The sequence below is a fragment of the Octopus sinensis genome, linkage group LG24 (genome assembly GCF_006345805.1).
Source record: "Octopus sinensis linkage group LG24, ASM634580v1, whole genome shotgun sequence".
NCBI lineage: Eukaryota > Metazoa > Mollusca > Cephalopoda > Octopoda > Octopodidae > Octopus > Octopus sinensis.
Window position 1 is genome coordinate 19,770,131 of NC_043020.1, and position 72,089 is coordinate 19,842,219.

At 38.2% G+C, this 72,089-nt stretch overlaps 3 protein-coding genes across 6 annotated transcripts in view; 1 reads left to right on the forward strand and 2 right to left on the reverse strand.

The window, feature by feature from the left end:
- Window positions 1-4,994: 4,994 nt before the first annotated feature.
- Window positions 4,995-51,740, reverse strand: LOC118767757. Of its 4 annotated transcripts, none has more exons than XM_036512857.1 (7): window positions 51,442-51,740; window positions 50,326-50,511; window positions 44,617-44,699; window positions 43,533-43,598; window positions 37,516-37,625; window positions 15,104-15,164; window positions 4,995-5,184 (listed from the first exon to the last, which is right to left on the reverse strand). In XM_036512857.1, the coding sequence occupies exons 3-7, from the start codon at window positions 44,680-44,682 to the stop codon at window positions 5,062-5,064; spliced, it is 426 nt and encodes a 141-aa protein (XP_036368750.1). In that variant the 5' UTR covers window positions 44,683-44,699; window positions 50,326-50,511; window positions 51,442-51,740; the 3' UTR covers window positions 4,995-5,061. The 4 variants fall into 4 exon arrangements, with proteins under 4 accessions (XP_036368750.1, XP_036368753.1, XP_036368751.1 ...); XM_036512860.1 differs by having other exon boundaries at window positions 50,326-50,518; XM_036512858.1 differs by lacking the exon at window positions 51,442-51,740 and adding an exon at window positions 51,188-51,249.
- A 7,077-nt stretch (window positions 51,741-58,817) lies between these two features.
- Window positions 58,818-61,462, forward strand: LOC115224097 (stress-induced-phosphoprotein 1-like). The gene is made up of 2 exons (XM_036512856.1): window positions 58,818-60,140; window positions 60,219-61,462. Exon 1 carries the CDS (start codon window positions 59,116-59,118, stop codon window positions 60,121-60,123), a length of 1,008 nt encoding a protein of 335 aa, XP_036368749.1. The 5' UTR covers window positions 58,818-59,115; the 3' UTR covers window positions 60,124-60,140; window positions 60,219-61,462.
- A 7,503-nt stretch (window positions 61,463-68,965) lies between these two features.
- The window catches only part of LOC115223997 (inhibitor of Bruton tyrosine kinase), a 51,116-nt gene continuing 47,992 nt past the window's right edge, over window positions 68,966-72,089 (reverse strand). Inside the window, exon 24 of the mRNA XM_029794779.2 lies at window positions 68,966-69,599. Within this exon, the coding sequence (XP_029650639.1) occupies window positions 69,429-69,599 (171 nt within the window). The 3' untranslated portion in view covers window positions 68,966-69,428. The remainder of the gene's footprint in view (window positions 69,600-72,089) is intronic.

Sequence of the window (72,089 nt, forward strand, 5' to 3'; positions counted from 1 at the left end):
TTTATAACGTCGTTTCACAGCGTCCTATATTTCCCCGCCTTCGACAGCGCTTTCACACACTCTCTCTCTCACTCTACGTCTGTCTGCATTCATAGATAGAATTATCATCGCCACCATCACCACACAATCAAGAGAACAAATATTATGAATCAGATATTTATTGGGTTAACTTATATATGTGTGTGTGTGTTCTATATATAAATATGTATATATAATGTATATATACAAAGTGTATATATCTGTATTTATGTATATTAAACTTTTTAATACTTTTTGATAGTTATATATATATTTTTTTAAATTATAAATATAAATTAATAATTTTAATTTTAAATTTAAATAATTTAAATTTTTTAATTTTATATATTATATATTTTGTATATTATATTTTAATTTTTATGTTTTGGTTTATATTTTTCATGGTTTGATTTGCCTAATAGTGGTTTTATCTCTAATTTAATTTATATATATATATATATATATATATAATTTGTATACATTTGTATATATAATGCATACACACACACACACACACATATATATATAATGTGTGCATTATGTGGTCGGTTGTGCTGAAAATATGCACACCTATGTTAAAAGTGTTGGCGAGTTTGCATGGCAACTATTTTTTTCCTCAAATGAAAGGCGTGACCTCTAGGACAAAATTCCTCATCTTATAAAATGTGGCCCCAGTAGACCCGAATGAAATTGGGTTATATTAATCAAAATGTGAAAAGAGGTCTAAATGGGGCTTGAAGGGGATTAAAATTTACAGGAGCGGGTGTTTAGGAATTCTCTGTTACATCAAGCTAAAAAATTTGCACCAGCCTTTAAATCATCAATGTGTTGCCGTCCATGATGAAGAAGTTTTGAATGCTTGCCATGGTGAGTCTACTGTCGTGAGAAAGAATCACTTCAAAACTTGGTGTTTAGGAATTTTCTTTTACATCAAGTTCAAAATTTTACGCCAGCCGTTAAACTGCCACTACGTTACTGTCCGTCGTTAAGAAATGCCAGCCATGGTGACTCTACTATCCTCAGATTCTATCCCTTCAAACTTTGGTTCCCAATATTTTTTTTTTTTTTATTCAGCTTGCAAGTTCGTCTGTCCCTTTTAAATGTTAGTGTTTTGCTGTCTGCCTTGAAGCAGACCTTTCCGTTGTCACTGCCTGATATTTATGAGTGATCTTTCAAAATATTTCTTTCTCAACTTACTCAAGATCTTTTGTTGTTTATAAATGGGAGAGAAATAGATAAAGATAGAGAATAAGAGAAGGCGAGGGAGAGTCCGAGGGAAAGTGAGAAAGGAGAGAGAAACAAAGAGGGTGATTCATCATAATCATCATCATCATCGTTTAACGTCCGTTTTCCGTGCTAGCACGGGTTGGACGGTTTGACCGGGGTCTGGGAAGCAAGGAGGCTGCACCAAGCTCCAGTCTGATCTGACAGTGTTTCTACAGGTGGATGCCCTTCCTAACGCCAACCACTCTGTGAGTGTAGTGGGTGCATTTTTTGTGCCACCGGCACAGGTGCCAGGTGGGGCTAGCAGCGGCCACCATAATACATGCACAAGATAACCGTTCACCACTTCGTCAGACATACATCCCGCCATTGGAACCGATCACATTAAACTTCGTTTCATCACTAAAATAAACCTGCGACCACTGATCTTCTGTCCAAACATGTTCGTGAGAGAAACAAAGACGGGCTCTTTGATTCTCCTTGGAGATCAGTTTTCTTTGCCGGTGCCCGAGCAAGCAACCTGGTACCTCATAACCTCCAAGAAACTGTTTTGCGTGATACATTGACATTGGAAGTGGAGCTAAACTTGCGGGATATCTCTTAAACCTATCCTTTAGGATCCTGTCTTGGTGAAGTTTTACAAGGTCTACCAGTTTTGGGCTAAGCAATTGTTGATCGTGATGACTTAAAACGAGTTACAATTCGTTGCACAACACTTCTAGATCTTCCTACAGTAGTTGCTATCACAGAATTTGACTTGCCCTCTTGGTGAAGGCACACAATCCTTTGTTTTTATCGCTGGACACCGATTGTCTTTCACCAGCTGCCATGTTGACAGCTGAATGTTCCAATAATGTAAGATCATAAGAAGTAACTATTAGCCGATTAACAATCAGTTGGTAGTTCATTTTTCCCAAGTGATCCTTAACTTCCAGCCGTTGTAGCTTGGAAGATTATTTGTTTATTTCATCATAACTTACAAAATATTTCTTCCATTCATTTTGTATTTCTTATCTCTTCCTCTACTTCACCCACGCTAATCCACCCTCTCCTTATCTTTTACTCCTCTCTTCCTCTTCTCCCATTCAACCTTTAAATCCCTTGCAATACAATATGAACTGCCATCTGTCATTTTTCCCTCCTGATGAAGGAAGCCAGTAATATGGTAATGTCTCTTTGCATCCATCTACTGGTTGCATATCCATGAACTTTGTACATTTCATCTGCTAATTATCAACATTACAACTATTTGATAATTCTAAGCTAAAAAAAAATAGATATTGGGTTAAAAAAAACTATGCATTCACCCCTAGTTTTCTATACTTTATATATCTTAAATAAAAGTAAATGTTTGTCAATATATATATCTTTATGCTTGTACATACTAGTTTATCTTCTGAATATATCTAGATATTTTGTATCTATCTGTGTGTGTGCATGTCAAATCATGTTTATTTGCATCACTAACTCCATGGATCTAGACTTTGATAAAGACTTCAGACTTTAAGTTCAAATCATTTGAGCACCACTACATGTTCTCTTTATTGAGCATCTCTAGATCTCACCTGTTGACTGTATGTATGTATATGATTATATATATCAGTGGTGTATAGTGCTGGTTGTCATTGGTTGTGCATATTTCTGTAACTTAAAAGCATTTAAGATCACTAATTAAATTTTAGATAAAATGCCTAAACACACAACTAAGAAAATCACAAAATTCACTGAGTAAAATATCAACACACAACCTGTTACATCAAACCATTTTCAGTGACTAATGACAAAACAGCTGATACTACCCAAACTTCAGGTGTTTGGTGTGCTACCAGTGCCAGAATTTGACCTGACTTAAGTTTTGTTTCTGACTCCTAAAAACAAATTCAGATCAAAGTTATATGATGATATTGAAAGAAAAAAATTAGTTTTAGTTTAAAAATTCTAAATTAACATAAATGAACTTCTTGCGATGAAAACAAGCATGAAACCGTGCTGTCAAAGCTGTCAAACATCTTTTGCCATTCTTCCATTATTCTATGATATGCCCAGTACCATATTACAATGCGCTGTGAGGTGTGCAGTGTTTTTTCAGGACAACACCTGTTACCAAATTTCAAGCAAGAGTGTAACAAAAGTTTTCCATTATAATTTGTGGTTAAATTAATGAGTAAGGTTAATAATTTATAATGCACACAGCACACCTGGACTATATTCCTCTGATATATATATATGAAGGCGGCGAGCTGGCAGAAACGTTAGCAAACCGGGCGAAATGCGTAGCCGTATTTCGTCTGCCACTACGTTCTGAGTTCAAATTCCGCCGAGGTCGACTTTGCCTTTCATCCTTTCGGGGTCGATAAATTAAGTACCAGTTACGCACTGGGGTCGATATAATCGACTTAATCCGTTTGTCTGCCCTTGTTCTTTCCTCTATGTTTAGCCCCTTGTGGGTAGTAAAGAAATAGATATATATATATATATATATATATATATATATATATATATATATAATATATATATATATATATATATATATATATTAGCAACAAAAGCTGCCTTTTTTGATGACTATTAATTAGAACATCCAACCTAATTTGGATTTGTTGTTTATAATGCTGTAGACTGGTAAATGTTTCAAAAATTCATTTCACATAAATGACAAATGCTATGAAACATCATTTCTGTTGGTTGATAAAATTTTGTCAACACCACCAGATGACACCACTGTATCACTTGATTTCACCACATTGCAGATCATCAGCCAAGCACCAAGTGCAAGTAGTGCCATCAGCTGGTGCTGACAAAATTTCATCAACCAACAGAATTGTTGTCTACACAAAATGATTTTTTGGGGACATTCACTGAAATCTGTGGAATTATAAGCAACACATCCAAGTTATGTTGGATGTGCTAAGTTTGCTTCCCAACCACATGGTTCTGGGTTCAAGTCCTACTGTGTGACACCTTGAGCAAGTGTCTTCTTATATAGCTACAGGCCAACCAAAGCCTTGTGAGTGGATTTGGTAGATAGAAAATGAAAGAAGCCCTGTTGTATACATATATATATATATATATATGGTTGATGCCTGGCTGGCACCCATGCCGGTGGTAATGTACAAAGCACCATTCGAGTGTGACCAATGCCAGTGCTACCTGACTAGCACCTGTACTGGTGGCACATAAAAAGTACTATTTGAGTATGGCTGATGCCAGTACCGCCTGACTGGCTCCTGTGCCAGTGACACGTAAAAGCACGCACTTCACTCTTGGAGTGGTTGACATTAGGAAGGGCATCCAGCTGTAGAAACCTTGCCAAATCAGCCTGGGGCAGCCTCCAGGCTTGCAAGTTCTCAGTCAAACCGTCCAACCCATGCCAGCATGGAAAGCAGACGTTAAATTAGAGAGCAGTCGCCATATGCCCTTACATATTGGCTAACTTTGATGAATGTAAAGTTATATAATTGGATTGTTACCTAACAAATGGTACTGAATTTTAACCCTAGGAAAATGTGTCGTTAACCAGCTGGAAAAGACATTTTCATGGGGTTAAGATGTAGTAACATAGTTTTATATAGAAAAGCCATGTTATAGTGGAAAGTATTGTTACTACTTATATCTCATGAAGAGATTTTAGAACTAAATGGAGAAAATTTTCCAGCATCTTATAGTATGGTAGTTCAGTTTCTTAATCAAAAAAAAGAAAGAAAAAATTATAATAATGAACCAATGCAAAATTAAAATACTTTATTATTATTCTCTTTTTTTTGTGTGTATGAGTGTAAGGTGAAGTTGTCTTCATTAAACATAATAATTATAATGATATTATTTAGCGAAATAGTAAACTTCTTCAAATGCCCGTTCTGGCATAGGGGGTTGATCATATGAAGTAAACTTGATTTCTATTGGCGAGTCTGGCATAGATTCTACATCTTGTTCATCATCTATCTGTTATGACAACAAAAGAAAAAATATAATGAAGACAAAACATTACAAAAAAAAAATCTACCAGATTAAAAAGAAATATATAAGATACTATGACATATGAAATAATGAAATGCTCTAGCTAAAAGATTTGTATGCAAGAGGCCATCTAGCTCAGTGATTCTCAACCAGGGTCCATATAAGATGTTTGTGGATCCATGCAACAAAAAAGTAAATTGGAGATCCGCAACAGAATATTAAGGGACCCTGAAAAAATTTTGCTTTCGATGTATTTCAAGAAACAGCCAAGTTTCTTTCTCTAACATTTTACACAGTTCAACCTACACAAGTTAGTGTGAAGAAAACAAAATAGGAATTTTGAAAGAACTGGTTTCATCCATTATTTTCTCACTTTTAAATATTTCAGTCAATGGGACTCTCATCTCTTCTGAAGAACTTGTAACTGACAAAATGGCAAAAAAGTAACCCAAAATCTCTTTAGACTCAGAAAATTCTTCTTCCCCCAGCATTTGCTGATCTTCTCGAATAAGACCAACAATGGAATCCTGTTATCACATATGGCTAGTAGACTTAATTTATTGCTCGGTTCAACACAACTAGCTGATCCTTGGGTGCCTTTAGCAGAGTCCACAGTTGAAAGTATCTAAGTTTCTGGTTTGAGAATACCTACTTTCTCCACTCACACTAGTCCTGAGAGCCCCGTAGAGGACCATATTCACTACCTTTTCTTCCTGATTAAATGGGCGCATAAGGATGCAAATTCCCATCTCCTTGGATTTTGTAGACAGGCAAGCTGCACAACATCCTCACAAGTGTCAGTGGGACAAAAAAAAAAGACACCTAGAAAATACTATAAAGTGGTTGGCATTAGGAAGGGCATCCAGCTGTAGAAACCATACCAAAGCAGATCCTGAGACATGATCCTTGGACCCATCAGATCATGTCAAACTGTCCACCCTATGCCAGACATCCACCCTAACATAGACATCAAACTGTCCACCCTAACATAGACATCAAATGATGATGATAGGGTGTATGTGTGTGTGTGTGTGTGTGTGTGTGCATGCATGTATTTCAACTAAACACAGCATTGCCACTGAATGCAGCATATTTGAGATTGTGTGTAAGAATAAGTCTGTGCAGTCAAAATAAAAGTTCAATGTTTAAATTTTTTCTACAAATATGAATATAATATCCTGAACATGTTCAATTTGGAGATATACTTATATAATGTTGTGATTCATTAAAATATCATGACACACTGATCTAATCAACTCAGCAAAGTGATTTTATGTACAGCATATTACATATGTACAGCACAATTACATTCACTCCTCCCACTCTCTCATATGAAGAGCACAATTACATTCACTCCTCCCATTCTCTCATATGTACAGCACAATTACATTCACTCCTCCCACTCTCTCATATGTACAGCACAATTACATTCACTCCTCCCACTCTCTCATATGAAGAGCACAATTACATTCACTCTCTCCCACTCTCTCATATGTACAGCACAATTACATTCACTCCTCCCACTCTCTCATATGAAGAGCACAATTACATTCACTCCTCCCATTCTCTCATATGTACAGCACAATTACATTCACTCCTCCCACTCTCTCATATGTACAGCACAATTACATTCACTCCTCCCACTCTCTCATATGAAGAGCACAATTACATTCACTCCTCCCACTCTCTCATATGTACAGCACAATTACATTCACTCCTCCCACTCTTTCATATGTACAGCACAATTACATTCACTCTCTCCCACTCTCTCATATGTACAGCACAATTACATTAACTCCTCCCACTCTCTCATATGTACAGCACAATTACATTAACTCCTCCCACTCTCTCATATGTACAGCACAATTACATTCACTCTCTCCCACTCTCTCATATGTACAGCACAATTACATTAACTCCTCCCACTCTCTCATATGTACAGCACAATTACATTAACTCCTCCCACTCTCTCATATGTACAGCACAATTACATTCACTCTCTCCCACTCTCTCATATGTACAGCACAATTACATTAACTCCTCCCACTCTCTCATATGTACAGCACAATTACATTCACTCCTCCCACTCTCATATGAAGAGCACAATTACATTCACTCCTCCCACTCTCTTATATGTACAGCACAATTACATTCACTCCTCCCACTCTCTCATATGTACAGCACAATTACATTCACTCCTCCCACTCTCTCATATGAAGAGCACGATTACATTCACTCCTCCCACTCTCTCATATGTACAGCACAATTACATTCACTCCTCCCACTCTCTCATATGAAGAGCACAATTACATTCACTCCTCCCACTCTCTCATATGTACAGCACAATTACATTCACTCCTCCCACTCTCTCATATGTACAGCACTATTACATTCACTCCTCCCACTCTCTCATATGTACAGCACAATTACATTCACTCCCTCCCACTCTCTTGTATGAAGTGCAAAAGTTTGAAACCTATGACATTCTCCAATCCCCACAGCAGCTGAATTTACTAAATTCTTTTTCTATCTTGCAAAATTCTTTTATCAACTCTGTTATGGATTAAATGTTGTCAACACAGACTGTTATTAACCATTCTAAGGTTTTGGATTTTACCCAAGATAATTCCCAAAATAAATACTATAACATGATTTCACTATATTTTGAATAAAGTATTCTTAAAAAGATGTTGACTATCTTCAGTCGGTTTGGGAATGTTGATTCCCTCAGAATTCTTGAATCCAAGGCATCCAGAAGATGGTTGAAGTGAATTCATAAGAATATGCAAAAAAATAATGAACAAAATATAGAAAATAATTTTTTTATATTGAGGGAAACTATTTTTTTCAAAATACTGTACTAATTTACATAATTATGGGAAATTAATTATTTTTCTAATCATTATAGGAGCAGGTGTAGTTGTGTAATAAGAAGCTTGCTTTCCAATCTCATGGTTTCAGGTTCAGTCCCACTTCATGATACCTTGGGCAAATATCTTCTACTATAGCCTGGGGGTGAACAAAGGCTTGTGAGTGGATTTGGTAAATGGAAACTGAAAGAAGACTGTCGCATATATATGTAGTGTGTGAGTCTTTGTCCCCCACTACCGCTTGACCACCAGTGTTGGTGTGTTTACATACCCAAAACTTAGCAGTTCAACAAAAGAGACTGATAGAATAAGTGCCAGAGTTTTAAAAAATAAGTCCTGAGGTCAATTTGTTTGACTAAAACCCTTCAAGGTGGTGCCCCAGCATGGTCACAGTCAAATGACTGAAACAAGTAAAAGATAAAAAATAAAAGACAAATTTTTCTCACTCCCTAGTTTAGTTCTTGGGACAAGTATATACAATGGTTTTAATTTTTCTATCAGATGTTCAAAAGAACAAAACTCAGTAGATGCAACAGGGAAAGATATGCTTCTGTGCCAAATTCCTGTCACTTAAGAGCCAAACAATGGCCTACAACGTGAAACATATACATTCACTTTTATATAAGGTAATAATTTTAAAAGCTGAGATACGATCTATTAGGATCATAAAAAGGGTAAGGAGTAAAGACCCCTTTCAGTCATGAATGACCATGGCATTGCATCCAGAATGTTACCCACCAAGGCACAAGTTTGGGCAAGGTTGTTTAAGGAAGACCAGCAGTCACCCATGTATACCAGCCTCTCCTCTCCACGCCACTGATGTTATCCAAAGGAAAGGCAGAAGCTGACACAGCTTGGCACCAGTGACATCACAACTCATTTCTACAGCTGAGTAAACCAGAGCAATGTGAAATAAAGTTTTTTGCTCAAGAACACACCACATAGTCCAGTCCAGGAATCAAACTCACTACCTCATGATTGTGAGCCTGATGCTCTAACCCCTAAGCCATGCTCCTTCACATGTTATGAAGACCATAGCCTGGCCTTTAACCCTTTATCATTCAGATCACTCTATCAAATGTAGAGATTATTTATTCACATTGTTTTGAATTAATCATGTATTATCTAGTAGCTTTGACATTTTGATGAAGTGATTGTTTATTTTAAGAATGATGTTGTAGGGTAGGTGTACGAAGCATGATCTGACCAGTTTAACCCTTTAGAGTTCAGATTACTTTGTCAAATGTAATGCTTATTTACTCATATTGTTTTAAATCTATTATTCATTATCTTGTAGCTTCAAGTTATATAAATGATTTCATTGTTTATTTTTAGCCAGTCATTGTATGGTACTTGTAAGAAACCCAATCTCTCTAGTCTGAGCATAATACAGGTAGAATATTTAGGCCGAATACAACTGGTTTGAATGCTAAAGGGTTAAATATAAACCAGATAGAATTTTTGGGCCTGGTATGGCCAGTTTGAATGCTAAAGGGGTAATGTAAGTTCATTGTGCTGTAAAAAGCAAAAAGGTATATTTGGACATAAAGCAATACCTCAAAACTTCCTTTCCCAACCATTGCACTATGGAAAAATATATATAAAAATGATGATAAATTACACATGACTCATGTGGGACTGTGTGGTAAAAATTTTGCTTCCCAATCTCATGGTTATGGGTTCACTTCCAATGTGTAGCACTTTAGGCAAATGTCTTCAAAAATAACCCTGGGCCGACCAAAGACTTGTGAGTAGATTTGGTAGAGAGAAACTGAAAGAGACCTATTGTGTTTGCGTGAGTAAATTTTTGACATTAAATGTTCTCTGGCCATGGGGAAATATTACCTTGCTTGGAGACAGACGAGGGTATATGACAGGAAGGACTTCTGGCCGAAGAAAGTGCATGTGTAAGGAACGCCGTTTGACCTATGCAAGCACAGGAAATTGGATATTAAAAGATGATGATGATGTTATGATATGAGAAACTTAATATAAAATATCTTGATCAAAACTGTATAAAAAGATATTAAAGCATAAGAAACTGTTAATCCAGACATGTTCTTTTTTATTCTTTCCATTTTCTTTTTTACTCTTTCCTTTTTGCTGAAGAGCAGGAGATCAAAACATCAAAAACTTTTCCATTTTTCCTGAGCATCAAACCAAACTAACACACCTTGTTTGTTGTCCCCTTACCTGTCTTGTCTTTCATTTTTTTGTACATTTGAACCATATAAAAAAAAATACTTGGATAAAATATATTACTGAAATTTAGGGACAAAAAGTCTATTCATCATTAACATCATCATTTAATGCCCCTTTTCTCATGCTGGCATGGGTTGGAGGTTTGAAAGGAACCAATGAGCCAGAGGGCTGCACCAAGCACCAATGTCTGCTTTACTATGGTTCCTAATGCTGAATACTCTCCTCCTCTTCATCTGACTCAAACACAGAACCCCCAATACCTTTCTTTCTTTTGATGACCCTTTCACAATTCCTTATCACTCTAGATTATTTCTCCCTTTCCTTGACCCTTTTCCCTCACATCTTCTATTCATTATGTTGAATAATCCTAGACACCTCCCTACATAATCCACCTAACCACTTTCCTATTCTGTACCCACCTTTCTCAATAATCCATTACCCCATAATCTATGCCCTTCCTCTGTTCCCTGCCATTCCCTTTCAATTACTGCCTACTCTGCTACTCTTTCCATTACCATCCTGTTCTAACTAGAAATCCGCCCCTCTCATATCAGTTACCCTCTTTTATCACCCTATCTAGAATCATTGCACCCTCTCTCATCTATTCAGTTTCAAATCTTAGTTTTGCAAGATGATCTCTATTGAGCTGGTACCATGTAAAAAGACACAGTACATTCTATAAAGTGGTTGGCATTACAAAGGATGTCCAGCTATAAAAACTATGCCAAAGTAGATGGTGCATACTAATTCCTCGACTCATTGAATTCTGTCAAACTGTCCAATCCATGCCAGGATGGAAGATACATGCTACATGATGATGATGATATGTTATATAGTATATAATATGGTACATATTTTATAGTATATATTACATAGTATATTACAGCATATATCATATAATATATTATATATATATCTGCTGAATTACTGCTGAGATGCTCAAAATATCTGGCAGTGTCGGCTATAGCCTAGTCACCCGTATAGTTAACCAGGTGATACACGAAGGAGTCATACCCAATGACTGGTGTAGTAGCATAATAGTCAACTGCTACAAAGGTAAAGGTGATGCCCTAGATACAAGTAATTACAGAGGTATCAAGCTGTTGGATCAGGTAATGAAGGTTACGGAAAGGGTCATAGCCCAACTGATTAGAGAGAGAGTCAACCTAGACGAGATGCAGTTTGGTTTCATGCCAGGGAAAAGCACCACTGATGCCATATTTCTGGTGAGACAGCTGCAGGAGAAATACCTAGCCAAAGATAAAACTCTGTACCTGGCTTTCGTTGACTTGGAGAAAGCCTTTGACAGGGTCCCCCCGTTCCCTTATCTAGTGGTCAATGAGGAAACTAGGGATAGATGAATGGCTAGTGAGAGCTGTGCGTGCCCTGTACAGGGACGCTGTCAGTAAGGTGAGGGTTGGCAACAAGTACAGTGAAGAATTCCGGGTGGAGGTTGGGGTCCACCAAGGCTCAGTCCTCAGCCCCCTCCTATTTATCATAGTCCTCCAGGCAATAACGGAGGAATTCAAGACAGGATGCCCCTGGGAGCTCCTCTATGCTGATGACCTTGCTCTAATTGCTGAGTCTCTATCAGAACTGGAGGAGAAGTTTCAGATGTGGAAGCAAGGATTAGAATCAAAGGGCCTTAGAGTCAATCTAGCTAAAACCAAAGTCCTAATAAGTAGGAAGGTAGACAAATCTCAAACGCCTTCAGGTAAATGGCCCTGCTTGATCTGTAGAAAAGGCGTAGGTAGGAACTCTATAAGATGCACCAAGTGTAAGCTATGGACACATAAGAGGTGCAGCAATGTCAAAGGAAGGCTAACTAGGAATATAGTTTTTGTATGTGGCAGATGCTCTGGTGCAATAAACACTGAAAATGCGCAGAGACCATCTTCCGCCACATTCTAGGGAGAAAAACTTGAAATAGTTGATAGTTTCCATTACCTAGGTGACCAAGTCAGTAGAAGGGGTGGGTGTGCCGAAAGTGTAACTGCTAGAGTAAGAATAGCCTGGGCAAAGTTCAGAGAGCTCTTACCTCTCGCTCAGAGTAAAAGGCAGACTGTATGATGCATGTGTGCGAACAGCCATGCTACATGGCAGTGAAACATGGGCCGTGACTGCTGATGATATGCGTAAGCTCGCAAGAAATGAAGCCAGTATGCTCCGTTGGATGTGTAATGTCAGTGTTCATACCCAACAGAGTGTAAGTGCCTTGAGAGAAAAGTTGGACCTAAGAAGCATCAGATGTGGTGTGCAAGAGAGGCGTCTATGCTGGTATGGACACATAGTAAGAATGGCTGAAGATAGTTGTGTGAAAAAGTGCCACACCCTAGCGGTTGAGGGAACCTGTGGAAGAGGTAGACCCAGGAAAACCTGGGACGAGGTGGTGAAGAACAACCTTCACTCTTTAGGTCTCACCAAGGAAATGACCAGAGACCGAGACCTTTGGAAGTATGCTGTGCGCGAGAAGACCCGGCAGGATAAGTGAGGCCATAACCCATGGCCCCTACCTGGGATGTAGTCAGTCCACCTGTGCATACCTTCCTTCTTGGGACACATAACTCTACTTGTGAAGACCTGTTGAGGCAAGTGAAAATCAAAAATCAAAGAATCAAATCAAAATCGATGAACATCAATGGAATTTGTAGTTTTGTGGTACCATTGCCGGTGGCACATAAGAAAACCATCCGAACGTGGCCGTAGCCAGTACCGGATCGACTGGCCTCCTTGCTGGTGGCACGTAACAAACACCATCCGATCATGGCTGTGCCAGCCTCGCCTGGCCTCCGTGCCGGTGGCACATAAATAACACCATCCGAGTGTGGCCGTTCGCCAGCCTCGTCTGGCACCTGTGTTGGTGGCACATAAAAAGCACCCACTACACTCACAGAGTGGTTGGCGTTAGGAAGGGCATCCAGCTGTAGAAACACTGCCAGATCTGATTGGCCTGGTGCAGCCTTTAGGCTTCCCAGACCCCAGTTGAACCGTCCAACTCATGCTAGCATGGAAAGCGGACGTTAAACGATGATGATGATGATGATATCATAAAGTATATAGTATGTTATATATATAGCAGAATAATAAAAAGAAAGTTCTTGGAAAGTTCTGGAAAAAATGAGTAGAGATGGCTTTTGGTGGGGCAGATCATTTTTATTTTAATCTTAATAATGTTTACACAAGCTTCGAGTAGCCGTTTTCAAATTGAAAAATGTCTGTTTTACAAAAGATTTTTTTTCTTACAAGTATCAAACTGAAAATGGCTACTTGAAGCTCAAAACTCATATCAGAGTAACTCACTGTAAACATTATTAAGATTAAAATAAAACTTATCCCCATAAAAAAGCCATCTCTGTTCATTTTTACAAATATATATATATATAGAGAGAGAGAGAGAGTGGGGGGAGCTTGTTTTAGTCATGGCTGAATAAAGGGTTTCTGCACCTGAAAAGTCCCTTTCTAAGATGTAGGTTTGAGGAAGCTTTTATTTTGTGACAGTCCAACAGTTGGCCATGCATGGAAGTCTATCTCTTCTTGCCACTAACAGTATCCAAGGAAAAGGCAAGGCTCATACAGCTTGGCACTAATATTATTGCAAGCATTGCTGCTAGAACATGAAAGCCAGAATCAGAACCACAAGGCATTCAGTCTGACATTTCTACAATTTCACCAATTCACTGCTCTGGATTAGTATTGTTGTTATTGATCCTGAAAGGATGAAAGACCAAACTGACTTTAGCAGGGTTTGAAACTGAAATTCAAGAACTTGGAACAAATACCCTGAGATATCCTATCTAACTCTACCTTAACCCTTTTAGCATTCACATTACTCTGTCAAATATAATGCTTATTTATTCACATTGTTTTAAATTAATCCTGCATTACCGCTTGGCTGATGTGACTGGTTATCTTTAGAATGATATAGTAGTGTAGGTATACAAGGTTGGATCTGGTAAGCTTTAACATAGAATGGGTAGAATATTTGATTTGGATATGGCTAGTTTAAATGCTAAAAGGTTAAGGTGAATATTAAGGAGATGAAGTGGAATTTGAACTCAGAATGTATGGACAGATGAAATAGCACTAAGCATTTCACCTGGTGTGCTAACAATTCTGCTAGCTCACAATCTTTGGATAATATACCATGGGATATTTGTTCCTACGATGACACTGGTGTGGTCATCCTTCATTTTGGTGAGGACATCTTTCCATGTCAGTAACATGGGGAGGAGAGAGTTCCATGCATGAGCAACTGCCAATCTTCCACAAATAAGACCTTGCTCAGACCTACACATACATTTGCAATTCAATGATAAGCCTTGATCAACAGAGGCTTCTATACAGGATATACTTTTGGGAGAACATGGTACTCAAATAAATGCCAAGTCTGGAAATAAATGTAGGCCATTTGTTAGAATCTGTCAAGTTTTGCTTTATGTTTTCTCACCTACAATCTGTTAAAGAAGAAAATTATGGGCTGATTTTGATAGCATTTATAGTATTGTCAAATTATAAATGCACAAAACATTTTTGCAATTACAATTATATTCACAATCTCAATCATACACATTCATAACCACACATGCACAACAACACCTGCACCTTCATATTCGCAATCACATACAGACCATCATGACAGACACATATTTCCAGTTACACACACACACACACACAAATGAACATTCAGTTACATACTCATATTCACAATAACATACAAATATTTGCAGTGAGATATACACACGTTTACAGTTACACATATAACACATAAATTCAATTTCTCCCTATTTCTTCCACATACACAATACACCAAGAAGGTACCAGAAATTACTTACCTCAAATGAATTCAAGGGATTCATTTCTAAACCAAAATCAACTTTATGGTGTTTTAAAATTCTATAAATTAATTAATTAGTAATAATAATAATAATAATGATAATAACAATGATGATGATGATGACGATGATGATGATGATGATTTCTTTATTCATCACTAAGGGTTCATACAAAGACCAAAGACAGTACAGGACAATACAATATATGATATGATATGATTACATGAAGGTATATAAACAGTAAGATAACAAAAGCAAAAAACTAAAATTTCAAACAAAATATTTCTCAAAATGAGGGAAACTGCTAAAGGCTGTCCATGGAAACCCCACAAAACCAGTTGCCCTGACCACTCGAGCAAGTGCCCTCTCCCCATCCTCTTCTCTCACTCAACAGTTGTATGCTCAGTATAGGCCCATTCACTCAGATGATTCTAGCCACATTCACCCATCTTTCAACAAATAGGTTGGAAGGCAGGATTACTCTCCCCACTTTCAATTTCCTTTTCAAGTGGAATTTGAGAAAATTGATGAGGATTTGACTAAAAAGGAATATATTTGCCTTCAGCCTTTTCAATCTACTAAAGGCCACCAGACAGATAAGGTGGTGGGATGATCTTCAAGATAAACTCAGCAGATAACCAAATTTGCCCCACATCTGACAGCATCCTACATCAATGTTGAACAGCATGGACATGCCTCTCCAGGTGCCAAACTGCAGGCCCACTGACTTTTATTGGTTGATTTTTTGCTCCTGTCACTGCCTGGCATTCATTTAGGGCAGTGCCAATCAGGTCTACGTGTCTGGTGTTTGACACTATGACATGGTGATGTCATCTGCATATGCTGACACAGTTATTCCATGCTCTAGTTTGCACGGGCTACCCCTCAATGTCTTCAGTTTCTGTATGCACTGACTCTAGTTCTAGAGTCAATACATACAGAAGAGACAAGAGGGAATAATCTTGACAAACTGAGTGCATCATACCAATTGGTTCTGATAGTCTACCACTCACCCAAACAACCAAGCAGATACCACTATACCCTGTGACAATCCCGCCACAGAAGACAAGACCAAATATGACTGATTTGAGAACAGTTGCAAAGTATTGGTATTTAACCCTATTAAAGGTATTTCATTGATCAGGACCAAACCCATTCCAGGTTCTTTACCTGGCCTCTTTATTATGTATTGCATGAAGTGGAGGTTATTTTGGATGGATCTTCTTGGGATGGCAAATATTTGCAAATCACTAATCAGACCATCAACAACAAGCACCAACCTCTTTACTAACGCCTTGGCCAAAATTTTGCCATCTACTATAAGCAGAGTTGTGGGCCTAAAATTTTCTATTTGATTCTCTTTGTATGGGTTATTTCTCTACCAGCTTACTGCCTACTACTACTACTACTACTACTACTACTACTAATAATAATAATAATAATAATAATAATAATAATAATGATGATAATAATGGTTTTAGATTTTGGCACAAAGCCAGCAATTTTGAGGGTGGCAGTAAGCCAATTACATCAACCCCAGTGCTTAACTGGTACTTATTTTATCAACCTCAAAATCAATCTCAGCAGAATTTGAACTTAGAATATAAAGAAAAATGAAACGCTGCGAAGCATTTTGCCTGGCTTGTTAACAATTCTGCCAGCTCTCTGCCTTAATAATAATAATAATAATAACAACAACAACAACTAGCTGGACACATGAAAAAATAAAATGTAAACATCTGTAAGTTGTGTGCAGGTGCCATGAAAAATGTTTCAATATTGTGACAGTTACAGAATATATTAGGCTGTCAAGAAAGTTCTTGCGGTTTTTAACCTTTAAATTCAGATGCACATATCTCGGCTCAAACAAAACTTTATTAATTGAAATAAACACCATCAGAATAACACACTTTTACCAACGCGAAACAAGTTTATTTACGCCAGTAGTTTAAAAATCTTGCGTTCTGGTGGCAATGAAGTGGTTGAAGGTGTGTTTGGCATCATCTTGGTTTTTGAAGCATTTCTCATGCAGGAAGTTGTCAAGATGCTTGAAAAAGTGGTAGTCGGTAGGCGAGAGGTCTGGTATGGAAGATGAGGCAGAGTTTCATAGCCCAATTTGTTCAACTTCTGCAGGGTCAGTTGTGCAACATGCAGCCAAGTATTGTTGTGGAGAAGAATTGGTCTTTTTCTATTGACCAATGCTGGCTGTTGTTGTCGGAGTTACTTATGCATTTCATCCACTTGCTGACAGTACTTCTCTGCCGTAATGGTTTCACCTGGATCCAAAAAGCTGTGATGGATGAGACCAGCCACAGACCACCAAACAGTCACCATGGCCTTCTTTTGGTGCAATTTTGACTTCAGGAAGTGCTGTGGAGCTTCGTTGGCATCCAACCACTGAGCTGAGCATTGCCAGTTGTCATAAAAAATCCACTTTCCATCACAAGTCACAATCCAGTCAAGAAACAGGTCGTTCTTGTTGTGTAAAAGTGGGGTAGATGACACTTCAAAACGGCATTTTTTTTGGTTGTTGTTCAATTCATGCGGCACCCATTTCTCAAGTATTTTTGTTTTTCCAATCTCTTTCAAGTGATTGGAAATTGTCGTATACATTATGTCTAATTCAGAAGCAAGCTCTCAAACAGTTGTGCATGGATTGGCTTCCACTAAGGCTCATAGTTGATCATTGTCAACATCTGATGGCCAACCACTACGCTTATCATCTTCAAGACTCTCGCCACCACTACAAAATTCCGTGAACCACCATTGTGCTGTACATTCATTAGTGGTTCTGTTGATATTGCAAGCTGTTTCAGCAGCTTTTCGGCCTAGCTTGAACTGGAATAAGAAAATTGTGCGAATTTGCTTATTGTTCATGTTGTATTCAACATTCCAGAAAAAATGGCCTAATTATTCAAAAAGAAAAAGAATAACACAATTGGATAGAGCGAAAATGGGCTTTAAATGACATATAAAGTCAAAGTAATTTAACGAAAATTAATTTGAAAATACATCATTTAAAACCAAAATTAAAAATTCCACAAGAACTTTCTTGACAACCTAATAGAAAGAAATGTAAAACTGATAACTATATAATCCAACCAAAATATCTGTTACGCAAATGTAAACAGAATTACTATTTAACCTTAAAATACATCGTACATATTCAAAGAAGCTTCTTAGTTTCGTGGTACGGAACGTTCTTCTGGTATTCTTTTATTCATTTACTTGTTTCAGTCACTTGACAGTAACCATGCTGGAGCATTGCCCTTTAGTCGAAGAAATTGACCCCTGGACTTATTTCCTGTAAGCCTGGTGCTTATTCTATCAATCTCTTCTGCTGAACAGCTAAGTTACAGGGACACCAACATCAGTTGTCAAGCAATGGTGGTTGGGGGACAAACACAGACACATAAATATATATACATATATAAATTCACTCATGAGGCTTTGGTCGGCTTGAGGCCATATAGTAGAAAATACTCTTTAAAGTAGAGTTGAATTTCGTGTATCCACCTGTTAGCAATTTTTCTCCCCCACCCATTTTGTAGGGGTTATTACCCATTTTTCTGGGTTCTTTTCACAGCTATATCCTGTTCGAAATTTGCATTAGTTTTTGTATGAAATAAAAAGGGGATGAAGGGCTCGTTTGTAGTTTGTAGAGAAAACGTTAAACATGCCTGAAAAAAAAACATGGTCTTTCCCCACCTACTAAAAGACATGAAGAACTATGAAAGAGAGTGAATAAGTACCAGGGGTGGGGGAAAGAAGAGAGAACTAACACTCAATCGTTCTAGAACTTCCAGAATAAAAACGTAAATACCTGAAAGACTTTTCCCTCTATTCATTGCTAAATGTCTCTCCACTCTTCTTCATTGTTAGAAGCAAAGAAGCTAGAAAAGATCGATCGTATTTCAGTCTAATTGTCATTATAATTACTGAGGCTTTCCTTTCTCTGTCTCTATCGCTTCACTCCTTTTCTCTACGGTTTAGAGTGAAGGTACGTGGCTCAGTGGTTAGGGGTATTCGGCCCACGATCGTAAAGTCATGAGCACGATACACTGCCGTGCGCTGTGTTCTTGAACAAGGTACTCTTATTCACCTTGTAATTCAAAGGGGCCAACCTTGTCACATTGTGTGAGGCTGAATCACCCTGAGAACTATCTTATAGCATGCATGTCTGTTGAGTACTCAGCCACTTGCGTGTTAATTCTACGAGCAGACCGTTCCGTTGATCAGATAACCAGGAACCTTGTCGTAACCGACAGAGTGCCATTTTTTAAAAAGAGTGAAGGAAGAGGAAATGTTTCATATCGTAAGGCAAAAATGTTGTGTGTTTAGTATAAGAAGTGAAAGCTAAGATGAAATAATTGCTATTCCACCATGTATTCGCCCTCGTCTCACACTCAGTTTGATAACAACAGCCTGTGCATCAGTGTTTATCTGGGGATTTGGTCCCTGGATCTGTGAGACCCACAAAGGCATAGTTTCGGTTGTAGTAGCACAGATTTCCGTAAAAAACTTTTATTTTTTTACATAAGTAATGAGAGCAAAAGAGACTAAGAGGAAGCGATTTTATGACGAGAAGGTTTCTCTTTGAAGTCGGCCTGTGTGTGTTTGATGGGGTGTGGGAGACAGACAGTATGTTGTGTAAGTGAAGTGCTTCTGTTAGTGTGTGCGAAGAGACAGACATACATATACACATACACCGAGTAAAAAATTACGATGAATCGGCCATACATACATACATACATACATACATACATACACACAAACACATACATAGATACATACACACACAGACATACATACATACACACACACATACTTACACACACACACACACATACATGCAGACATACATATACACATACACCGAGTAAAAAATTACACTGAATCGACCATACATACATACATACATACACACATACATACATACACACACGCATACATAGATACATACACACACACACATACATGCAGACATACATATACACATACACCGAGTAAAAAATTACGATGAATCGGCCATACATACATACATACACACACATACTTACACACACACACATACATAGATACATACACACACACACACATACATGCATACATATACACATACACCGAGTAAAAAATCAGTTATCTCTCTCTTTCACACATTACTCTCTCTGTCTCTTCACACACACTAACAGAAGCACTTCACTTACACAACATACTGTCTGTCTCCCACACCCCATCAAACACACACAGGCCGACTTCAAAGAGAAACCTTCTCGTCATAAAATCGCTTCCTCTTAGTCTCTTTCGCTCTCATTACTTATGTAAAAAAATAAAAGTTTTTTACGGAAATCGACGGAAATCTGAGCTACGACATGCGAAACTTCGCCACCCACAAATGCCGCTGTTAGGACCGGATTAACACCCATAATGACCCTAATGACTAAAAAGATTTTCCTGCCTCTATATGGGATCTTTTTTCGTTTTCTTCCAACCACTTGAAGGTTTGTCTTGTTCCAGTTCACTGAGCTGGCCAAAATGAGTTGTAGCTATGATTCAAAGGGGCCAGCCTTGTCATATTCTGTGTGAAGCCGAATCTTCCTGAGAACTACGTTAATGGCAAGCATGTCTGTGGAGTATTCAGCTACTTGCAAGTTAATTTTATCCTCTTGTGGTAATGAAAAGTGGAAGTGACATCTAATATTTGCTGTAGTTATTTAACAATGTCTCTACGTTTCTGTATCAACTTTTCTTTTGATCTATGTATCTACTGTCTCTCTCACTTTCTCTGTGTCCCTCCTCTCTCCTGCTTTTAATTTAACAATGTGTGTATGTATCTATGTATCAACTTTCCTTTGGATCTATATATCTACTTTTCTTGCGATGTGATAAACATTTAAAAACACAAAACGAACACAGTCATCACTCACTGTCTCTCTCTCTCTTTCTCTCTGTCCTCCTCTCTCCCACTTTGCCACTCACTTCTTCCTTTGAAGTAAGTGTGACACATACCACAGGTACATACACACCAAAACAACAAGTTGGCATATTAATAGTATTGATAATAATAGTGGTGGTAGTTACTAAATTACTGGCACAAAGCCAACAATTTTGAAGGTAGGGGATCAGTTGATACCGTTGACCCCACTACTTTATCTTATCAATGGATGAGACACAAAGACAGAAGATAGACAAAAAGTGAGGATTTACATGGGAAATTGAATGACTAAAAAGTAAAGCATGAAATACAAATATATATAAATAGTATACAAAAATTAAATAATGAAGCAATCCTAAAACAGAGAATATTTAAGGCCAACAGAGAAACACAACAGGTCTAAAATTGCAATAAACACCAACAGCAAATGCCTGGCCTGATCAAAGAGGAAAGTGTTTGCCCTCAAACCTTCCAGTTTCACCCATCACACAACTTCTTTTGCTATAGTGATCAACCAGAGGAATATTACCTTCATGACCCAGTTAAAGGAGGGTGGTGTGACAATCATTTCATCCAACACAGAATCTCTTTCACTATAGTGAACAACCAGAAAAAAAAATTGCTTTTCTGGCCCAGTTAAAGAAGGGCATGGGACAATCATCATTATGTCCTCAGCTGATAACTGAATCTATCCCACATGCAAAAGCAGCAGTTCAGGATAACCTCACAAGTCAGCAATGCCGAGACACATGCAGAATGGGTTAGTTATACATTACCATCTTAAAAAAAAAGATATATTAGGTAATACAAAAAAATATATAATGAGCTTACATTTAGAAAAGAAGAAAAGAAGAGCTAGAAAGCAACAAGTAAAGAAAGACTGCAATGTAGACAAAAGTACATGCATAATACACAGGATAATTCACAAGACATCAAAAAAGTGAATTGTATAAAAGCCATAAAGTGCAAAGGATGTAGGAATAGCATTGGTGAGTTTCAGGAAGAATCAAATTTTTTAAGGATGCAATGTCCTAACAAATGATGCAGATAATTTATTCCATTATTCTATTATAGTCAGGTTCCAACCTGGGCCACAGCAACAAAGTCTACCAGCCACACTTCTCAGTCCAACTTCACTGCTTTGAGGGCCAAATAATGTGGAGAGAAAACTTCCATCCACTGTGTCCCTAGGTGGCAGACAGGGGAAAGGCATTCAGATACGAAAGTTTGCTGTGAACATAAAAATAAATAGTCCTGGACCAAACATACCTAGAGGAGTAAACCTCAGTGATAAAAAAATCACAGTCTTGAATTGTGGAAGGTTGTTATGCAGTGGAGCAAGCTTCAACAAACTGATTCATTGGACCTACATAATTTCTGCTTCACCAAAGGAGAACTTGTCTCTACTAATGAAGAAATACAATCCTCAGGCGGAGTACGTGGCCCCTGTCAGTATTAAACTATTAAAAGGCCAAAATGACATGGTTCACTGATTACTCCATGTTTTAACAGATCAGAACATGAAACAAAAATGTTGTCCAAGATATATGTTTGAAACAAATCACATGGGACAATGTAGGAGCCTCCACATGGTTGCATGACCTGACAAAAACAGTAGCTTAATCTTCCTCATATTATGCTCTCTTCTCTAAAAAAAAAACGATACATTGGATAGTATGAACAATATAGTAGAATAATAGATTAATTGGTAAGTGGAGAGAAGAGCAACTGTCCCATATGAACCAAATGCATTTTGTTTGCTTCTGCTGTGGCCAGCCACAATTTTAAAACATGCAACCAATGAAACGGCCTGCATGAGGTCATTCATCATGCTAGAAATATGAATAAAATCTTCCCCAGATCACATTCTGCCATCTTAAAAAAAGAGAGAAGAAAAACAGAAAAAGACACAAGGATAATGTAGTCATAAATACACAATACCTGAAATAAAACATGATTTAGCCATGGCTAGAATGTCTTTGATGATAGGTTTGTTGACTTAAGGTAAAGCAATAACAACACCAACAACAGTAGCAGTCGACTGACAAAAATGAAAACTGGAAAGTGGAGAGGGTCTATGTCTTCCTGGCTGTCATACAGCACCTCCGATGATAACTGCGCGTTAGTGTGGATAATATGGCTCTTGATTTAATATATAAACAACAGGCTTCTTTCAATTTCTATCAACCAAATCCACTCATAAGGGTTTGGTCAGACTTGGCAGAAGACACTTGCGCAAGGTGCCATGCAGTGAAACTGAACCTAGAGCCATGTGGTTAGGAAGCTCTTACCACAGAGCTATGCCTGTGCCAACTCTATGTTTATTTATACATACACATGCTCACACACACACACAGAGAAAAATATAGGAAACTATTAATATACACAATACATACAAACACAAGAGAGAGATTACTACTTTTATATTTAGCAACTGTAAATAATAAATTCACAAAAGCAATGTGGTATATATATATATATATATATATATATATATACACACACACACACACATACATACATACATACATACATGTACGTAAACACACACACAAACACTACACCACTGCATTATGCATACAAAATTATAAAAGACACTTACCAAAAGATTATGCTTGTATAATTGAAGGTACGGCTACTTTGATTTTTACCTGGTGACAGTGGTATGTTGAGAACTAAACTCTTATTATGGCTACACAACTAAGTAACCAGAGAATTCTGGGATATCTCATTGCCTTATTATAAACAACTGAAATAGATTTCCCAGAAGTTGAAAATTTATCTTTAAACATGCATTAATGTCGGTCTGTAATTTCTTATCTTAAAGTAAGTGGTGGAGGAGGAGGCCAGGCCATTAAGGAGGAGGAGGAGTGTAAGGAGGAACAAACAAATACACAAGAAATGAAACCACACATCCCTTTCTTCCCATGAAAACAAGGATTCCAGTGACTGTGGCCAAACTGGGTATTTTCAATTATATCAACCCTTAACCTGTACTGCACTTAAATCTTCATTCTATTGATATTATGCTAATAGTTCTAGGGTCAGTCCTACTGCATGAATGACACCATAGGCAAGTGTCTACCACGGCCCTCGGCCAATCAAGGCCTTGTGGGTGAATTTGGTAGATGGAAACTCAAAGAAGCCCTCTGTGTGTGTATGTATGCGTCTGTCTGTCTATCTATCTATATATATATATATATATATATATATATATAAATGAAAAGCTTGCTTCCCAACCACATGGTCCCAGTATTACTGCATGACACCTTGGGCAAGTGTCTCTTACTGTAGCCTCAGGCTGACCAAAGCCTTGTGGATTTGGTAGACAGAAACTGAAAGAAGCCTGCCATATATATATATCATCATCATCATTTAATATCCATTGTCCATGCTGGCCAGGGTTGGATGGTTTGACTGGGCTAGCACACTGGAAGGCTACATCAGATTCCAGTCTGATTTGGCATGGTTTTCTATGGCTGGGTGTCCTTGCTAATACCAACCACTCCAAGTGTGTAATGGGTGCTTTTATGTGCCATTGGCACAGGTGCCATTTGTGTGACACTAGTGTCTGTCACAACTATGATTTTGCTCGTCTTGATGGGTCTTCTTCTCAAGCATGACATAATGCCAACAGACATGGTCATTGCCTCCATGAGGCACAACACTGAAAAGGAACTCAGCCACTTTGCCTCTGTGAGGCCCAACATTCAAAAGATGTTCTTTATGTGCCACCAGCACGGGTGGACTTAGCTTGACAGGTTCTCTCAAGCACAGCACATCACCAAATTCTCGGTTATTGCCCCTGTGAGGCTCAAAGTTTGAAGATCATGCTTCATCACCTTGTCCCATGTCTTTCTGAGCCTACCTTTACCACAGGTTCCCTTCACAGTTAGAGATTGGCCCTTCTTTACACAGCTGTCCTCGTCCATAAGCATCACATGACCATACCAGCACAGTCATCTCTCTTGCACATCACATCTGATTCCTCTTATGTCCTCAGCTCTCATAGCCTATCTTTCATTGCCATGGGCTATGACAGCTGAGGACTTGTGTACGCTTGAAAGAAATGAAGTCAATATATATATCATCATCATCATTTAACATCCACTATATATATATATATATATATATATATATATATATATATATATATATATATATATGCATATATATATATATATATATGTGAAATAGAAAGATGAATAATCTTGTAGCAGATTAATCAAAAGTTTAACCGATACCTTGGTAGCAAAAATCACAGCAGAAAACAGCACGGTTGGAGGTACAACCATATGGTGTTGCAACCGTGCGTTGGTGCGGATAATTGAAATTAAAATATTATTGGTGAATTGAAGAAATGGAGCTGAACGAAGATTGAACAGAAATCGTTTTATTTCATTCTACACGTGTTTCGAAAGGCACAATTTACCAAAATCCGATTGAATATATATATATATATAAATGAAAAGCTTGCTTCCCAACCACATGGTCCCAGTATTACTGCATGACACCTTGGGCAAGTGTCTCTTACTGTAGCCTCAGGCTGACCAAAGCCTTGTGGATTTGGTAGACAGAAACTGAAAGAAGCCTGCCATATATATATATCATCATCATATATATATCATATATATATATATATATGCCATATATATATATCATCAGCTGTGTAAAGAAGGGCCAATCTCTAACTGTGAAGGGAACCTGTGGTAAAGGTAGGCTCAGAAAGACATGGGACAAGGTGATGAAGCATGATCTTCAAACTTTGAGCCTCACAGGGGCAATAACCGAGACACAATAACAAGACACAATAACAAGACACAATATGGTCTCATTATTCAATCGGATTTTGGTAAATTGTGCCTTTCGAAACACGTGTAGAATGAAATAAAACGATTTCTGTTCAATCTTCGTTCAGCTCCATTTCTTCAATTCACCAATAATATATATATATATATATATATATATATATATATCAGAATGGATCAGAATGGAAATCGATCAATGGAAATTGCAGATGTGTTACCAGTGCCGGTGGCATGTCGAAACTCTACTTGTGAAGACCCGTTGAGGCAAGTGAGGATCAGAATGGAAATCGATCAATGGAAATTGCAGATGTGTTACCAGTGCCGGTGGCATGTAAGAGAACCTTCCGTTTCGCGACCGTTGCCAGCACCGCCCCGTTCGTGTCCGTTGCCAGCCTCGCCTGGCCCTTGTGCCGGTGGCACATAAAAAGCACCATCCGTTCGTGGCCGTTTGCCAGCTCTGTCTGGCACCTGTGCGGGTGGCACGTAAAAAGCACCCACTACACTCACGGAGTGGTTGGCGTTAGGAAGGGCATCCAGCCGTAGAAACACTGCCAGATTTGACTGGGCCTGATGAAGCCTTCTGGCTTCACAGACCCCAGTAGAAGCGTCCAACCCATGCTAGCATGGAAAACGGATGCTAAACGACGATGATGATGATGATGATATATATATGCAAATTCTCTCACCCTTATTAATTAATATATAATATATATATATATATATATATGCATATATATATATATATATATACATATGCATTTTTTCTTAGTACTGACCTCGTCTGCTAGCTGACCACTAGTCTCGCCCTACCTCACACGCCTACACACAGACGCACACACTAACACACACATATTTTTTTGTTTTTTCATCTCGCCTCACACACACACATACACACATGCACATGCACACACTCACACATACACACACATCTGTTGGGTTACCAACCTTGTCTCCACTCTTTTGCCTTTAAAAACCCACTTTGCTCTTGTTATCGTCAACATCCGCCTTTCACCATGTGCAACTCGTAAACACCAGTCGTCTTTTTTCTCTTTCCCTGTTGCCCGCTCTGGGATCTTTCTCTCTCTCTTCCTTCTTTATGTTTCCGACGAAGAGCTCCGCTCGAAACGTCATACCTCCCTGCTTCCATCTCCTGAGCGCCTATTAATAATAATACTGTAATTGTTCCTGTTGTTGTTGTTTTGTGTTTCCCTTTTGGATTAAAATTATACCACTGCGCGCCTACACGGACCCCTGTACCTTGGATACCAACTCTCGGATTTTTTGCACCTACGGGATTGTTACCATTCTTCCTGACCTACGGATCACCTGCAACCTTCTTCCGGAGTACCGCTTACCGTGATGTAAAATCATTACTTAATCTGTCCGTTGACTCTCAAATCTCTTTCCTGACTTTTTTCAACTTTTTTCTATTGTTTTCAAACTGTCTTCACCCTTTTTCTTCTTTCGTTGTTTTCCTGTTGTCTCTCCTTTTTCCTGCTTCGCCACCACCCACTTTACCGTTTGCCACCACCTCTCATCATGCCTGACTTGCACTCGTTCGTCCAACACCTTCAATCCCTCTCAGCCGCTACCTCGCGTTCTTCCCCCCACAATGTTCCGCACCTGCTATAAAACTTTCCCGCTTGCTTTTTAAGAAAACCTGCCACTCTAGTCATCTTTCCTTTCTTAGCCGGTGCCTCCGCCATCATGTCACACCCCGCGGTTTCCTCTTGAAGTTCCACGCTACCCCCTATTCCTCCCCCTTCATCGAACCCACCCTCGCTCGGACCTCCGCTCCCTCCTCCGCGCCACCATCCGCTCCACCCGCCCCCTCCTTGACTCCTCGACCATCAACTTCCCCAGGCCTACCTCCTTCTCTCCGCCCTCTGCCCTCCACTCTTCACCCAACCTATCCTCCGCTTCATTCTTAATCTCAACCACCAACTCTACAACCACCTCACACACACAAAAAACAAAAAAACTCCACCTCCTCCTCAACCCCTCACCCCTTCCCATCCTCCCCCACTGTTCCCCCCCTCCTTCGCACCTACCCCACCCTTCACGGACCCCCCCCCCCACCGTGACCTTCCTACGCCTAACCCATCTTCACCCAACCACCCCCTACCCTCCCCTTCACACCCCTGCACCCCCTCCGCCTGCCCCTAGTCCTCCACCACCCCGCTTCCTCGCGCTGTTGTCACTATACCCCCACCTCCCCCTCTCCGCCGCTGAGCGCTCCCTCCTCAGTAAAGGTCTCCGCTTCACGCCACTCACGCGCCACTGTGATGAGTTCGAGACTCGGGCGGACGTCAACCTGTTCCGCGCCGCCTCAAACTTCGCGCATACTACCACGCGTCCCCGCAGCGTCAAAACAATCAGGATTGCCTTTTGGAGCTGGGGCGTCGTCCATCCATCTGGACGCCGCCCCCAGGCCTTTTCAGTAGCCTAGATTCGTTTGTACATGACTGCAACGCTTTGGTCCACCGTTTCAACTTTGAACCAAGACCCCGCCAGCCAACCTCACTCGGGCCGAATCCATTGCCCTTCGCCACCTCCGCCGTCGTGATGACATTGTCATCAAACCGGCGGACAAAGGCGGGGCAGTGGTAGTGTGGCGCGCGGACCTATACAGGGAGGAAGCGCTCAACCAGCTTCAAAATCCACTCTTCTATCGCCTCCTCCCCTCCGATCCCACCTCCTCCTACCAACAACGAGTGTCCTCCACCATCCACGACCTCATCTCCTCCTCCGCTCTCCCCCTCACCGCCACCAACCTCATCGTCCGCACACCCCGCACCTCCACCATCTACTTCCTTCCCAAGATCCATAAACCCTCTAATCCTGGCCGTCCCATAGTCTCTGCCTGTAATTGCCCCACTGAACTCATCTCCCTATACCTCGACCGCATCCTGTCCCCCTTAGTCGCAGCCCTCCCATCCCACATACACGACACCAACCACGCCCTCCGTCTCTTCAATTCCTTTTCCTTCCCTTCCAGCCCCTCACACCTCCTCTTCACTTTAGATGTAAAATCCTGTACACAGTGATTCCCCACAATGACGGTCTCCTAGCCCTCAAACACTTCCTCGACCGTCGTCCCGACCCCACCCCCAGCACCCCCACCCTTCTCCGTTTGGCCGAGCTCGTCCTCACCCTCAAATGCTTCACGTTCGCCGGGGAAACGTACCAACAGGTGTCCGGGGTCGCGATGGGAACTAGGATGGGCCCCAATTTCGCCAGTCTCTTTCTTGGCTACATTGAGGCCCAAGTGTTCTCCCAGTTCTCTGGGCCGACCCCCGAAACTATACGGTCGCTATATCGACGACTGCGTAGGTGCCACCTCCCTTTCCGTGAACTTCTCTGCCAATTCATCTCTTTCCTTTCCAAATTTCATCCCTCCCTTCAATTCACCTCCACCATCTCCAACACCTCTGTCAACTTCCTTGACATCTCTCTCCGCATCGATCACCCCTCCAGATCTCTCACCACCACCGCCTTTTTTAAACCTACGGATTCCCACCTCTATCTCAACTTCTCTTCCTCCCACCCTTCCACACCAAACGAGCCATCCCCTACTCCCAGTTCCTCCGCCTCCGACGTTTGTGCAGCCGCGACCAGGATTTCGAGACCCAATCTCAATACCTGGCCCGCATGTTCAGACTCCGAGGTTACCCACCCATACTCCTCTCTGATGCCCTCACCCGCGCCCGTCGCATCGACCGCACTACCGCCCTGTCTCCTTCCCCCCCCCCCCCCCCCCCAACCGCACCCCCCTTCCCCCTCCTTTTCCACCCCTCTACCCTACCCCTTCGTCGCAAGATACTACGTGCCTTCCGTCGCCTCCAGCTTGATCCCACCACCCGCCCCATTTTCCCTAACCTACCCTGTCCTCTTTCAAACGAGCCCGCAATCTGCGTGACCTCCTGGTCCACAGCACCTCTCTCCTTCCCCCTCAGCCCCACACGGATCATTCCCTTGCTCTAGATCCCGCTGCAACACTTGCCCCTTCATCACCAACACCACCGCTGTCACCGGCTCCAACCTGCACACTGTACGCATTAGGCACTCTTTTACGTGCACCTCGTCTGGCCTTATTTACTGCATTAAATGCAACCTATGCGGGATGCTGTATGTAGGACAGACGGGACGCCGGTTGTCCGACCGTTTCACTGAGCACTTAAGGGACGTTCGCCTACACTCTCTTTCTCCCGTCGCACGCCACTTCCGTTCGGCCGGCCTTCCCTAGATGACATCTCAGTGTTTGGTCTCGCCCCCCACCAAGGTCGCCCACTTTCCAGGCTCCACTTGGAGCAACGCTACATCTTCACCCTACAAACTACCACCCCACACGGACTTAACACAGCCCCCTCCTCTTGAGATCTGTTTTTTTTTTTTTTTTTTTTGGCACACCACCCACACACACACCCACCTGCCTCCCACACGCACACACCCACCCACCTACCTCCCACACCCACACCCAACCACCTACCTCCCACACGCCTGTTCACACACACACATACGCAGACCCATTTACGTACATACATTCACACATTTAATCACACACACTTACAGACATACTAGCACACACTAACATACAAACCAACATGCACATACACACACACATACATACATACGCACACACATACATACTTACACACACACACACACACACAGACATACATACACACATACACACACACATACATACGCACATACATACACACACACTCACACACACACACACCGCACGTACATACTTCACACACACACATGCAAACATACATGTAGGCACATACATACATACATGCCCACAAATGCACACCCTTACACTGAATGCACACACACATACACCTTTTGCATCCAGGCAGCCCCCCCTCTTTTCTGCTTTCCGGTTTTGGCTGATGGATCCTCGGTTCCCGCGTAGCGGGGCGTTCGAGGGCCTTTGCGCTCGCGCGCCTTGGCACGCGCTGGGGGCTTGGTCGGCCCCTTGGGCTTGCGTTGTACTGCTTGTGCGTTGTGTGCGTGAGCGCGCTTTGTGCGTGTGGGCTTGCTTCGGATGTGCGCGTACGTATGTATGCATACATACCCACACACTCGCATGCATCCCTACCCACATACATACACGCACACCTACTCACACACACACATACACACACATACCTGCACACACAACACACATACATACATACACATACATACCTACTTCAGACATACACACACACAGACATACACCATAAACTCACACCTCACACGCATACACACCACACACATACACACGCACACGTACACATACACACACACACACACACCTACATACATACATTACACTTGTATACACACACACTTACATTCATACCACAACACACCTACACAGCCATACCCTCACTCAGACACACACATCTACCTACACACACACACAAACACACACGGACACACACCATACATACAACATCTACACACACACGCCTACACACATACATACACACATACATAAACACAACACACCATACAACACATACGCACACACACATATACTTATACACATGCACACCCACACACACATACATACATACACCCATATACATACATACAAACATACCACATACTCCTATACGCACATACATACACAAAGACATACACACTACACACTCACACAAACATATACACACACACATACTTACACACACACTCACCTGCACGCGCACACACATGCATGACAAACACCCATACACTCACACTCACATACGCACACACCAACATAAACACGCACCGCACACACACACCTACACTCCCACACACATACACACGCACCTACATACACACACGCACGCATACACACGCACACACACATACATTACACACGTACACACACACCCACATACACATGCATACACACACACACACAAACATGCACGGACACACCCAGACATACACACATACACCTATATACACACGCCCCCACAACTACATACACACACATATACACCGCCCACACACCTACATACACACATACATACACACACATACACGGACACACCCACACATACTTACATACATACACCTATACACACACGCCTACACACCTACATACACACACATGCATACACACACACACACTGTACGCACATACACACACATATACGCACATACATATACCCACACACATGCACACACACACACACATACGCACATGCATGCATGCATGACACACGCGCACACCTACACGCATACACACACACACACGCACGTACACATACATACATACACACACGCATACATACACCCATACACATACATGCATCCGACACACACATACATACACACTCACACATACATACACACACACACACTCACTCACACACCTGTATGTACGCGCACACACATGCACATACACACACTTCCCCACACCCACACGTACATACATACACACTCACACACATAACACACACACACACGGACATACATCTATGCACACACACATACATACACAACATACTCACATACATTCATCGCACACACTGCCACCCAGACATACACACAGACACACTCACACATCCATACACATACATACTTACGCGCATACTCGCAGGCACGCGCACATACGCACTTGCGCCGGCTCGCGCATGAGAACGCGTCGCATACACCTCGCCCTTGGACCTGACGAGACCTCCGCCCGTTCCTGGGACCGTCGCGTGTCGTTGGGTTTTCCCACGCCTGTCTCCGCGCGGTACCACTCTTCCATCTTCCCTCAGCTGGAGTCCTTTTTCCTTAACCCCCCCCCTTTTTTCGTTACACACACGCGCACACAATACACACCTTGCCTATATATATACATCACTCTTACAACATTCAATCTACTCGCCATTAATACCACCACGACACTGGACACACACACACACTACTACTCAACACACGCTGGCACGCTACATACGCCCCCACCCCTTCCCTCCCTCCCTTCCCCTTCCTTCTTTTTCTTACTACTGACCTCCCTTCCTCCTTCCTTCTTTTCTTAGTACTGACCTCGTCTGCTAGCTGACCACTAGTCTCGCCCTACCTCACACGCCTACACACAGACGCACACACTAACACACACATATTTTTTTGTTTTTCATCTCGCCTCACACACACACATACACACACGCACATGCACACACTCACACATACACACACATCTGTTGGTTACCAACCTTGTCTCCACTTTTGCCTTTAAAAACCACTTTGCTCTTGTTATCGTCAACATCCGCCTTTCACCATGTGCAACTCGTAAACACCAGTCGTCTTTTTTCTCTTTCCCTGTTGCCGCTCTGGGATCTTTCTTTCCTCTCTTTCCTTCTTTATGTTTCCGACGAAGAGCTCCGCTCGAAACGTCATACCTCCCTGCTTCCATCTCCTGAGCGCCTATTAATAATAATACTGTAATTGTTCATGTTGTTGTTGTTTTTTTGTTCCTTTTGGATTAAATATTATATATATGATATATATATATATATATTGCATATATAATATATATATAATATATATATAATATATATATATGCATATATATATATGTATATATTATATATATATATATATATAATATATATAATATATTATATATAATGCATATATATATATGTTATATATATGTATATATATTATATGTTGTTGGATATATATAGATATATATATTAATATATTATATATATGTGTATGTAGTATGTATGTATGTATGTATTTACGTGTGTGTCTTTGTGTTTGTCCCCACACCATTGCTTGACAACTAATGTTGGTGTGCTTACATCCCTATAACTTAGCGGTTTGGCAAAAGAGACCAATAGGATAAGTACTAAGCTTACAAAGAATAAGTCCTAGAGTCGATTTCTTCAACTAAAAACCTTTTTGGTGATGCTCCAGTATGGCCATAGTCAAATGACTGAAACAAGTAAAAGAATAAAAGAATATGAATATACACACACACACACATATATATATGTGTGCGTGTCTTTTCATGTATCTTCCCCTCCCCCACTATTGCTTGACAACAAGTGTTGGTTTGTTTTCATCCTCTTAAGTTAGCAGTTCAGCGAAAATGACCAATAAAAAATGTACAAAACTTAAGGTTAAGAACTAGGGTCAAACTGTTCAATTAAAATGTTTCAAGGCAGTACCCCAGTATGACCACAGTCCAATGACCAAAACAAGTAAAAGTTAAAAGATACTGGCTATCGATATCAACTCCGTCACCAACTTCTGTCTCTCAACCCATACTTTGAGAGACAGAAGAAAGACAAAAGTGATCTCAGCAGGATTCGAATTTACAAGGTGCAGCAACATTTCTTTTATATATCGAGCTGGCAGAACCGTTAGCGCGCCAGGCGAAATGTTTACCGTTAATTCGTCTGTCGTTACGTTCTGAGTTCAAATTCCGCCGAGGTCGACTTTGCGTTTCATCCTTTCGGCGTCGATAAATAAAGTACCAGTTTCGCACTGGGGTCGATGTAATCGACTTAATCCCTTCGTCTGTCCTTGTTTGTCCCCTCTATGTTTAGCCCCTTTGTGGGCAGTAAAGAAATATATATCTAGCTGTCTTATATTATTAATTATATATTTCTAAACACTGTTCAGTTTGGTTTGTATCATTGTTTCTTCCCAAATGATAAATATTCACTGTTTTGTTTGATTTATATGGCCTAGTATCCTCCAGTTTCCCATACTAATTTCTATTGTTCTTACTCTGTCTTCCTCTCTCTCATCATAATTTTTACTTTCATTTTTTTTTCTTTTGTTGATATTGATTGCTATATTTTGAAAACAATATCTGCAAACTCCTCTCTCATCTCATTAAACTTTCTTCTTTTTTTATCTCCATTATTAATATTTCCAGGTTATTAACAATAAGCTGTCTGACTCTCTCTCCCCGCTCTCTCTCTTTATCATATGCACAATCTTAATTCCCACCACCACTACCCACTGCTCCTTTTTAATATCTTACAAAATCTCCCTTCCTCCCTTTTATTGAAAACTATTTTATTAATTTATTGTTTTCCATACTTTAATATTTGAAGATGGCTTTTTGTATACTGAAGTTGAAGAACCAATGTAACCACGATATTCTATACATTTGATGAATTAGCCTTCGATATCTGTATTAGCTTGTAAAATGTAAATAGTACTCCGTAATTTATATCATATACATTAGTGCAGACATATATGAGGTGGTATCAAAGGATTCCTGGACTAGTTGTTTGAAAAAAAATATATAATTTAACATCATCCTCTTTGAAATAGTCACCATGCACTACAATACACTGATCCCAGTGTTCTTGCCACTTTTCAAATCCAGCCTGGAAGTCGTTTTCTGTAAGCAAGCCAAGGAACTTCTGTGATTTGCTCTGAATCTCATCAATGGTGTTAAAATGATGACCTTTGAGCTGTATTTTCATCTTGGGGAAGAGATGGAAATCTGCAGGTGCTAAATCTGATGAATAGCATGGGTGCAGAAGTAATACCACATTGTTTTGGAAATTCATGAGTGAGGAGAGCTCGGTGAAGAATCCAGTTTATTGCGCTCCACAGGTTCACTTGCTTTTACTGAATGTTCTCCCTCAATCGCTTCAAAACAATTGACTGTTTGGCCCTGGGGGCATCTGCTGTAGTCCCTGTAGCCTCCCACTGGGAATATGCTTCCACCCGTGGTGTAGGGGTGTGACCCTAATATCAAGAGTATTTTAGTTAACACCCATAGCCCATAAGCAGAGGTAGGATGCTCAATGCAGGGACAACAGCAGATGCCCAGTGGGAGGCCAATGTGAAACCAAGGGGGTTGTTAACAAAGCTTAGGTGGTATCTGACCCTGATAGAAGCAGCAGCTTTCCCAACTACTACTACAGTAGCAGGAATGGCAACAGCAGCAACTCTAACAGAAATAGCAGCAACATCACTGATCATGATAATGCTAATAATGATAACAACAACAACAACAACAGCCACCACCAATATAGCGTTGATAACAGCTCCAACAGCAACGATGATGGCTGTAACCACCAACAGCACCAAAACCACCACCACCACCACCAGCAGAAGCAGCAGTATATGAGATACATTGGATATTCCAGAAACACCTTCCCAACCACAGATCTTCATTTAGGATCCCAGACAGATCATATGCTACACCCCTTGCTAGCCATGTGTGGCACCTGAAGGATGAATTGACTCCACACATAATCTTATGGAACATCCAAGAAAAATCAGGCCCCCACATCAACGGAAGCAAGCATAACATGCTGTGCATAGCTGAAATGGATGAGAATATTAAAGAATTCCCTCGACCCAGGGAACATCTTAAATTCCAGGACAGATGTCTTCGGATCCTTCTTACACTTCAGGAGATTCCTACTAAAATCCTGGGGCCCACAAGCCAACCAGGTCAATTTCAGATAGCAGTCTAAGGAAGACAATCCCTTGTGCTAAACCATTCTCTTTGTCCATGTGTTCAACAAGTAGCTATGAGGTCTTTTCTCCCTCCACTTTCAAGAGAGGTTATAGACTACCGGCCATTAGGGTCTGAAGAGATGCTGTAAAGACGCTGTAAAGCGAAGCACTTCATGGACATGAAACCTTGGGTAACTCCATAGACTGGCCATAACTATCTTTATCTAAATACTATACTACTGTATAACTTAGTGTGCTTCTCTTTCAAATTTATGATTTATTGACTATCATCATCATCATCATCGTTTAATGTCTGTTTTCCATGCTGGCATGGGTTGGACAGTTCAACCAGGGTCTGGGAAGCCAGGAGGCTGTACCAGGCTCCCGTCTGATCTGGCAGTGTTTCTACAGTTGGATGCCCTTCCTAATGCCAACCACTCCGTGAGTGTAGTGAGTGCTTTTTACGTGCCACTGGCACAGGGGCCAGGGGAGGCTGGCAATGGCCACGATCGGTTAGAGCTTTTTATGTGTCACTGACACAGAAGCCAAATCAAAGCAGCACTGGCATCGGCCACATTCGGATGGTTCTTTTTACATGCCACTGGCACGGGTATCACAACTACAATTTCCACTTGATTTTTATTTTGATGTTGATATATTTGACTCAATAGGTCTCTTCAAGCACAGCAGGTTGCTCTACAATCCAGGGTAAGCACAGCAGGTCGTTCTGCAATCCAAGGTACTTTGGATGGGCTGGGGCAGCTATGTGAAGCTGGTGCAGGAAACAGCCATGAACGCACGTTAACTGTCGAGTCTTCGCAGTCACAGCATATTACCTCAGTTCTTTGGCCCTCATGCTGCTGGACATTGGCAAACTTCTTTTCCGCTTCACCCTTGGCTATGTATACCTGCCGCCCAGCCTCCCTTTTGGCTACCTGGTACAGTTCCTTGCTACCCCCATCCTTCCAGGCTTTCCAGGCCTGTTTCTTTGTCATCTTTTTTTCTTATTACTGCTCTGCACTCGAATAACACTTCATTCAGAAAAAATGTATACTGAGTTCTACACTAAACTATTAATATCGCAATGCCTAAGCAAAATATATATAAACATACATACACACATATAGATAGGTAGATAGATACATAGGCAAATATACAAATACACATGCACACGCATATGACCATATATGTACATCAAATTTTTGAAACAAAAGTAAATAAAGAAAATAAAAACAAAATAAACATCTTTTCCTTACTGTTTGAAAGCAGACTCATTTAATGTTGCCTGATAAAACATCTGCCGAGCCATCTGTATGCTAAGATGCAATTTCCTTACCCTCACCGCTGAATCTTGAGTTTTGGTGAGCTACAATGATAAAAATTATATATATACGGAAACTGAAAGAAGCCTGTTGTGTGTATGTATATATATATATATATATATATATATATATATATATGTGTGTGTGTGTGTGTGTGTCCTTGTCTGTGTTTGTTCCCCACCACTACTGGACAACTGGTGCTGGTGTGTTTAGATTCCCATAACTTACCAGTTTGGCAAAAGAGACCAATAGAATAACTATCAGGTTTTAAAAAATAAGTACTGAGATCAATTCCTTTAACTAAAATTTCTTCAAGGTAGTGACAGGGAACATGGCTGCAGTCTAATGACTGAAACAGGTAAAAGATAAAAAAAAAAAGGTAATATGTATATATATACACATAAAGGGTGCGATGGGTAAATTGTCACTATTTCATATTTTCATGCATGTGCATTGTTTGTTTTTGAATTTGTTAACTACAAATATAGTAGGGCCAGTTGGGCACTGTCTGTGAGAAAAACAGCACCATGACGCAATTCACTCAGCCAGAAAGTTGGAAATGGCATGCTGTACTGCTTGGCATTCGCACCAGAAGCTCCAATACAAACATTTCAGAGTGTTTGGGTGTCAATCTGAGGACAGTGCAGAGGATTTGGAAAGAGTTGGATGAGTCTATTTGATGGTGATTATGAAGGTATGGCAGCTCGGAAGACTCACTCTGATCGTTCTGATAAGAAAAGAACTCCTGAATTTGTCAGTGAGATCCAGGCTATGACTGACAACAATCCTTCCAAGTCAATCAGGTCCATCACCAGGGACATGGAAGTGTCTGGGTTTCTTATCAGGCAGGTAGTGCATGAAGACATTCAGTATTCCTCATACAAGATGAGAAAGGACTAATTTTTATCCCAAGCCATCAAAAACAAGAGGAAAGACCATGCTATGAAGCTTTTGAACAAACTCAAGCATCCCCTCCAACCAAACATATTTTGGTTTTTCTCAGACAAGAAAAATTTCTGCAAGGATCAGATGATGAACACGCAAAACAACCATTGGCTTGCTGTGTCCCCAAAACATGTACCAACAGTGATAAAAATCAAACATGCAGTCAACATCATGGTGTTTCGAGTGATCACTAGTGATGGCGATGTTGTGCCTCCATTCATCTTCCCACACGGCCTCAGACTCAACATGGGGGCCTATATCAAGTGCCTGGAGGAGGTAATGCTGCCCTGGGTCAGGAGGGTAGCTGCTGGAAGACCCTATGTCTAGGAATAGGATTCTGCACCATGCCACACAAGCAGGAGAACAGTTATGGCTGTCAGGCAATTTCTGTGACCATGTGACCCCTAACATCTGGTGACTTAACTAACCAAATTGCAACCCTCTTGATTATTGTGTGAGTTGCAGTTGAGCAAGAGACCAACAAAACTCCTTGTAATACCAAAGATGAACTAAAGGCAAGGATTATGACAGCATTCACCAACTTAAACAAGGAGACAATCCAGAAGAATCGCAGATGATTCCAAAGTTGTCTGAAGGCTGTGGCTGAAGCCAATGGCAATTTTATTAAATAAATTTACTTTTTAGTATTTCAAGATATTTTTTATGTAATTTTGGCAAATAAATCTGTTAAAATGAGATGTCAGTGTTATTTTGATTCCTGCATAATTTAGACGACAATATATTTACCACACCCTATATATATGTTTTATCTTTTACTTGTTTCAGTCATTGGAATGCTGTCATGCTAGGGCACCACCTTGAAGGGATTTGTTGAACAAATTGAGCCCAGTACTTGGATCAGTCTTTTTTGCTGAACTGCTAAGTTACAGACATAAACAAACTAACACCAACTGTCAAGCAGTGTTGAGCAGATAAACACAAACATACACAAATACACACATTGGGCTTCTTTCCATTTCCACTGACCAAGCTTTGGTTGGCCTAGAGTGAAAGCCACTGCCCAAAGTGCCACACAGTAGGACTGGTCCTGAAATCATGTGGTTGTGAGGCAAACTTCTTACAATACAGCTACACCTCTGTGTGTGTGTGTGTGGGTGTGTGTACTTACACACAGGGAAAGAGAAAGAGATTTACTGGTTAATTGCAACACCAGTACCTGTTCTGGGACTGTTTTTCTCTATATCATTGGTGAGAAGATGAGTCACTCCTATCTCTAGTGGTTGAGCGTCCATCATTGGTGAGACCAAGCGGTTGAGCTTTCAACATTGGTGTGAACAAGAAAGGTTGAAATCATGTGATCTGGCGATCTCAGTGCTGGGGGTGACAGGGATTTTTCTCCCTGCTAGTAATATCAACAAGAGTGCATTTTTCACCAAAAGCCAATATGAGAGTTTCTCTCATGGTATCTACTGCAGTATACTTTGTTCTAACAGAACATCCTCAGACTATTTAGGATTATGAATTCAAAATTAAAAATCTAAGTGGTAAGATGCTTTATGAAAAACAATGAGTTCAACAAAATATTGTTTCCCCTGAGTGTGAAGCAGTATTTTGTTGAATTCATTTCTACGGATAAAACTTTATGTATATGTAGTTACCAAACATAATTCATGCTTGCCCCTATATACATTCCTATGTCTGTCTGCTTGCTCCCGCTATCAGATTGACACTGTCTGTACAGATGCATGACGTGCCAAATGTCAGATGTTGAAATGATCTCAGAGCAACATAAAATGAAGTGTTTTGCTCAAGAATTCAATGTATCACCAAGACTTGGAATCAAAATCCCATTTCATATATACATATCACACAAACAGACAGACATCTAAACATAACAAAGCCTCATGGTGAGTTAATTAAGAATGCAAATACATTCTTTCTATGCTAATGATGTGCAGGAAAAAGAGAGGAGTCTCCTGACAGACTGGTCCAAAGTTTGTTGACCACTCTTCAGAGAAGACATATCCAGCTTCCTTCCCTAGCATTGATCAACCACTATAGAAAGAAGTCATGAATTACAGTATCACAATAGTAAATAGTCTAATTTTCATAATTGTGCTTTTGGTAACAATATCTACTTCATGCACAACACAGAATTAATCAGAAGAACTGAAATGAATCTAAACATTCGTGTGGGAGTTTAGCAGTGTGGTTATTTCATTCTACTAAATTATTAAATTTTAACTGCAAAAGTTTCGACATTGCACATTTATTTGTCTCTTGGCACAGGAATGGCTACTGGTTAAGAAGCTCATTTTGCAAGCGTATGATTTCAGGTCCAATCCCACTATGTGGCACTTTAGGTGATTGTATTCTACTATAGCCCCTGGCAAACTAATGGCTTGGGAGTATATTTGGTAGATGGAAATTGTCTGGAAGCCTATCAAATACACACACACACACATATGCCATGGGTATGATTCATGGGTATGGTTCAGGAGTTCCAGGGTTTTGAGGTGTGTGGAACCATCTCTTGGCCGCTATTGTTCCCAGGTCTAGTCTGACCCAGAGTAGTAACACTTGTCAGGGTCCCAGCTATGAGTTAACCAGCATTTGTAATGACAACGATCCATCTGAGTATGGAAATACATTTGGTTGGTATCGTGTCAGGGCATGAAATAAAACCACCAGGAATTTGGGACCCTAAGCTGTTGTCACGGTATCCTTCTTGGAGAGGGACACTCAGATATAAAACCTGTGGTTTCTTGTGATTACTGGCCATCTCACATCACTCTGTCACTTGATACTAATCATGAAATCTCAGAAAGTGTTTATCACTATAATCCAATGACATACAGATGATCATGATGATGATGATGAGTCTCTTTATGGTGGCCTCATTTGTCATTCCAGCTACTGAAAGTCCCATAACAATGGAAGAGTGGCAATGTATACAGATCTAACCAGGTGGAAGCACACTTTTACAAATATGCACATAGGTGACAGGAAACTTACCCTAGCATCACTGTTGTGTCTTCTTATGACAGGGATCAAGTCTAGTGGAGATGATTGTGACTGAGCAAAGGAAAGTGCACGAGACTTTGCTTATCAATCCAGCAGAAGTTACAACTTCCATTTGTCACCCTTGCTTTAAACTATGCAGATCTGCAGTAGGACTGAACAGACATCTGACAGGCCATGGATGGAAAGTCAGAAATGCCATTAACAACAAGGAAGCATAAAGAGACAGCAATCGTCAGTAAAGATGGAGCAATCATCACACATGCATACACACATCTATATGTAAATCTTTGTGTCTGTGTTTACCACTCTCAACCAATCACTTGACAACTGGCGTTTATTTACATCCTTGTAACTTAGCAGTTCAGCAAAACAAACTGGTACAAGAAGAGCCAATTTGTTAGACTAAAACAAGTAAAAGATTAAAAAACAAAAGCAAGATTACAAAGCCTCACTATGCATTAAATAAAAATGTAAATATATTTTTTCCTATGCTATTGATGTGTGGGGTAATAAAAAAAAGAAAGGAAGTTTTCTTATAAATTATTTCATGGTTTGTTGACCTCAAGAATGATGCACCTGGCTTCCTTTCATCAACAAGTGAACAGAAAGACACCAATGAGGGTCACAACAAGCAGAAACTTAAGTTTTGAACATATTACACACAGCCACCCAACCTATTACTATTGCTGTTCTTAGAAACTTTATTTTCCATGGTAAAAAGAAGTAAATTTAAGAGAAACAATAACTCTTAAGTAAAATTAGAAGTTTTGATGAGAACCTGGATTCGCTAAGACCACTGGAAACCTATAACATATTAAGTACACAAAAATTGATGAAGAGTGGTCCTGTGTTCCAAAAGGTTTGCTTTCTAACACCATGGTTCTGGCACCTTGGGCAAGTGTCTTTCACTGCATGGCTCTTTCAACTAAGTAACTTCTATTATAACCCCAGGCTGACCTAAGCCTTACAAGTGGATTTGGTGGATGGAAACTGAAAGAAGCTTATTGTATGCATGTATATCTATGTGTGTGTATGTGTCTTTATGTTTGTGCTTGTCCCTCACCGTAAGTTGACAACTGGTGTTGGTTTATTTCACTATAACGTAGCAGTTTGGCAAATAGAGACCAATAAAATAAGTTCTAAACTTTAAAAAAATACAAAAACTAAGTACTGGTGTTGATTTGTACAACTAAACACTTCTAGGTGGTGCTCCAGCATAGCCACAGTCCAATGACTGAAACAAGTACAAAATTACATTAAAATAAAAAAACAAAAACACATAAACCTCTGTGGACAATATAAAAATAACTGGGAAATTCAGAATCCTGGATCATACTGGATCAACGCCCAAGTCATACATAGGTAAGATCAGTGTGAAGACTTTAAGTAAAGCAACTGGTAAGATTAAGCAGCAAACTTACCTTATCCAGCAGGTGAGTACATTAGAGATAATTGGGTGATTCAGAAACATGGGGAATAAAACTTGAAATAGCTTATCCAGTTCAGCATAGATAATTACTATGACTCAATCATACTCTCACTACCAAAGAAAGCCATTAGTTATGCTAAAACAATCACCTACATACTAGATGCTAGAAAGGCTGTTGTTAACTTTGATAAATTCCTCACTGCAGAAGGATGAAAGGGAAACATTGAACATGATGGACTCTGAACTCAGAATGTAAATAGAAAGAACTAAGTACCACAAGACATTTTATTTGATGCTTGACCAAGTCTACCAATCTCAACCCACAATGGTAATAATAACCCTTTCAACTATAGGCACAAGGCCTGAAATTTTGTGGGAGGGGACTAGTCGATTACATCGACTCCAGTACTGAAGTGGTACCTAATTTATTGACCCCAAAAGGATGAAAGGCAAAGTCAACTTCAGTGGAATTTGAACTCAGCATTTTGCCCAGTGTGCTACACTAACTTTTTTTCCGGCTCGCCACAATAACAAAAGCAAAATGATAAAAATGAAGACTGAGTTTGAAAAGGCCTAAATAAAATAATAATACCTCCTTAAAATATTGCTGGAGAATTTCAGGTTCATTACAGATACTGGGCTTCTTTGTCCAATCCGCCTGTCAATGTAAAACAAAGTATAAAATTAAGGAAACAGAGATATATTTGGGGAATCCTCTACTTTATAACCCAAAGAAATGGTTGTTCAAATATAATCTCATGCAGCTCCCCTGTGTGCAAAAGCAACTTTAGTAGCATGAAACTTATCAAGCTAGAAACAAGATCTAGACTATTTTTGTCTGGTGGATCCCCATAGCCATTCAATACTTAAAAACTAATTTTATAGTTGCTACTTTCAAAATTCACTCATTCACTTGTATAGGTTGAACTATGTAAATATCAGAGAAAGAAACCTAGCTATTTCTGTCATACATTTAACCCTTTAGTGTTCTGATTATTCAATCAAACATAATGCCTATTGATTCCCATTGATTTGAATTAATCATACATTATCTCATATCTTCAAGATCTTGATGGTGTAATTACTTAATGGAGAATAACATTGTAGGGTAGGTGTGAGAGCCTGGATCTGGTCAGTTTGAACATAAAACAGATTAAATATTTTGGCCGGATATGGCCGGTTTAAATACTAAAGGGTTAAACCAGGAGTGGGCAAAAATTTCCAAAGAAAAAGGTTTGTGGGTGGAGATGGATATGAATTATTTTTACACAGTATCTTCCGCTTTCATTTCATATAAAAATTATTTCGATACATGCAATATATTTTTAATTTTCTCAGTTGGAGTGTAGTTGGATCTCAAGTGGGTGGTACAAACCTAGCAATGTGTTTTATAGTGGAAACAAAATTTCCATTCAAATGGCAATTACCGGACAATATCTGTTCAAGTCTGACTCGTAATAGAAATGTGAGCTATGTCGCAAATAGGCACACGGGTATTGTATAAATTTCGTAATTGAAAAACTTACTATATTCGGTAAATACTAGTATATCAGATTGCAGGCGCAATAAAATGAGTTCACAGGTGCAATTGCACCTGCAGGCAGCGTTTTCCCCACCCCTGATTTAAATACAAAGATAAAACATATAAACATAGACAAATTGTTTCTTTTCATTACCGAAAGAGCCTTGAAATATCTTCGATAATGTACATCTGCATTACAGTGTTTTGTGCTTTTCTTCATTATGGCAGCAAAGGTTTCTGGTTAAAAGAAAATTTTTTAATTAAATGGAATATAAAATCAGGATTTGTTTCTCTTCTCTTAACACCAAATTATCTCAGATTCAAAAGTAAATGTCTTTTATCTTTTATTCGTGTTAGTTACTGGACTGTGGCCATGTTTGGGCACCATCTTGAAGGGTTTTACTCAAATGAATTGACCCAGTACTTAGTTTTATAAGCCTGGTACTTATTCTGTTGGACTCTTTTGCCAAATGATTAAGTTATGGGGACATAAACAAAGCAACCCCAGTTGTCAAGAGAAGGCAGGAGACAAACACACATACACATACATATGTGCAAGGATGCATCAAAAAGTTTCTGGGTTAGTTCTGCAGTGCAACAACAGATGGCAGCACATGGTTGTGTGTGCAGTGAGAGCTAGCAATGACCTTCATGGAGCAGTGTGCCAAGTGATATCACTGTTTACTTTGCAAGTTATGAAATTTGTGTTTTTTGATCATGTCTATGCTGTAGTCTGTGATTTTGGCAGAGACAGGAACAAAGAGCCAATGTGAAATTTTGCATTAAACTTGGGAAGTCTGCTAGAGACATTGAACATTCTTGAGTAAGCTTATGGTGATGAGGCAATGGGTCGTAGCAAATGTTTTGAGTGGCACAGGCACTTCAAAAGCTGAAGAAAGTCTTTGGAAGATGATGTATGATCTGGAAGACCTGCCACGAGTGTCATTTCCAGAAATGTGGTATTGAGCATTGAGAATTCATCTCCCAGAGCCTGCGACATTTTGAAGTTTTTGAGAGAGGACATTTAGTGAAAGCGACCGGATTTGTGGAGCACAAAAAATTGGATTCTTCAATAAGCTCTCCTCACTTGTGAGTTTCTTGCCAAAATCAACATATTGCTTCTGCACCCTCCCTATTCACGGATTTAGCACCTGCAGATTTCCATCTCTTCTCCAAGATGAAAATGCAGCTCAAAGGTTGCCATTTTAACACCAATGTCAAGATTCAGAGCGAATTTTAGGTCATCAATTCACTTACAGAAAATGACTTCCAGGCTAGATTCCAAAAGTGCCAAGAATGCTGGGACCAGTGTATTATTGCTACGCAATGTGACTATTTCAAAGGAGATGATGTTAAAACTTAGGTAAATAAGTTATTTTTTATTAAACATAAACTAGTCCAGGAACCTTTTGATATCACCTCGTATATAACAGGCCTCTTCCAGTTTGCATCTATGAAATCCGCTTACGAGGCTTTGGTTGGCCAAGGGTTTTAGCAGGAGACACTTGCCCAAGGTGCCATGCAGTGGGACTGAATCTGGAGCCAAGTAGTTAGAAAGCAAATTTCTTATCATACAGCCATGCATGCACCTATATCATATGAATTTAAAACCCTCTAGATCCCAATCATTTCTGTCACTACCAACTGGTTTTATGATGCATAACGTTGAATTCTAAAATGTTTGTAGTTACAAACATTTTAAGCAAGAACTTTTCTTAAGATTTGGTTCAAACACCATCTTAAAAATGACAAATTCAATTATTTGACAAAATCCTATCAAATTCTAAATCATTTCCAAAATGAATTGAAAAGTATAGACAAAGTATTTAAATGGAAATATGGAAAAAAAAAAGGGTTAAGGATTAGTGTTGAATTCTGTGAAGGAACCATAAAGATTTTAGAGAATAATATACCAGAATATATATGTACACATTGCTTTCTCCAGGTTCCCAAAATGATATATTACCTTATTATCACCACACTAAAACATTATCTACTAGAGACATTTTTACACCAATTTTCAGTTTATAAAAATGAGAGCTAAAAGATTAGAAACCATCAAATATATGTATCAACAATAATGCAACAGGGAAAGACCTTGACCAACTTTGCATTCCTCCTTCAACTTCTACAGGTAATGCACATAACATGCATCAAACAACTTAAGATGTATTGACATATATTTGCACATTTGGTCAACCTGACCTATTTATCACAATTAAAATCAGTTACTACCTGGACAAACGTACAAAATGTTATATCAGATATGACCACACAGCCAGAGTGTTTTGCTGAAACAATTAAACCTGATGAATTTAATGATAAAATCCAAAATTTTGAGCCCAATATTTTGAGTCACATGTATATACCACTGAATAGCAAAGGAGGAGACTGGTTCATGTTTACATTTTGATTTGACTGACCAACAAAATTCAGCTAATCAAATTGATTCCTTTATTTCAGCTGAACTTCTGGACCCTAACACAGACAAGCACCTCTTGAACTTGAGAGATACATAGTCAATGGGATTCTCTAGATTTCAAATTACTTTGTATGAAGGACAATAAATGGTCAAAACATTATCATCCAAAACCATTTTTAAATTACACTCTAACAGGAGATGATTATCATTCACATTGTTTTCTACTCTAGGCACAAGGCCTGAAATTTTGGGGGAGGGGGCCAGTCGATGAGATTGACCCCAGTACGCAACTGATACTTAATTTATCCACCCTGAAAGGATAAAAGGCAATGTCGACCTCGGCAGAATTTGAACTCAGGATGTAAAGACAGATGAAATACCGCTAAGCATTTCACCTGGCATGCTAATGTTTATCTTTCATATTGCAACAGAAAACCTGATGATGAAGGCTTTACAATAAGATTTGAACAAAATGTAATCTATGTATATAAAACTAAGTATGTCTGTGTAAACCTACATAACTTTTGAAGTTCGCAACAGATTTTCTCCAAACTGGAAACATATATTACTTATGTTCCAGAGTTGGTCTTAGACTTAAAATCTTTTACACAATGAGTAATGGGGTCTCTGGGAGCAGAAAACTCCCTTTTCTAGGGTACATACGACTTATGTGGAGAAGAGAGGTAACACTCTATGAAGTAACTCTGGAAGCCATTTACTCGCAATGTAATCTCCAGGGATACAGGCATCCAGCAACAGGACCTCCGTAATGCCATGATGGACCATGAAGTCTGGCGTAGCATGGTAAATTCCATTGTCTCGACCACGGTGGAACAATGATGATGATGATGAACTCTTGGAAATTGATTGTCTCCCTTACATCCAGTGCAGTTAATCCACTTGGGTGTATTACTAGGTAAAGCTTTTTCCATTGAACCTTTTTCATCTTTTTAAAATATTGATATTAATTAATGTTTTTTAATGACATTTACTTAACATAACAGTGTCGTCTCAGTTCATTGTGTGTATTTCTTAAAATTTGCTAAGATATTGATATTATTTACCTTTTTTTATTGATATTTCATCATTAACATACAATTGTTTATTACATCATATTTCTTGACATAATGTCTCCAAAGAAGAGATCCTCCATTGGTTGAAAAACAGTAGTAGCAGAGAAATTGAACAGGAGAGCAAATGAAATGTCACATGAAACTTCAATTAGACAATCACAAAATGCTGCATGTACAGCTACTGCGATGAGCCATGTAGTATTCGCTTGACCATGAATGCTGCTTCAGCCAATCACCACCCCTTACCACCTCATTTCTTTCATATAGTTTTCTCTCATGTAGTGCTCTTGAGCCTTCCCACAGGCTTAAGTTATTACATAGATGTGGTTCTTATGTCTGCTGATTGATCAGCATGGTAGCGACAGTGCCATCAGCCACAAAGGAAAGTATATCCACTGAGAGCTTTTTGGTGCATTCAAAAATAACATACCCCCACCCCCACCCCACTTTTTCATGACATGGTTAGGGCCTGGAACCTTCCAAACAGACACATGACATGTCACTTAGTCGAATTAGCTCTTCATTTACTCCACAAATGTTTTGTCATCAATGCTACTCTTCCCTGTATCACATTTCATCTTAACTGTACTAGGATATACAAACTATGCCATTTAAATCTTGAGCAATGCCAGGTATCTGCTAGTTGCAAATAAATGGATTGTACGCCACTGCTCTCTCTTGACAAAAGCTTTTATTAAAGTACATATTAAGGTTGTATTTTGTAACTCTGTCAAGTCTATCATGTGAACAAGGGATCTGATATAGTTAAGTCTGATGAACAACAAACTATACCTGATGAAATGACAAACTATCAACAAAGTTGTTACTTAAGCAACAATAAAATATTTTGGGAAATGTTTGGCACTCCCAACCATGAAAGATTTTCTACAGTACAGTAACTTGCACTTCATTTAGAAAGTAGACCGATAAAAAACCTGCTTAGTAATAAGCTCTTACTCCAACAGAAACTACTCTTACAACTTTTTCTACACTGTGCCAAGAAGATATGTTTGCTTAAACTTCATTGCATCACTTGTTACTTTATTATATATGGAACAACAGAAAACGGAGTAGAAGAGAGGAGGCAAAGTTGAAGGTCATCCACAGGTAAAATTTGTCTGCACTTTCAGCAGAGTTTATACTAGTCATCCCAACCAATATTTTTTTTAAGAATCTGCATGAAGTTATAGGGTCTAGATCTTCTGAAGACCTTAGGACAGCTGATGGTCATATTTGTGTTGCATTTAAAGAGAGAGAGGAATGCCACAAATGTGAAATACTAGAAGATGATAGTCAAAGGGAAGTCACTTTAAAAAAAGCAGCCATAACCAATCCCCAAAGCAGTTAAGAGATTTTGCTATTTTGTTGACAACCTGTAATATAGGAGTTGACCCTTTACAATTATGGAACAAAGATGATTTTGCAGAAGATTCTAAGCACCAAGTTTAGAATCTTGCCAGCCTTTATATTAATGTAATTTGCACAAATGAAGTGCAAAACAAAGCCTTAATTGAGATAGAAAAATAAAGCATCAGTGGATGGAGTGGATAACAAGAGACTAGAAGAATAGCAAGCTAGAGACATCCAGCAATATTACAGACTTCAGAGCCTGAATTCTGAGCACATTGTTTTATGGCAAAGAATAGTATCGCTACACTTCTCATTTTGTATAGACTGACATGCTTCTTAAATATCAAGTAGGTTGGATTTGAATCAATAGGATCCTGGCCAACATCAAGATACCTTGTTCTGTTGCAACATTTCCTCATACTGGGTCATACACACTGCATACTAAATATGAGGATCCCCAAAGACATGCTGAATAGGGTGAGTCCTCTAACAATTCCATCTTCATTTCAAAGATATCTGCAAGTGAGACATGAAGTCACTGGATAAGAATGTTGAAAGATGGGAGGACGTTGCAAGTGACCGCTGGAATAAGACAGATTTTTTTTTTTAATTAAGAAAACTAAAGCTGAATGAAAGATACTTGACAAAAAAAAAAAGAAAAGAAGAAAGAAAGAGAAAGAGAGAGAGAGAGAGAGTACTATACTATCAAACGGGACTTCTAAAGTATTTGTGATTCCTGTTGTGGGGACCTCTACTGCCACTGCAGATGGTACTCTGCCAACAAGACTAAATCACAACTTTCCAGGTGAAAATCCACGATCTTCCAAGACTAACAGACGCCAGAATATGTGTGTATATGTGTGCATACCACTATGTGTAAATGTATGTATCTACGCACTTACATGTGTGTGTTTGTATTTTATAGTTCTGATATTCATAAAAGATAGCTTAATTCATAACAAAGCCAACAGGATAAGTAAAGAACCATAACCGTTTCCATCCCCCCCTTTTTACTTACCGCTAGTTCAAACAACAAAACCACTTATTCCTGCTTTCTTCTCTCTCAATCGAAGGACAAGATCCAAGACATTAGAATCTACACGTTTCACGAAATCTTCTGTGGAGTGTCGCTAAATAGATTCTCACCACTTTCTTCGGCTTTTCGCAATTTACTCAACAAGATGGAATCGTTTACAAAACATATCTATAAACTCGATAGAAACAATTGAGATTAACAATAGAAAGGAAACAAAAAAGAATGCTTCATATATTCAATAACAACATTGGGTTGGATGGAGGAGTTGACTATTCACACAGCGAATTCTGAATTAATGAGAAATAGCAACCAAATCTACCTCGGCTTACACAACCGTAGTTTATATTTTATATATTCTTTTTTAAAAGACGTTTTGTAAAATATAATGTTAGATACACAAAAAGATGGGGTGATCATGGTTGGAATGCTTTTGATCATAGACCTGTCTGATCCATGGCCGATTTATGATCAAACAAGAACACAGCGAATATCGGTAGTTTAAAAATAATAAATTAAATACCGACAATTAGATTCTCACAGAGTCAGCTTGTAAATAAATACACATCTGGATAGTTATATTGAATTGAGCGGTGAACTTTAAAACACGTCCGAAAGTTGTTCAGTAAATAATTGTTTGACAGGAAAATTTCGGTCTCCTTGCACAAATCAAACGCGATTGTTGTTTAACCGCTTTGCACATCTTGTGTTTGATATAGTTATTGATTATAGATGTGACTGTGTAATTTGTTTAAGAAGAGATCGAAAAACGATTGAATTTTAGTCATCTATAATTCTAGATTACCATTTTTCATTTGTATACGAAAGAGGTAAATGGGGAAGTTACCTAAAAAAAGTTTGAAAACGTCGGAAGAATTTGTCTTCAAACTTGAAAATAGAAAGAAAAAAGAAAAGAATTTGTCACGACGTCGTGGATGCAACAATTGCATCAGTTTGCACAGAAAAACGCTTCTGAGAAATAACATTTCATTAAGCCGCTTTTCATGTATTTTACCATTTAAGAGAGTCAGTTGCTTGACGATCTTTTGTCACGGCATTGACAGATACCAGAAATGTACGAAAACCAAACTGAAACCTTACCAAAACAGATCCTGCCTTCCCGAGTAATTTCCAGTCTAACGTTCGTAAAAACTGAAATGGTTTTGGTTTCAATTTTATTTTAACCAGATTAGCATGTCTCGTGGACGCAATGCTGCTCCTCGTTTTATCGTGAATCCCAACGAAATATTTACAGATCAGAAGACAATCAATGAAACGCATTTAATTACGACACTGACTCGAAGACTTACACTGCTTGGTGTGCTCGCCGTGGATTGAAGAATTCTCACTTATGCCCAGGACGTATGTGAGAATTCTTGAAAGTGGTATGCCACTTATAATTATGAAATGTTTTACTTTAATAAACTTTTTGGATCACCGATTTTATGAATGTCAAACAGGAAATTACCTCTTCCTGTTTGCATCTCAGATAAGAGACTCGCCACATCTGAACGAGAGGATGCTATTTAGACGAGTGATTCTCAGACTGACAACAGAGCCCCACACCTCAAAATATCAATAAAATATTTTGATCTGGCCTCCACAATTAACGACAAAATAGGATTTGTATCTATATAATTCTTCTTTCTTCGCTATGGTGTTGGACAAGTTAATTATTAAATTTGGTAATTAGTCTATCCCGTTCCTTTTCAATCCTAACAGGTACTCAAAGGAGATGTCGCCTCTCCTATGAGAAACACTGATCTCATTCACGTTTGACGTGGGGAGTAAGGAAATAATTAATGTTGCTGACTAAGGACGTTCTAACCATGACCATCCCTTAGTTTTTTCTTCTCAAGAATGGACCCTACCTTTTTAAAGATACAGGCTCGATAACCGTCGCTTTACTAATGATAACATTTTAAATCTAAATTGTTTATCCGTTTAAAATGCTATCTTTAATACAAAATATATTCAGTTTAAGGCATACTTACATACGTGTGCCCCCCCCCCCTACGACTTTGTTTCTTCATAATTTTTCAGAAAGATGAGTATTTTTTTAATGAAATTTTCAACAAATACATTTCAGATAGTGTAGATTTCGATTATATCGGAATTTTTTTATGAAACAATTTTTCAGTGAGTGAGGACGGGTTTTGAGAAAATTCACACGAGTTAGCTTTGTTTCCTCATAGCTTTCAGAAAAATAAGTGTTTTTTTTTTTTTTGTAAACTTGGACAAGTACTCCAGCACGCAGTTCACTAAGGAAAAAAAATAAAACTTGGATTTTCGCATAGAATCAAGTACCCTGCCTTCCTAATGGACCGCAAACCCCTTAGCGTTTTGAGAAAAGCTTATATTTCACGTTAAAGTTGTAGTATTTCGGTAATTTCAACCAATCAATGACGTGTATTCAGCTGAATAAAATTACTGCTGTTGTTTATCAACAAGAACTTCCGGTGGTGTATATTTCGTTTGTCACTGTTATTTATGACAATCCTAACCCTAAAACCCTAATCCTAATCCTAAAACCCTAACTCTAACCCTAAACCCTAACCCTAATCCTAAAAACTTAAAGCTAAAACCAGTACAAACGCTCGAACGATGTCATAAATAACAGTGACAAACGAAATATACACCTCCGATAGTTGTTGTTGACAAACAACAGCAGTAATTTTATTCAGCTGAATACACGTCATTGATTGGTTGAAATTACCGAAATATGAGAACTTTAACATGAAATAACTTCCTAAATATAAGCTTTTCTCAAAAACGCTAAGAGTAAAAGATGTTTTATATGACACATTCTACCACTGTCAGAAGTATGAAAGTGTTTAGTTCAAAAAATTATTTTTTAAATCTGTCGGTCCCACAAGGGGCTACACACAGAGGGGACAAACAAGGACAGAAAAACGGATTAAGTTGATTATATCGACCCCACCCCAGTGTGTAACTGGTACTTATTTAATCGACCCCAAAAGGATGAAAGGCAAAGTCGACCTCAGCAGAATTTGAACTCAGAACATAGCAGCAGACGAAATACTGCTAAGCATTTCAACCAGCGTGCTAACGTTTCTACCATCTCGCCACCTAAGGAGAGATAAAGAATAATATAAAATTCTTCTAAAAAACGTTTTTCTAAATTTTATCAATATAAAGATTTATTTGACAAAACATTTCAAGTCTGTGTCCTAGTGAGACCACAGTCCACTGCCTGAAACAAGTAAAAGACAAAACTGAATTGTAATCTACACTCTCAAGAACATATATCCTGGAGATATTTTTGTGTTTGTGTGTGAAAAATCCAAGTTTTGTTTTTTCCTAGTGAACCGTGTCTACTTGTCCAAATTTACCGTTTTTTTTTTTTTTATATGAAATTTTCAACAGACACCTTTCAGTGTGTGGATTAGGATTATATCAGAATTTCATATGAAAAAAAATGGGTGTACTTATACGTACACATCATTGTACATCTACAGAATCATACTTAAAATTTCGAAAAAAATTGTGATGTGTCAGTATGTATGTGTGTTCACCATTTTTATTTTTATTAAATTCCAATATAACTGACAGGAGGTAAATTTCATTTAAAAAAGTACCAATTTTTCTGAAAGTTATAAGGAAGCAAAGCTAACTCATGTGAATTTTCTGAAACTCCTCTCCCCACCTACAGAAAGTGTTTTTTCATGACAAATTCCAATATAATAAGAATGTACACAATTTGAAGTGTATTTTTAAAAAATTTCATTAAAAAATATAAATTTTTTTTCTGGGTTATGAAGAAACAAAGTTGGGGGCACACTGTGTAGGTATGTTCAGTTTAAATACTAAATCATTGGAAAAAGCTAGAAGCTTTACCTTTGTTTTGATTTTCAGAAAATTCTGTGAATTATCGAGTCTAAGGAGCCCTCTTTCACTGTTTTAAGAACAGGATTCTATCACCCATTGGACAAGTATAGGTGTCAAGAAACCAAGCTCATTCTCTCTATATACCCAGAAATTAAAAAAAAAAAGATAACATTGTCCTTTCAGCTAACAAATAATCCTATCCCTTCTCCTCCTCCAGTTTGCAATCAGTTCTAATTTAACTACACAGGATTTTAAATAAAGAACTTTTACAATATATTGCTTTTATTTTGTTTGATAAAAGTTGTCATGCAGAAAATGTCACCTTCCAAATCTGTTTTCTGATTATGTAAAAATAATCAAACTTTAAAGCTATGTAACACTTTTCAAAAAATTTTCTGGAACAAGTGAATAACTAAATTCATCATGAAAAATTTCAAAGATTGGAAGCCAACAGATGTCCAAAGAAAGTGGGGGGGGGGAGAAGAGAGGAATGTTGCAAAACAGCAATTTATTTTTTGTTAAAGAGTGGGATATTAAGTTCTTTCTATAGAGTTAAAGCTTATCAAGCTAAAAAGATTTGCAAGTGTATGCCAAGAAAGAAAAACAAATTCGCTAATTTGAATATTAGTAGGTATTTGTAAATCTAGTGAGAGAATGAAACAGACTGGTGAACCAACCATGTGGAAAGACAATCAACTTCTATTTGATTAACTCTGGATAATCTGCCGAAAGGTTCACAGAATTTAATGAGCCTAGTTGATTGGCCTGTTTATAGCTAATAGGGAGTGTGTTGAAAGGACTTTGTTAGGTTGAGTCATGTTTTGGTGCAAATTTATACCTGTAGTAAATTTAGCTAATAAGATGAATTGGTGTTCATTTGGGTATCTTCAGTACCTTCTTTGTGCTGCTTGTCTTATGAACTCATAATATGGAAGTAATGAGGAATATTCCCTTTGATATGAGATATTGGAGCATGCTACCTACGTAAGAAACTGATGTCACTATCAGGTTGCCTGATATTTCAGGTATGTGATTGGCATTCAGCTATAGAAATGTAATGCAGATTAACTGAGATAAGCTGGTTGGCTTGAAACTCAGCACAGAGGGAGGTCATACCAACTAGTGATCATCACTAAACTCAAAATATGTTTAAAATACTTGGGGTCCAGTTTGGTTCAAACATGCAAGTATGAACTGGGACAAGATGAGAACCACAGTGACTGACCCACTCCCTGAGTCAGCCACCCTGGTTCTCACCTTGTCCCTGTTCATGTGCTGTGAGGAAGTTATCAATGGAAGGTTGAGCAATGGGTACATGATTTACTTTTTCATCAACATACCTTACCACCATGCAATACCTGACTAGATTGGAACGTTTGATCCTTTGTTACAAGAGAAAGAGACATGTTCTTTTAGTTGAGAGATTCAACAACCAGAACTATTCTAAGAAGCGTCATGAAATAACATGGCTGATGGTGTACAAGCATTAGCTGATGCTGTAGCATCTGCCAGATTCCAGGACAAAGAGCAAGTGAAGCCATGATTTGTCAGCAACATGTTTCCATCAGCTCATTACCTTAACTGCAGTCCTGGATCGAGCAGAAACCAAAGATGGACATTTGACATCTACAATGTTGCATCTGTAGTGAATGCTATTTTCATTATTTAGTTGTCTAGACTTAAATAGGCCCATTTTGGCTCCTACATTGGTTTTTCTACAAGTGGTCACATGACCACTTGTTCATGCTAATTGGATGCTTTAAGTCATCCAATTAGAGCTCAGGCCACCACAGAAAACATGTGGTCTGTTTTGAGCCCACCTGATGGCTATAAAAATAAAGAATTTCTTTTGAGATACCAGTGAAGAGAGAATTGTCAGCAGAGATTTTTGTTGCCATGTTTTATGCTTTTCCTGCACACTTCTTCATGTTCAAGTGGCATGAGAAACCAACGTATTTTTATTGACAGAATTAGTCATGTGTACCAGTTTGCTGTATCTTCTATTAGTGATGAAATAAATGTGGCAGTTAACTTTAACTTGTCTTCATATTTCTTGATGCTCTCTATCATGAATTGTTTGAAACTAGAAGATTATAATGTTTTCACATTCATCTTTTTCACCTCGCTAAACATCTACCAAATCCACATGTCCTATAGTAGGTCAGTGGAGAAGATATTTACAATGTCATCGAAGATGTTCTGCAGAGACTATTCTGTAAGGCTTTCCGGATAGGAATTATGGATAATATCTAAAAGACTTTAGTTCTAAAGTGTCATCTACAGGTATGACTGTATTGGTCTAAGATGTGGTGTGGTGGGGGAGGAGGGTAAAACCATTTTCCATGCACTGGCCCATTGCTATCTTATGGAATTATGTTGACAGTTATTATGTGTTGGACAGATTTGGCTATTGTCTGATTCTCTTGTGGAGATCATCTTACTACCTTCCTTTTTCCAAGGAGGACTGACACCTTTCCTTTGCATGTGTCTAAGAAGATAGATCCTTTATGATGGACAGGTCTGAAAGGGATTAGGACAGGGTTTTTCCTTTCCTACTAAAAGGATTACCTCTTGGTGGTAAGGTAGAGAGGGAAGTGTTTTTCTACAGCAACTTTTATGATTGAGTGTAAAAATAGAGTATTGGTATTCTTACCCAAACATGGTTTGGATGAGAATAATGATCTCTTCAGTTCTGCCTGCAGTTTGAGCAGAGGGAAAGCATAAATGAGCAGCAAAGTGTGGTTGAAAGTTTGGTTAGTTGTACTAAAGGTGTTTAGTAAGTAAGGTATCTCCCTCTTAACAGAAGAGCTATATGTTTATAACCTTTCTTTGGACCCATGTTCTGGATAACTAAATGCCTTCGTCTCTCATACCTAGAAGGTCAGATGAGAAAGAGATTAAGAGAAAGAAATGCATAATTCTGTCAAATCGATACAATGGTACAGTGTAATGCTAAATGGAATTCACAACAGAATCTCATTGACAGAAACTTGATTGCATGGACCTTTTTTTCTTTTTTTCAAAATACATGACTGCTATTTCTTTTTCTGTTGTTTGTGCCAATGACACTATTACAGGAACATGAACATACCAACGCTGCACCTATAATTATCAATGTTTTTTAATTTTTATTTTTAATACTCAGTTCACTAGGATGTTGAAAATCTATAGAAACCAAAAAATGCTTTAAAATTAACTTAGACTGAAATTTCAATGAATATTTGAAATTTAAATTCCTGTATGGTTGGTAGGTGGAAACTGGAAGATGCTCATCATATATAGAAGGGTAACTATAAAGTTTGGATACATGGGAAACATCAATCATATTCTTGCTTTTGTTTCTTTCACAAATTGAATATGAGTTTGTCTAAAGAAATAATTGAATCAATACTACTCATTGGGTATGAAGGATAGTCATAAGAACGTAGATGCTTTCAATGTATGTCGGATCTAGTTTTCCTCATTCACAAAATAAACCCCCTTGTCCACACACATACACATACATATACAACAGGCTTCTCTCAGTTTCTATCTACCAAATCCACTGACAAAGCTTTGGTAAGTCAAAGGCTATAGTAGAAGACACTTGCCCAAGGTGACATACAATGGGACTGAACCCAGAACCATATTGTTGGGAAGCGAGTTTCTTACCACACAGTCACAGGCAAAGTATGTATTATATTGAAGTATGTATAATACTGAAGTGTGTATAATATTGGCTTCAAATTTTGGCACAAGACCAGCAATTTTCATCCCCACAGTTTAGCAGTTCGGCAAAAGAGACCAATAGAATAAGTACCAGGCTTTAAAAAATAGTACTGGGGTCAAGTTATTCAACTAAAACCCTTCAGGGCATCACCCCAGCATGGCCACAGTCCAATGACTGAAACAAGTAAATGATAAAAGATATATTAAGATGTGTGAATATGGTGTGTGTGCACGCACGTGTGTGTGTGTGTGTGTGCACGCACGTGTGTGTGTGTGTGTATATATATATCATCATCACCATCATTTAATGTCTGTTTTTCATGCTGGCATGGGTAGGACAGTTTGACATGAACTGACCAGGCCTAAGACTACACCAGACTATATATATAATTCTGCTGGGCCAGACATGTCACAAGATTCACAGACAACACATGAGTCTGTGCAGTTACTGAGTGGTATCCAAGAGTGGTATTCACCCCAGTGCTCAACTGGTACTATTTTGTTGACCTCAAAAGGATGAAAGGCAAAGTTGACCTTGGTGAAATTTGAACTCAGAACGTAAAGACAGATGAAATTCCATTGATCATTTTACCCAGTGTACTAACGATTCCGTCAGCTCACTGCCTTTGAAGTGTGTATAATATTGAAGTATGTATATTAGTGAATAATGTATAATACTGAAATGCGCATACTATTGAAGTATTGTATTAAGTTAAATCCTTGGCACATTAAATGCTATTAGCCTAATTGTGGATTTCACTAATCTGCCCACACTCAACCCTATTTCTCTTCTTTACTCAACATTAATCTAGAGAAATCTCATTACGTGGACTTAACCTTGCCATAGCAACAAATTGTGTGTTTCATTGACCCCCACCCCAGTCTGCTGCAGGCTACAGTTTGCAATCATTAATGCTATCTAGCTATATTATGAGGTAAAACCAACTAGTGAATGAAATAATTTTGTTGATTGGTTGTTAAATTATTCTGCCGGAGTTATTGAGGTGTTTTTCACACCAAAAATTCAATACAGCTCACTAGTCATCTTCATCTGTTAAAAGCAAAATATTCTACTTAATGTCTTCAAACTGATAAATATATTATATGTTTCTTCACAGACTGACTTCAGTTGTAAATTTTTATTGGAATAACCTTCCAATGACTCTCATGTTCATTTGAGTTTGTTTAATTTGGAGGAAAACCCTTCATCTCTGAATAATGGATAACAAAGAACAGAGCAGATTGTGTGATGAAGAAAAAATTAAAGGTAATGATGAATACAAGGCAAAGAATTTTGACGAAGCTCTGAAACATTATGAGATTGCTTTGGAGTATGATCCTAATAATATAACAGTAATTAATAACAAGGCAGCAGTGTTTCTTGATCAAGGAAAATACCAGGAATGTGTAGAACTTTGCAAAAATGCTTTGAAGTTGGACCCCAAAAATAAGGTTGATAGAAAAACTTTAGCAAAAACATATTACCGTTTGGCTAAAGCATATGAAAAACTGAACGATTTAGAGAATTCCCTGAAGTTTTATGACTATTCTATTATAGAAGACAGAAATCCTGCAGTGATAAAAATTGCTCAGAAGATGGAACTGGACCTCGAAGAACAACACAAAAATGCTTACATCAATTTTGATATTTCTGAAGAAGAAAATCAAAAAGGAAACCAGTGTTTCAAAGAGAAAGATTACAACAACGCTCTCAATCATTATACTGAGGCAATTAAGAGAAGTCCTAACGATGTCAGACGACATTACAACCGAGCTCTCTGCTACCTGAAGATGCAAGAGTATACACTATCATTGCAAGATGCAGAATCCTGTTCTAGGATTGATCCTACTTACATTCAAGCCTATCTTATCAAGGGCAAGCTATTTCAGAAGATGAGGGCCTTTTCAAAAGCCCATCTAGAATATGAAAAGGCCTTAGATATTGACAGTAACTGTGAGGAAGCTTTAAAAGGATACAAGATCAGTTCTGAAGAAGCTGGACTGGACACAACTGCTCCAGAGGTTGTCCAAAGGCGTATACAGAGAAACCCTGAATTGAGAGCCATTCTAAGGGAACCAGAAATAAGCAAAATACTTTATGACATGCAAAATAATCCAAACTCTATGGCAATGTATATGAAAGATCCAGAAATACGCAAAAAGATTGACAAACTGATTGCATGTGGTTTACTCACGATTGATCCAGTAATGGGAGAGGAATGTTAAAGTAACAATTTTTTGGTATTAATATTACTGGTAATAATTACATCAATAATTAATAATTACCTCCTCCCCTTTCTCTGCTATTCTTCTTACATCAAACTGGAAATTCACTTGCTATTTTTTCTCTTTCTTATCCTCCTGCTTATCCCTGCTTTGACCCTTCTTCTCCCCGCCTTTTTTATTGTAAGGATTCACTGATTTTGTATGAAATCTTCAGTTCATATTCATAAAATGCTTGGTTATATTTTCAGAAAATAATGTGAAAAAGATTGTTTAGCAAACATGTTCTTGTCCATAATAGAGTTATCCATGTATATTTTGGTGAGTTTAACACAGTATTTGTCACCAAAATACCAAAGATTCAGAAGACAGAAGCTGGAGAAGAAGAATCAGTGAAAATCATGTCTCGCAACTGGATTATGGAATGCTAATATCCACACAATGCCAAACTAAAAGGATTATTTTACAATACTAGATTGATACACATATCACATGCATATTCTACTGGATTAAAATATATCTCAGAACTCCACATTAAAGGAAATTCTTCCTAAGATGAGATTGTAGAGGACTTCACAATATTATTTCAAGCAGTACCTTACAACATTGGATGGAGTTGTAGCACTTTATTGTGAATCAACATATTCTATACAACAATTGATCAAGGAGTACTTCATTGTACAACATTGCATCAGCACTGACTAAATACATTCCACACAAAACTGGATCAAGGAGTACTTTGTAGCAGCTGTATGGATATATTTTACACATCACTGGACCAGGGAGTATTTCACACATATCACTATAACATCTCCCTTTCTCCTCACAATCTTGAGTTAACATCTCTCACTTATCACCACTATATGACTCCACTCCTCAAACATGGTTTTTAGGTCTCTAATTGAAAAATTATAGAACACTATAACGGATTTATGATAAATACAACTGTATAAATAAATTTTTATTTATAGTTGTTGGTGTTTAGTTACATCCCTTGACTTTATGGGCTCAAATCCTGCTGAGTCAGCCTTTTCTTTCCATTCTTCAGGAATCAATCACATTATATACCAGTCAAGTACTGGAGGGGAATGTATGGGTATATAAAGGAGTTATACCAACTACCATACCCTACACTTTGTAGCAAAATATACATAAAATAATTATCATTTATAAATCATTTGTAAATTTCTGCAATTTTAATGTATCCCTTTAAGTTGTGAGTTCAAACCATCCCAGAGACGACTCTGCCTTTTATCCTTCTTGGAGACATCAGTATCATTAAATGCAGCCACTGTTCAAATCTATAGCCTATGTTATGACTAAATATTATTTGTACATTTCAGTTGTTACATACCTTTACATTCTAATTTCAAATCTGGCCAGTGTCAGGCAGTCTGCTCCACAAGCACACAACGAGAACAGGCTCATACCTCCAAGCTATTCACACCACTCCCACCCACCTTTCTGCAAATTCAATAGAAGGCAGTACCTCCTTCTTCAAGTCAAACTTTAAGAACTTGATGGCTTGACCAAAGGGAGCATTGTTTTAATTCAGTTCTTTCAATCTTGTACAGTATACAATTTCTTTTTCCATGGTTGCTAAACAAAAGAAAATTGCCTGTCCTTCTTGGTCAAAAAATGTTGGTGGAGCAATCTTCATGACAGACTTAGCTGAAAACCAGATTTGTCCTACATATGACAACAGTTGTTCAACAAAACTACACAAGTTAGCAAAGCTCAGACTCTGACGGAATGCCAGAATCATTTTGTCATCCTGCATGTATCTCAAAAAGGCTTCTGTGTCTAAAGAATTTATCTTTAAGCCCATTGCCAAGTCATGGATATCCGAAAACAGCCTCCACAACAAACTGTTCATGTTACTCTTGTCAACAATGATTTCTAACATAGTTCGGAGGGAGGGGCAGCAATCAGTTAAATCAACTTCAGTATTTGAGTGGTTCTTTATTTAAACCAATAAAGTCAAAATTGGCTTTGGCTGAATTTAAATCTAGAACTTGGAGTAGCACAAATGAATGCCACAAGGCATTTTGTCTAATGCTCTACTGGTTCTGCTAATCTATTGCCAAGGTAACATGGCTAAACTTTAGACCATATAGTTTCATGTTCACATCTGACATTTGTCCTTATCATGAACCTCTGAACAAAGTACATTAATATGCTCCAGCTGGCCTGACTGATTAATGCCGAAAGGACATGCAGTTCTTCAAAACAGAAAAAGTTGCCTTAACAATTGTTTCTGACAGTGCATGGCTTAATGGTTGAGGTGTTGGACTTAGGAGTGTAAATCCTGGCCTTGAGCAAGACACTTCATTTCATCATGTTGCTCTAAACCACTGAATTGAGAAATAAGTACCAGTCTCCTCACAAGTTGTCACATCCTGGATGTTCTGTTAGGGCAAGAATGAGAGAGTTGAACTGGAAACACACGGTTGTAAAGCCTAATTTTTAACCACAGCTGTGCATGTCTACTTTTCCTTTTCCTAATGTAGTAATGTGTGATGTGGGGGAGATTTAGCTGTAATTAATAGCACATTCACTAACCATACAGATGCTTCCTCAATGGCTTGGTGGTGATGGTGGTGGTATTACTTGGACCTAGCTAGCTCTGATCTAGCAAGTGGCATATTATGAAAGGTATCCTATTCATGGCCTCAAAACCATTTCTGAGACAGGTGTACAAATGTTCTTCATTTTTAAGATTGTGTAATTGGAGGTGGTAACAAATATGGCAAATTCTGAGGTGAAGAGGCCATTGTAGTTGCTGTAGAAGAGGCTGTGAGAGCCTATTTGTTGGACAGTTGTGATGAAAAGTTTCTGCAGCTTTAATAAAAAGTATATTACTCTACCTTTGGTATTTGAGTACTATTTTTTACCACCTTGTTTTGTGCTTATGTGTGTGTGTGTGTGTGTGTGTGTGTGTGTGTGTAATCAAAATTTAAGGTGCAATATATAGATTTATCTAATCCAGTGGTAATCACAAAAGAGCTTCTTTAGTGGACCAGGTTATAAACCACAAAGTAAACCAATACATAAGAGTGTAATGTAGATCATAATCTTATGGATATCAACTAGTGAAATAAATATAATCATCTCATACCTCCTGACTTTCTAGAATTTTCCTCTCTTCTAGGATGTGACTGTATGGTAACAAGCTTGATTCCCAACCACATGGTTCCTAGTTCAATCCCACTTCATGAAACTTTGGGTAATTGTCTTGAGCTAAAGCCTTGTGAGTGGATTTGGTAGACAGACACTGAAAGAAGCCTGTCGTATATACATACATATGTGTGAGTGTGTTTGTCCCCACCACTGCTGGTGTGTTTCCTGTAATTTAGCAGTTTGGTAAAAGTGACGAATAGAATGAGTACCAAGCTTAAAGAAGAGAATAAGTTCTGGGGTCAATTCATTCGACCAAACATTCTTTAAGGTGGTGCCCCAGCTTGGCAGCAGTCTAATGACTAAAACAAGTAAAAAGATGAAAGATAAAACACACAGTGTCTTGGACAAGTCAACTGTTGAAAGTGTTATTCATTTTATGTTGTTGAAAGGAATTATTGAAAATAAGCATTTTCACCTGTCTCCAGTTCACCCTGGATATATGTATACAACAGTGTGCCTTTGAGTTTGTGTCCCACCACTGCTTGACAACCAAAGTTGGTTTGTTTACCTCCCTGTAATCTAGTAGTTTGGCAAAAAGGAACCACTTGAATAAGTATCAGGCTTAAAAATAAGTACCTGGGGTTGATTTGTTTAGCTAAATCTTTCAAAGCAGTGCCCCAGCATGGCCATAGACCAATAACTGAAATAATGAATTTCAATTTAAACCCCTCCTTCCACCACTAACCTCTTTGATTTTCTTTTCTGGAAATATTTCATTTTAATGAGTTTTAGTCTATTCTGGTTAGTTAGTAGTTGACAGATATATAACACTGAAGTCTGTATAATGCTGGTTTCAAATTTAGGCACAAGGCCAACAGTTTCAGGGAAGGGACTGAAACAAGCAAAAGATTTATCACTTGTATTGACTAAACTTTCAGAAGTTCTTATACACTATTGGTCACAATGTGCTTCCCATTCTTTCTTGATTGCACCATTCTCAGCCATCTTGGCCCAAATTATTTTACTAAATTGTCTTCCAATCACTGTAGAGATCACTTCTTAGTTGCCTTTTCCAATCTCTTGGCTACCACTCTCTATCTGCACAGTCCAACCTGTTGTTTGTGAATCTTGCGACATGTCTCGCTCAGCAGAACTATATAATATAAGGCACTGCCTTGACGAATTTTTATTTTAATGAATCAACCTCAGCACTTACTTTTTTAAACCTGGTACTTATGCTATCAGTCCCTTTTGCCAAACTCCTAAGCTATGGGGACAAAATCAAACCAACATTGGTCATGAAGGACAAACACAAACTCAGTATATACATACACACACAAAAAACCAGCTTCTTTCAGTTTTTGCCTACCAAATATACTCACAAGGTTTTGGTCACTTTGGTCTGTAGTAGAAGGTGCTATGCAGAGGGACTGAACCCAAGACTGCATGACTAGGATGAAAACTTCTTACTACAGTCACACCTGTGCCTGTTTGAGTCTTTTTTTACAGCTATAATTAGGTAGGAGAGGGTAACAATTGTATCCCTGTTATTCTGGTTCTCTGAGACTGGTAGGAGGATGTTATCCCCAAATTGGAGACATGGGCTGAATGCTTGCATTAGACTCTGCTTGAAGCACCCAAGGACCAGGTGAAGGAGTAAGTTTACCAACCAAGAAACTCAGAACACAAAAAGCTGGACAAAATACCACTAGGCATCTCATCTCACATTCAAACAATCCTTCCAATCCACTGCTCAAGACTGCTACTTTATTTTATCAACCCTGAAGGGATGAACATCAAAGTTGACCTTAGTAGAATTTGAACTCAGAGTATAAAGAATCAGAACAAAATATCACAAGGTATTTTCTCCTATACTCTGACAATATTGGCAATTATTCTTTCATTCATTCAATGTCCGTTTTCTTGTGTTTGTATGTGTTGATTGGGGACAATTTCATGTCGGATTTTAAAGCATGATGCTCTTCCTGTCACAGGATTGAATTCTGCACTGTTTCCATCAACCAAATTTCATTCACAAGACATTTCTCAGCAAGAGGCTATTGTAGAATGCACTTGCTGAACATCATGCAACTGAACTCAAATATCATGTAATTGAACTCAAAGCAAGCTTCTTAATCACACAGCCATGCTTGCACCTATACATATACAAAAATATGCACAAACATATAGGTAAATAAACATATCTGAAAAAATGTTTTAGAAATAAAAGACAACAAACAAGACTACATGGAAAATAATTTTTACACAGAAAAGAAGAGAGGAAAATTCAATGATTCAGACACCTGTCCTTCATCAGGAACAAAGATGAAATAAAATATTGAAAGAGAAAAGAGATGTTACTTAAACTTAATTTAGCACAACAATAAACAGATATACATATAAATACCCACAAACAAATGTATGCATGCATACACACACAAACTTTACATACATACAAAAACAAATGCTGTATTTGCTAATGAATAAGATGCACTCATATTTTACAAGTATATTTTGTGGAAAAAGATAAATTTTGTGCTAACAGACTATGATATATATTTGCTTGCTTTTGATATCTTATTAGAAGTAACAGTTATTGTACCTTGCAGGCTTATGCTAACCCAGATTTCTAGCCTATGATGCTTGGTTTCCTATCTGTAAAATGGTCATATTAGATGCAAGGCAATTTTTGAATACGTTTAAAAATGAAAAAAAAAGTGTATCTTATATGCCAGCAAATACAATCATCATCATCATCATTCAACATCCATGTTCCATGCTGGACAGTTTGACAAGGATCCCATGGGTCTAAAGACTACACCATGTTCCAGTGTTTGCCTTGGCATGATTTCTACAACTAGATGCCCTTCTTAACACCAACCACTCTACAGTATGTACTGGGTACTTCTTTCATGTCACCAACACTGTTGAGATCACCCACCATGCAGCTTGCAAGTCTGCAAATCCTGTGAAGGGAGTTGGGAGTGCATCCTTATGGGAGGTTAAAGTGTAAGAGAAGAGAGGTTAGGGTAGAGCTAGAGCTTGTTGAAGAGGTATACCAGGTTACTCATATTTAAAGGAGAGAGTGAGGATGAATCAGTAATATCTCTAAAGAGAAATGTAGTGGAGATAAGGTATTCAGATAGCACCTCAGGGTATGAAGCGAGTGGTAGTGATAGGGGACAGAGACACTAGGAGGGTGTGTGGATGGAGGTTTGTAAGAGTGTACAAGGGGGAAGAAATATATGAACAACCACGAGTACACATACATATACAGTAATGTGTGTATGCAAACACATATACTTAGCCAAACACTGAACCACAAGTCACGTACACAATAAAAACAAGTAGTTTTATTGCTTACACACAGACACACATATTCGTATATATATAACATGTGTGTGTATATATATATATATATATACATACACACATTTTATATATATATATATAAAATGTACTCTCATAAACAAGTGAACTCAATTATGTATAGAAAGGTGATATATTTATTTTGTTATAATAATTATGGTCAACATTAATTGTAGTTTCATACAGCAGAAGAGGTGTCTTCTGGTAGCAGTCATCAAATGAACAACGAAGAATGGTTTTAGCACCAACAATTGAAAGTAAAATAGGGATATCAACTTCTGCCTGCAGCTGCATCAAGAAAACAGTGTAAGGGAGCATAGTAATTCTGTTTTTACTTTTTCATTAATCAAGATGAATTACCTTCTGAAGATATTTAAATACTTACAGAAATTGTTAATTACTGAAGAAAATGTATTTTTCTATTTTTCTGTACTGTGACATTATCATATTTTAAATTTATCCATCAAGGTTTCAGCATAATTTTTATGCTCTGTCTCTGAGTTTAATTTTTTCAGAAGAAATCTTTGATCCATATCATTGCTTTAGTATTTCAGGACAAGCTTAAAGAGTGTGCAATTTAGTTTTGTTGGTTTAGTTGCGTTACATTGTCGTTTAGTTTTTCCTATTGACGATACAACAATAACTTCCTTTGTGTCATTTCTGTTAAAATTTTTTTTTGTAATGCTGGTTAACAGGGAATCGTTTATTTATAAAGTCTAAGAAAATTTTGCCACATTAGATTCAACATTTAATGAGAATGGAGGATTAAATCAGATGCTATTTCAAACACTTTCCTTAGATATTGAGTGCAAATGTTATGTCCGTATGGTGGGAGGTAAATTTAAAACATAAGAAAAGTAGTACATGATGAAACAATTCTTTGGAAAAATATACGCACACATATATGTATATACATAGTGTATTTTGTGTGTAGAAATAGATGTACGACAGTTACCATTAAGTTTAGAGCTCCATGTAGATTACCATTGTCCAGTCGGCTTCCAGTATAGTGGTTAAGCTACTACTATACTTAGCAGTATGCTAGTTGTGATATACAAAGCAAATGTAGAAGAAATTATAATAAGCACCAGTTCATATAATCTATTCCTACATACATTTCACCCTTGTGTTGTTTGGAACTCTGCATTTGATGTTTCAAGAACAATTGGATACTTAACCACAACAGATCACTGGAGAACACTTTATTGTATTTACTTAGAGAGGTCCATTGTGGTTAAACATCAAATTGCACCTAGAATATCCAATGCAGAGCTTCAAACAACCACAACAGTGAAATGTACACGGGAGCAAATGATACAGACTTGTGTTTATTGTAATTTCTCCTATGTATATACATCTAAATACATAAAGAAGGGGATGTCCCGCCAAATATACCTGATGAGATACAAACTGCACAGATTGATGCAACACTATTAGATGCACAAAATCAAATCCATAACGGACAGTTGCAGGATGGGTCAAAACAATCATTGAACTGAATAAAGGCTACTGCTAAATCTATCTTCTGTTTCCTTCATCAGTTACCATTATCTCAGCTAACATTGTGGAGTTCCTGATGTAGATTCAGCAGATATATACTCCAACTGTGGATGACACCAGGCAGTCCAAACTGTGAACATGCTTTACTCAACACACCAATTGACATATACCCATTAGCCTAAAAAGTTACATACATACATTATAAATATATATATGTGGAAGCGCAATGGCCCAGTGGTTAGGGCAGCAGACCCACGGTCGTAGGATCATGGTTTCGACTCCCAGACCGAGCGTTGTGAGTGTTTATTAAGTGAAAATGCCAAAAGCTTTACTAGGCTCCGGCAGGGGTGTGGGTGGCAATCCCTGCTGTACTCTTTCACTACAACTTTCTCTCACTCTTTCTTCTGTTGGCCTGCTCGCTTAACCAACGGGGTGGCATCATTTGAAGGCTAAAACAATGCGAAGTGCATTGTGACCAGCGATGTGTAGCAACATCTGATAGCCTGGTCAGTCACGGTGATATATATATATATATATATGCTTTAAGGTTTCACTTAGGCATAGCAATATTAATAATCTAGTGTTAGAACTCAATATACATATGCTTCAGAATAAAGTGCAATGCAAGACCAGTGTGTAATATGAAATTGAATAAATGACAAAAGAACGGCTTCATCAGCTTACAGTTGTTTCTGCTATAAAATGCAGGGCACCCCTAACAGCAGAAACAGTTGTAAGTTAACGAAGATGATTACATAATTCCTGTTCTCTTCTCATTTATTTAATCTCATATATACACATATATACATAAATGCATATATGCATTTCGTTTTTGGATTTGGTGTATTTATACATATATATATAAATACATAAATATATTTAATAAATTTAGTTTTCAATTACCAACAATATTGAAGTTGTCTTATTTACACATACATACACAAATAAAAATATATATATACAGTCATTAACAGTTTTGCCAAGCCTTTAGCTAATTTAAAGGCAACAACTCATCTCAGATAAGTAAAAATGAAAAGCATATGTTGCACTTTTATACACTTTACTTGATCCAGGTTCATTTCGAAGTTGATATCACTACTATACTTTGTCATGAAGGATTAGTGTTGATTATAGCTAATATAACATCATATATATAAAATGACACAGATGTAGAATGCTTACTTGTGTCATTTAAGAAATTTAGTCTTCAATTACCAACAATATTGAGGTTGTCTTATTTTGTCATTACACACATGGTTTGTCAATACACACATACATACACACATACATATGTAGTTTATATTTCTCACAGCTAATAGCTACGAGTGAGGAAGGGAGGAAAGAAGAGTCTCATTGTATCGGAGTTTGCGGTTTACATTCCACGATGGCTGTTCTATATGGACATATTCCCTCTCGACACTGATGGTTTCGTCAAAAGATACCTGGTCTAAGTAGTATGCCATGAGGTCTGTTATTGCTTTCTCTTCAATCTGCAAAATAGACAAATCCAACATATATTAATTTTCTGCATATACACACTCACATTTTAGAAGAATAGATACAGTCTATTATTAGAACCAACCACCATTTCTTGCTGGCCACCTTGGTAGGATTCAAAATAAGAATAGAAAGAAACACAACTAAATACCCCAAAGTATTTTGTCCAATGACCAACTGATTTTGCCAATCCCCACCCATATATAAGTGGGTACAGGACGTCACAAAATGTAAACAACATGAAATATGAAGACAAAGTTGGGTACGCAAACAATGAGAGAACCAAATGGCAAACAAGACAAGTGACATAAAGAAGGACCCTTCATCAGTTGTCAGCTGTCCATCTACTCCTCATTTCGAGCATTTAATGACAATATGAGGCTTTGAAAGGCAGTTGCTCCCACGAACCAATATATATATATATATATATATATTATATATTATTTATATTATTATATGATTGAATGCCACACATCCATTTCCAAGTAAGTTTATCTTATATATATATATATATATATATATATAAATATATATTTATACACACATGAGGGGGTACCCAAAAGAAACCGGAATTTTGCAATATCATTTTATTCACTTAGCTTTACATGTTTACACTTTTATTGCCTTCAAAGTATTCTTCATTTGAAGCAATGCATCATGTCCAACATAGTCTCTTGTCACCACAACATACAACAATAAGATAGGTGTGTATATATATATATATATATATATATATATAATATATATATATACACACATGAGGGGGTACCCAAAAGAAACCGGAATTTTGCAATATCATTTTATTCACTTAGCTTTACATGTTTACACTTTTATTGCCTTCAAAGTATTCTTCATTTGAAGCAATGCATCATGTCCAACATAGTCTCTTGTCACCACAACATACAACAATAAGATAGGTGTGTATATATATATATATATATATATGTATATAATTAAGTATCTAAGTCTTCCCCAATGTATAACAGCAACAAAAATATAGAAACAATTACATTTTCAATACAAGAGGCTATCTTGGACATGAAATGGTTTCGACTGGTATGTGTTTGAGATGTAATGAAGTGAATTTCGATGGTTGTGGATTGCACTTGCTTGGTTCTATCATCCGTTGGACTGTTTTTTGTTGTTTTTTTTAATTGTAATTGATGTATGATTGAATAGTTAACGTTCACGCTCGTAATACAGAGACATTTGAATTAATTTTTACAATCTAACCGTTCTTTCACACGGAATTTCATCTATCTTTAAATCATGACCCGGAAGTGACGTTATATATAAGGGAACTGTTATTATGTATGTATATCAGAAAATGTACATAAGTTGAATAAATTTGTTGGCCTTTTATAGTTTTTTTTTTAATAACTGTTAATTTATATAATATTATGTTATATTATATTCATAGTATATTATGTAATATTATAATATAAATAAATTATTGGATTGTCAATAGTATCTCTCTATTTAATTTATCTTTATATATATATATATATAGGTATTTAAATGTTTCTCAAAATATACATATACTTCATTTTAATGGTTGTGAAGAATTGAAAGGATGTTGTACTTTAGGTGCAGGCATGTTGTGGTTAAGGAGATCGATTTGCATTCATGTGGTATCAGGTTCAGTACCACTGCATGGCACCTTGGGCAAGTGTCTTCTACTATGGCACCAGGTAGACCAATACTTTTGAAAGTGAATTTGAAGAATGGAAACTGTGCTAAAGCCTTATGTATGTATGTATGTTTGTATATGTGTGTGTATATATATATATACACACATGCACATATGTATGTGTGCTTGTGTGTCTGTCTTTGTGTTTGTGTTGACAACCAGTGTTGGTTTATGTCTCAGTAACTTCGTAGTTCAGCAAAATGACTGATAGAATAAATATCAGACTTAAAAAAATTAAGTGCTGGAGTAGAATTGTTCAACTAAACCCTGCAAGGTGGTGCCCCAGCATGGCTGCAGTCCAATGACTGAAACAAGTAAAAAAAACAATGGAAACAAGTAAGAAAACAAAAATATGAAGAAAAAAAGACCTTGATAGCATTAGTGATTAAGTGTGGTCGAAGACAGGGGGAATAACTCCAAAATCGAAATCTATAAAAATTCAGAAGGGTTTTAGGGAATTTAAATTTATTTTTTACCACTGGGTCAGCAAGGGCAGCACTCATTACCCTTAATTTTACAGAACTGCTGAGATAAGGTTTTGTGAGCACCAACTAGTAAAAATCAGAAGGAACATTGTTTATCTTGCTTCATTGCACGCGGACACGTTTAATTTGATCTACAGCATTCCAATATAACTTAAATTTCTTTCCAGAACAGCTATGCCTGAAATGTCAACACTCATCTCCACTGCACCCGCTTCTATGCAGGGTGCATCTGCATGCTAACACATGTTTTACAACTAGTGCACAATAGAAACTAAAGTATACATAAAAGGTTTTTTTTTTTTATAATT

What these genes read in the sequence shown, in the direction of transcription:
- LOC118767757 (XM_036512857.1), bottom strand. Translation starts at nt 44,682, where the DNA reads ATGAAGAAAAGCACAAAACACTGTAATGCAGATGTACATTATCGAAGA. An exon ending in TCCAGCAATATTTTAAGGAG is followed by an intron (nt 37,626 to 43,532) that starts GTATTATTATTT and finishes TTATCATTGTAG; the next exon opens with CTCACCAAAACTCAAGATTC. An exon ending in AATGAGTCTGCTTTCAAACA is followed by an intron (nt 15,165 to 37,515) that starts GTAAGGAAAAGA and finishes ATTAATTTATAG; the next exon opens with AATTTTAAAACACCATAAAG.
- LOC115224097 (XM_036512856.1), top strand. Translation starts at nt 59,116, where the DNA reads ATGGATAACAAAGAACAGAGCAGATTGTGTGATGAAGAAAAAATTAAA.